Source organism: Coturnix japonica, chromosome 28 (assembly GCF_054131305.1).
Source record: "Coturnix japonica strain WE chromosome 28, WE-NBRP24, whole genome shotgun sequence".
Taxonomy (NCBI): Eukaryota; Metazoa; Chordata; class Aves; order Galliformes; family Phasianidae; genus Coturnix; species Coturnix japonica.
This window is the reverse complement of record NC_140690.1, coordinates 2,884,726-2,956,361: the sequence shown is the minus strand read 5'-3', so window position 1 is coordinate 2,956,361 and position 71,636 is coordinate 2,884,726. Positions and strand designations below refer to the sequence as shown.

Genomic DNA, 71,636 nt, shown 5'->3' with positions numbered 1-71,636 from the left:
CCCCACATGAGCTCCTGCCCTATAGATCTGATCCACTTAAGCCCCACAGCAGCTCCTGTTCAAAATCTCTCACCCACATCTGTCACATAGCAGTTCTGAACCAAATCATCTCCACAGCAGCTCCTGCCCCATAGATCTGAACCAAATCTGCCCCACAGCAGCTCCTGACCCATAGATCTGACCCACATCTGCCCCACAGCAGCTCCTGAACCATAGATCTGACACACATCAGCGCCACAGCAGCTCCTGCCCCATAGATCTGACCCACATCAGCCACACAGCAGCTCCTGCCCCATAGATCAGACCCACATCTACCCCACAGTAGCTCCTGCCCCATAGATCTGACCCACTTCAGACCCACAGCAGCTCCTGCCCCATAGATCTGACCCACATCAGCCCCACAGCAGCTCCTGCCCCATTGATCTGACTCACTTGTGCCCCACAGCAGCTCCAGTCCCATAGATCTGCCCCACAGCAGCTCCTGCCCCATAGATCTGATGCACATCAGCCCCACAGCAGCTCCTGTCCTATAGATCTGATGCACAGCCGCTCCTGCCCCATAGATCTGACCCACATCTGCCCCACAGCAGCTCCTTCCCCATAGATCTGACCCATAGCAGCCCCACATCAGCTCCTGTCCCATAGATCTGTCCCACAGCAGCTCCTGCCCCATAGATCAGATTCACATCTCCCCATAGCACCTCCTGCCCCATACATCTGACTCAAATATACCCGACAGCAGCTTCTGCCCCATAGATCTGCCCCACAGCATCTCCTGCTCCATTGATATGAGCCATATCTACCCCACAGCAATTCCTGGCCCATAGATGTGACCCTCATCAGCCTCACAGCAGCTCCTGCCCCATAGATCTGACCCACATAAGCCCCCCTGCAGCTCCTGCCCCAGAGATTTCACCCAAATCATCTCCACAGCAGATCCTGCCCCATAAATCTGACATACATGTGCCCCACAGCAGCTGCTGCTTCATAGATCTGACCCACATCTGCCCCACAGAAGCTCCTGCCCTATAGATCTGATCCACATAAGCCCCACAGCAGCTCCTGTTCAATATGTCTCACCCACATCTGCCCCATAGCAGCTCCTGCCTCATAGATCTGAGCCACATCATCCCCACAGCAGCTCCTGCCCCATAGATATGACCCACAGCAGCCCCACAGCAGCTTATGTCCCATAGATCTGACCCATATGTGCCCCACAGCAACTCCTGCCCCATAGATCTGACCCTCAGCAGCTCCTGCCCCATAGATCAGACCCACATCTGCCCCACAGCAACTCCTGCCTCATAGATCTGACCCACATGTGCCCCACAGCAGCTCCCAGAGAGTCCCAGTGTCTCTCTACGGGTCCCAATGTCTTCCTCTGGATCTCTATGGGTCCCTATGGGTCCCCGTGTCTCTCTATGTCCCCCTGTCTAGGTGGTAACTATACAGATGGTAACAAAGATGGTAACAAATGTACAGAGGTTCTAAGCGAGAGAGAAACTCACCAGTGGTGATGCCTTCGCTGAGGAAGCTGGGGCGGTCTTCACTGCAGAGCGATGTCCAAGAGATGCTGCCTCACAGAATCACAGAATTCTCAAGGTTGGAAAAGGGCTGCCAGCTTTTGTAGGACAATAGCATGGGAGACAGTTGTGAAGGCTTTGCTGAAGTCCAAGTAGAGCACATCAACAGCCTTTCTTTCCTTCATCCATCAGATGGGTCACAGGATCGTAGAAGGAGATCAGATTGGTCAAGCAGGAGCTGCCCTTCACGAACCCATGCTGGCTAGGTCTGATCTCCTGCTCATCCCACACCTGCCGCATCTGTCATCTCCCTCAAGACAATTCGTTCCATTCCCTTCCCTGGCACCGAGGTCAGGCTAACAGGCCTGGAGTTGCCCGGATCCTCCTGACAACCTTGCTTGGAAATGGGAGTCACGTTGGCAAGCCTCCAGTCTTCTGGGACCTCACCCGGTAACAGGGAGCTCGGAAAGATAATGGAAAGCGGCTCGAGTGAGGGTCAGCCCTTAAATGAGGTCTCAGAGGAGGTGGAGTCGAGCTCCAGCCCTCCCGGGAGCACAGCTCCATTACTCTCACCTGTGCTCCCGCAGCTGACCCCACACTTGCCTCAGCTGATTAATCAGAGGTTCAGGCTGTGATTACCAATCTCCCACACAGCCCCTATGGGTCCCAATGTTTCCCTATGGGTCTCTGGGTGTCCCTATAGGACTCTATGGGGTTATTATGCCTCTAAATGGGTCCCTATATGTCTCTATGTCTCTCTATGGGGTCCCTATGTGTCCCAATGTCCCCACTATGGTTTGCTATGTGCCTCTATGGGGTCTCTATGGGGTCTTTTATGGGTAACTATCGTCCCAAATGTATTCCTAAGGGTATCTATGGGTTTCAATGTGGTCCCTATGTGCCTCTATGGGGTCTCTATGGGTCTTAGCAAGGTTCCTATGTGTCTCAATGGGTCTCACTGTCCCCCACTGTAATCCATGGGGTCCCTATGTGTCCCAGTGTCCCCCTATGGGTCCCAGTGTCTCCCTATCTGTCCCTAAGTGTCCCAATGTCCCTCCTATGATTTGCTATGTGCCTCTATTGGGTCTCTATGGGGTCTCCTATGGGTATCTCTGGGCCCAAAGTCTCCCTGTGGGTATCTATGGGTTACATTAGGTCCCTATGTGCCTCTATGGTGTCTCTTATGGGTCTCAGCGGGTTCCCTATGTGTCTCTATGGGTCTCACTGTCCCCCACTGTAATCCATGGGGTCCCTATGTGTCCCATTGTCCCCCTATGGGATCCAGTGTCTCCTCATGGGTCACGGTGTGTCCCTATGTGTCCCAGTGTCCCCCCTATGGGTTGCTATGTTCCTCCATGGGGTCTCTTATGGGTCTCAGCAGGGTCCCTATGTGTCTCGATGGATCTGACTGTCCCCCACTTTAATCCATGGGGTCACTATGTTTCCCAGTGTCCCCCTATGGGTCCCATTGTCTCCCTATGTGTACCTATGTGTCCCAATGTCCCCCTATGGGTCCCAGTGTCTCCCTATGGGTCACTATGTGTCCCAATGTCCCCCCTATGGGTTGCTATGTGCTTGTATGTAGTTTCTTATGGGTATCTCTGGGCCCAAATATCTTCCTATAGCTATCTATGGGTTTCAATGTGGTCCCTATGTGCCTCTATGGGGTCTCTTATGGGTCTCAGCGGGGTTTCTATGTGTCTCTATGGGTCTGGCTGTCCCCCACTGTAATCCAAGGGGTCCCTATGTGTCCCAATGTCCCCATATGGGTCCCAGTGTCTCCCTATGGGTCACTATGTTTCCCAACGTGTCCCAATGTCCCCCCTATGGGTTGCTATGTGCCTCTATGGGGTCTCTGTGGGGTCTCTTATGGTTATCTCTGGGCCCAAATGTCTTCCTTTGGGTATCTATAAGTTTTAAAGTCGTCCTATGTGTCCCTATGTGTCTTAATGGCTCCTAATGTGTCCCTATGAGTCTATATGTGGTCTCACTGTCCCAGTGGGTCTCTATGTGTTCCTATGTGCCTATATGGAGTCTCTATCTGGTTTCTATGGGTCTTGGTGTCCCTCTATGTGTCACCTTGTGCCTCTATGGGGTCTTCATGGGTTTCTATGGGGTCTCTATGTCTCTCTATGGGTCCCTATTGGTCCCAATGGGTCCCTATGAGTCTCTATGATGTCTCCCTTTGTCCCTATATGGGTCCCAGTGTCTTTCTATGGGTCTCTATGGTACTCAGTGTGTCACTATGAGGTTTCAGTGGGTCTCTATGGAATTTCTATGGGTCCCAGTGTTCCCCTATGGGGTCTCTATTGGTCTCTATGGGGTCCATATGTCTGTCTATGGGTCTCTTTGGGTCCCAGTGTCCCCCTAAGTGTCCCAATGTCTCCCTATAGGTGTCTATGTCTAAGGGGTCTCTATGGGGTGTCTATGAGGTGCTATGCGTCTTTATGGGTCCCTATGGGTTTCTATGGGATGCTGTGGGTGTCTATGGTGCTCTATGGGGTAGTATGGGGTGCTGTGGACTGGCTATGGGGCACTGTAGGGTGCCTATGGGGCTCTATGGAGTAGTATGGGGTGTCTATGGGGCTCTATGAGGTCTGTATGGGGTTCAGTTGGGCACTGTGTGTCGATGTGGGGCACTATGGGGGTCTATGTGATGTCTGTGGGGCACTATGGGGTGGCTATTAGGTGCCTATTGGGCTCTGTGGTGTTCTGTCGGTAGCTATTGGGGTCTATGGGGTGCCTATTGAGTTCTATGGGGTTCTATGGGGCATTCTGAGGTTTCTATGGGGTGTCTATGGGGCACTATGGTGTGTCTATGGGGCTCTAAGGGGCACTATGCATGGCTATTGTGTGTCTATTGGGCAAAATGAGTTTCTATGGGTGGCTATGGGATCTCTATGGGGCACTGTAGGGTTGCCTATGGGGCTTTATGGGATGTCTATGGGGTTCTATGGGGTGTCTATGGGGCTCTATGGCGTTCTATGGGGTCTCTATGGGGCGGCTATAGGTCCTTATGTGGTGTCTATGTGGCACTATGGTGTGCTATGGGGTGCTGTGAGGCACTATGGGGTGCTATGGGGCTCTATGGAGCAGTATAGGGTGTCTGTGGGACCCTATGGGGTGCAATGGGGTGCTGTGGGGCACAAGGGTGTGTCTATGAGGCTCCTTGGGCTGCTATGGGGCACTGTGGAGTAGCTATGGGATGATTTGGGGTCTCTTTGTGCCCCTATGGGGAGCTATGGGTCACTATGTGGTGTCTATGGGGTGGCTATGGGGTGCTGTAGGGTGGCTATGCGGTGCTTTGAGGTATCCTTGGGTTCCTATGCTGCGCTTTGGGACTCTATGCGGAAGAATGGGGTCTCTATGAAGCACTATGGTGTGTCTATGGCGTGCTAGAGGGTGTCTATTGTGTGTTATGTGGTGCCTATTGGGCTCTATGGTGTTCTGTGGGTGGCTATGGGTTCTCTATGGGGATCTATGGGGTGCGTATGGAGCGCTATTGGGTCTCTATGAGGCTCTATTCGGCACTATGGGGTGTCTATTGGGATCTATGGGTTGTCTGTCGGGCTCTATGAGTTCTGCATAGGGTCTGTATGGGGTTCAGTGGGTCTCTATGGGGCTCTATGGGGTGTCTACAGGCACTATGGAGCGATATGGGGTGTCTACGTGGATCAATTGGGCTCTATGGTGTGGCTGTAGGGCCTTATGTGGTGTCTATGGGGCACTATGGGGTGCTATGGGGTACTGTGGGGAACTATGGGGTGTCTATGGGGCTCTATGGAGCAGTATGCTGTGTCTATGGGTCCCTATGGGGTGCAATGGGGTGCCGTGGGGCACAATGGAGTGTCTATGAGGCTCCATGGGCTGCTATGGGGCACTATGGAGTAGCTATGGGGTGCTATGGGGTCTCTTTGGGCCCCTATGGGTCACTATGGGGCGTCTATGGGGTATCTTTGTGTTCCTATGGGGCGCTATGGGTGACTATGGGGTCGCTATGGGTTTCTTTGAGGCGCTATGGGCCTCAATGGGGTCTCTATGGGTCTCAATTTATCCTTATGGCTCCCAATGACTGTCTATGGGTCTCTATGTGTCCCTATGGGTCCCAGTGTCTCTCTATGTGTCCCTATGGGTCCCAGTGTCTCTCTACGGGTCCCAATGTCTTCCTCTGGATCTCTATGGGTCCCTATGGGTCCCAGTGTCTCTCTATGTCCCCCTGTCTAGGTGGTAACTATACAGATGGTAACAAAGATGGTAACAAATGTACAGAGGTTCTAAGCGAGAGAGAAACTCACCAGTGGTGATGCCTTCGCTGAGGAAGCTGGGGCGGTCTTCACTGCAGAGCGATGTCCAAGAGATGCTGCCTCACAGAATCACAGAATTCTCAAGGTTGGAAAAGGGCTGCCAGCTTTTGTAGGAGAATAGCATGGGAGACAGTTGTGAAGGCTTTGCTGAAGTCCAAGTAGAGCACATCAACAGCCTTTCTTTCCTTCATCCATCAGATGGGTCACAGGATCGTAGAAGGAGATCAGATTGGTCAAGCAGGAGCTGCCCTTCACGAACCCATGCTGGCTAGGTCTGATCTCCTGCTCATCCCACACCTGCCGCATCTGTCATCTCCCTCAAGACAATTCGTTCCATTCCCTTCCCTGGCACCGAGGTCAGGCTAACAGGCCTGGAGTTGCCCGGATCCTCCTGACAACCTTGCTTGGAAATGGGAGTCACGTTGGCAAGCCTCCAGTCTTCTGGGACCTCACCCGGTAACAGGGAGCTCGGAAAGATAATGGAAAGCGGCTCGAGTGAGGGTCAGCCCTTAAATGAGGTCTCAGAGGAGGTGGAGTCGAGCTCCAGCCCTCCCGGGAGCACAGCTCCATTACTCTCACCTGTGCTCCCGCAGCTGACCCCACACTTGCCTCAGCTGATTAATCAGAGGTTCAGGATGTGATTACCAATCTCCCACACAGCCCCTATGGGTCTCTAGCTGTCCCTATAGGTCTCTATGGGGTTATTATGCCTCTAAATGGGTCCCTATGTGTCTCTATGTCTCTCTATGGGGTCCCTATGTGTCCCAATGTCCCCCTATGGATCTCTATGTATCCATATGGGTCCCAGTGACTCCCTTTGGGTCACTAATGAGTCACTATGTGTCCCAACGTCTCCCCTATGGGTTGCTATGTGCCTCTGTGGGGTCTCTTATGGGTATCTCTGGACCCAAATGTATTCCTATGGGTACCTATGGGTTTCAATGTGGTCCCTAGGTGCCTCTATGGGGTCTCTTATGGGTCTCAGCAGTGTCCCTATGTGTCTCTATGGGTCTCACTGTCCCCCACGGTAATCCATGGGGTCCCTATGTGTCCCAATGTCCCCCTATTGGTCCCAGTGTCAGCCTATGGGTCACAATGTGTCCCTATATGTCCCAGTGTCTCTCCTATGTGTTGCTAAGTGTCTCCATGGGGTCTCTTATGAGGATCTCTGGGCCAAAATATCTACCAATTTTTATCCATAGGTTACATTAGGTCCCTATGTGCCTCTATGGGGTTTCTTAAGGGTTACAGCGGAGTCCCTATGTGTCTCTATTGGTCTCACTGTCCCCCACTATGTTCCATGGGGTCCCTATGTGTCCCAATATACCCCTATGGGTCCCAGTGTCTCCCTATGGGTCACTATGTGTTCCTAAGTGCTGAATGTCCCCGCTATGTGTCCCAATGGCCCCCTTTGGGGTTTCTATGGGGACTCTTATTGGTATCTCTGGGCCCAAATGTCTTCCTATGGGTATCTATGGGTTTCAATGAGGTCCCTATGTGCCTCTATGGGGTCTCTTATGGGTATCAGTGGAGCCCCTATGTGTCTCTACGGGTCTCACTGTTCCCCACTGTAATCCATGGGGTCCCTCTGTGTCCCAATGTCCACACTATGGGTTCCTATGTACCTCTATGGGTTCTCTATGTGGTCTCTTATGGGTATCTCTGGGCTCAAATGTCTTCCTAAGGGTATCTATGGGTTTCAATGTGGTCCCTATGTGCCTCTATGGGTCTCACTGTCCCCCACCTTAATCCATGGGGTCTCTATGTGTCCCAATGTCCCCCTATGGTTACCAGTGTCTCCCTATGGGTCACTATGTGTCCCTATGTGTCCCAATATCCCCCCTATGGGTTGCTATGTGCCTCTATGGGTTCTCTATGGGGCTCTATGGGGTGCCTATGGAGCTCTATGGTGTTCTATGGAGCGTTCTGAGGTTTCTATGGGGTGTCTATGGAACGCTATGGTGTGTCTATGTGGCAAAATGTGTTTCTATGGGTGGCTATGGGAGCTCTATGGGGCACAATGGGTTGCCTATGGGGCTCTATGGGATGTCTATGGGGCTCTATGGCGCGGCTATATGTCCTTATGTGGTGTCTATGTGGCACTATGTTGTGCTATGGGGTGCTGTGAGGCACTATGGGGTGCTATGGGGCTCTATGGAGCAGTATAGGGTGTCTATGGGTCCCTATGGGGTGCAATGGGGCGCTGTGGGGCACAAGGGAGTGTCTATGAGGCTCCATGGGCTGCTATGGGGCACTGTGGAGTAGCTATGGGATGATTTGGGGTCTCTTTGTGCCCCTATGGGGCGCTATGGGTCACTATGTGGTGTCTATGGGGCTCTATGGGGTGGCTATGCGGTGCTGTAGGGTGGCTATGGGGTGCTTTGGGGTATCCTTGGGTTCCTATGGGGCGCTATGGGTGACTATGGGGTGCTATGGTTTGCTATGGGGCTCTATGCGGAAGAATGGGGTCTCTATGGGGCGCTATGAGGTCCCTATGGGGCTCTATGGGGAGTCTATGGGGTGTCTTTGGGGCTCTATGTGGTCTGCTTGGGGTCTGTATGGGGTTCAGTGGGTCTCTATGGGGCTCTATGGGGTGTCTACAGGCACTATGGGGCGATATGGGGTGTCTATGTGGTTCAATTGGGCTCTATGGTGTGGCTGTAGGGCCTTATGTGGTGTCTATGGGGTACTGTGGGCTGCTATGGGGTGCTGTGGGGAACTATGGGGTGTCTATGGGGCTCTATGGAGCAGTATGCTGTGTCTATGGGTCCCTATGGGGTGCAATGGGGTGCTGTGGGGCACAATGGAGTGTCTATGAGGCTCCATGGGCTGCTATGGGGCACTATGGAGTAGCTATGGGGTGCTATGGGGTCTCTTTGGGCCCCTATGGGTCACTATGGGGTATCTTTGTGTTCCTATGGGGCGCTATGGGTGACTATGGGGTCGCTATGGGTTTCTTTGAGGCGCTATGGGCCTCAATGGGGTCTCTATGGGTCTCAATTTATCCTTATGGCTCCCAATGACTGTCTATGGGTCTCTATGTGTCCCTATGGGTCCCAGTGTCTCTCTATGTGTCCCTATGGGTCCCAGTGTCTCTCTACGGGTCCCAATGTCTTCCTCTGGATCTCTATGGGTCCCTATGGGTCCCAGTGTCTCTCTATGTCCCCCTGTCTAGGTGGTAACTATACAGATGGTAACAAAGATGGTAACAAATGTACAGAGGTTCTAAGCGAGAGAGAAACTCACCAGTGGTGATGCCTTCGCTGAGGAAGCTGGGGCGGTCTTCACTGCAGAGCGATGTCCAAGAGATGCTGCCTCACAGAATCACAGAATTCTCAAGGTTGGAAAAGGGCTGCCAGCTTTTGTAGGAGAATAGCATGGGAGACAGTTGTGAAGGCTTTGCTGAAGTCCAAGTAGAGCACATCAACAGCCTTTCTTTCTTTCCTTCATCCATCAGATGGGTCACAGGATCGTAGAAGGAGATCAGATTGGTCAAGCAGGAGCTGCCCTTCACGAACCCATGCTGGCTAGGTCTGATCTCCTGCTCATCCCACACCTGCCGCATCTGTCATCTCCCTCAAGACAATTCGTTCCATTCCCTTCCCTGGCACCGAGGTCAGGCTAACAGGCCTGGAGTTGCCCGGATCCTCCTGACAACCTTGCTTGGAAATGGGAGTCACGTTGGCAAGCCTCCAGTCTTCTGGGACCTCACCCGGTAACAGGGAGCTCGGAAAGATAATGGAAAGCGGCTCGAGTGAGGGTCAGCCCTTAAATGAGGTCTCAGAGGAGGTGGAGTCGAGCTCCAGCCCTCCCGGGAGCACAGCTCCATTACTCTCACCTGTGCTCCCGCAGCTGACCCCACACTTGCCTCAGCTGATTAATCAGAGGTTCAGGATGTGATTACCAATCTCCCACACAGCCCCTATGGGTCCCAATGCTTCCCTATGGGTCTCTGGGTGTCCCTATAGGACTCAGTGGGGTTATCTATGCCTCCCAGTTGGTCCCTATGTGTCTCTATGTCTCTCTATGGGGTCTCAACGTGTCCCACTGCCCCCCTATGGATCTCTATGTCCCCCTATGGGTCCCAGTGTCTCCCTATTGGTCACTTTGTGTCCCTATGTGTCCCAATGTCCCCCTATGTGTCCCAGTGTCTCCCTATGGGTCACTATGTGTCTATATATGTCCCAATGTCCACCCTGTGGGTTGCTATGTCCTTCTATGTGGTCACTTATGGGTCTCAGTGGGGTCCATCCGTATGTGTCTCTATGGGTCTCACTGTCCCCCACTTTAATCCATGGGGTCCTTAAGTGTCCCAATGTCCCCCTATGGGTCCCAATATCTCCCTATGGGTCACTATGTGTCCCTATGTGTCACGAAGTCTTTCCTACGGGTTGCTATGTGCCTCTGTGGGGTTTCTATGGGGTCTCTTATTGGTATCTATGGGCCCAAATGTCTTCCTATGGGTATCTATGGGTTCCAATGTGGTCCCCATGTGTTTCTATTGGTTCTCTTTTGGGGCTCATCGTGGTCCGTATGTGTCTCCATAAGTCTCACTGTCCCCCACTCTAATCCATGCAGTCCCTATGTGTCCCAATGTCCCCCTTTGGGTCCCAGTATCTCCCTATGGGTCACTATTTTTCCCTATGTGTCCCAATGTCCCACCTATGGGTTGCTAAGTGCCTCTATGGAGTCTCTATGTGGTCTCTTATGGGTATCTCTGGGCCCAAATGTCTTCCTATGGGAATCTATGGGTTACAATGTGGTCCCTATGTGCCACTATGGGGTCTCTTATGGGTCTCAGTGGGGTCCCTATGTGTCTCTATGGGTCTCAATGTCCCTAACTGTAATCGATGTGGACCCTATGTTTCCCAGTGTCCCCTTATTATTCCCTGTGTCTCCCTGATGGGTCACTATGTGTCCTTAAGTGTCCCAATGTCCCCCCTGTGGGTTGCTATGTGCCTCTATGGGGTCTCTATTGGGTCACTTATGGGTATCTCTGGGCCCAAATTTCTTCCTATGGTTATCTATGGGTTTCAATGTGGTCCCTATGTGCCTCTATGGGGTCTCTTATGCGTCTCAGCAGGGTCCCTATGTGTCTCTATGGGTCTCACTGTCCTTCACTGTAATCCATGGGGTCCCTATGTGTCCCAATGTCCCCCAATGGGTCCCTGTGTCTCCCTATGGGTCTCTATGTGTGGAGAATGATTATGCAGAATGGCTTCATGAGAAAGGACATGAAGAGATTCCACTAGTTAAATTGTAAAAGAATGAACGTGACTGAAGACAACGACGGTCTATCCTAGGGCCGATCACGGGCTAGGCAGCTGAGAAGAAATCAGGATGTGAAAAGACAGGGTATGTAGCTAAAGACGAAATATGTATCTAGAGGCAAGGACGGCCTGAGGGAAAAGCAAGATGTGTAGCAAGGTGTAGACAGAGCTGCAAAGAAAAAGTATCCATAAGACTAACCACAAAGCTCAGATGAAGTAATGTGTAACCCACCAATCCTGAGCTTTACTTTTGCAATATGCATGAACTTATTACTGATTGTATAAATGAGATGCTGTAACACCTAATAAACGAGACTTGTTGACCATGATAGCATGAGACTTGGCTCCTGCGGTTACTTCCAACAAAGCTGTGTTACAGAAAGGCAGAATTTCTATACGTCCTTATCAAACTAGTTTTTTCTTCTTTTAGTTTGACTCCTGACTTTAACTTTGAAATCAGACAAAGACCTTACAGTAGCAGACATATCTGATGAAGAATTCACCATTTGTTTACTGTTACAGCATGAAATGATTTGTAAAATGAGTACAGAGCAGGTAAAGAACATCTACCATGTGAAATCAAGGATCATCCATTCCTGCCCTAAACACACACTTATTCACCGAAAAAATTCTCCCTCTACATATCCAAAAGCTGATTTTAACAGAAATCAGAGCATAGACAGAAACACACAATCAAAATTAAAATGTTTCTTTGTGAGTCATTATGAAGTTAATAAAACATTTAATAAACACAGTGAGTCCGAGCTTCAGAGATGCTTTGTGTTTTTATTTATTTATCTAGCCGGAAGAATGTACACACACATTTCCTTGGACTGTGGTATTGAGAGATACACTTAAAGCAATCAAGCTGAAGTATAACAGAAGTATATCTAAAGCACCTTTCTTGAAGGACGGCAGGATCACTGAGGATAAGATAATACAGAGCCATAAATGAGAAGGATCAGAAGGACCAACCAACCTGTATAGCATTTCAGAGTGTAGCTGGTTCTTAGAAGAACGAATGACTCTATGGTTCTATGATTCTGTGACTTAAGGTTGGAAAAGACCACTGAAGGTCATCTAGTTCAACCATCAACCCACTCCCAGCATGCCCACTATGTCCCTCAGAGCCACATCTACACGTTTCTTGGACGTCTGCAGGGATGGTGATTCCACCATCACCCTGGGCAAACCTTTCCAATACCTAATGACTATTTTTGAGAAGTTGTTTCTCCGAACATCCAGTAGAACCTCTCCTGGCACAACTCTAAGCCACTCCCTCTTGTCCTGTCACTAGTTACACACAAAAAGAGGTTGAACCTCACCTCACCACAACCCCCCTTCAGGAAGTTGTAGAGAGCAATGAGGTCTCCCCCCAAGCCTCCTCTTCGCCGGACTAAATACCCCCATCTTTCTCAGCTGCTCCTCACAAGACTTATGCTCCAGACCCCACATCAGCCACATTAGCATTCTATGAACATGTGCCTATGAAGGGTCTTTCTTGTAGTGAGGGGGCCCAAAAATGAACACAGTACTCAAGTCACAGCTTCACCAGTGCCAAGTACTGAGAGATTATCACCTCCCTGGTCCTGCTGGCAACACTATTTCTGATACAAGCCAGGCCTTCTAGGCTACCAGGCACACTGCTGGCTCACATTCATCTGGCTGTCAACGAACACCACCAGAATCTAGATTCTAGCCACAAGCCTGCAAAATGGAGTGGCATGATATTGTGATCAAAGTGCAGTAGCTGGCACTTGACTTTGTTGAAGCTTATACAATTGCCTTCAGCCCATTGATCCAGCCAATTCAGATCCCTCTGTAAGGCCTTCCTACTCTCAGGCAAATCAACACTTCCTTCCAGCGAGGAGTCATCTGCAAACTCACTGAGGATACACTCAATCCCCCCATCCAGATCATCAATAAAGATATTAAACAGGACCTACCCCTATACTGACGCCTGGGGAAAAAAAAAAAAAAAAAGTCAATTAATGAAGCTGGGAAACAGCACAACATTAGGCACCTCTTTGTATTCTAAGTGAGACAAGAAAGAATATTTTCCACTTTAAATTCACAGTATGTAATTAGCAACAGGATAATAGTTATCTATAAATACCTACAAAATCCTTTTACTGAAGGCTTGTTTTGTTCTGGAGACAAACCATCTGTGCATTCCACTCAGAATCTGTATTTACAAATGCTCTGACTTATGTCATTGATATCAGATCAAAAGAACCACAAGCTAAAAACTGCTAACAAAGATAACAACCAGCTTAAGTCGATCTGCATATACTAAAAGTTTAACTCTCACTGGGTTAGTAGAAAAAAACTACAGTACTGGAATGTAGAGGATTTTACAGACACTTTACACCTGTGTTTTTAACTGTGTATCTGAAGCCCAGGCTGCCCAGCAAAGCCACCAGGTGGCACGAACACATACTACCAGAGGTGCTTTCTCTCACCATCCCTCAGCAAAGGCACTGCCCCAAAACAAATTGTGCGATCAACCCACCAAATGACAGAAGCACAAAATCATTTATCTGAAATGAATCTGAAAATATCTGGCAAACCAATACCCTTCATAAAAAGAGGAAGAGATGATTAACAAAAAAAATACATTCTATTTCCTCACAATTATTGGGTTCAACTTCAGGCATCTTTTTATTCACTCAACATATCCTTTAAAAATCAGGTCACAGTAGCAGCCCCTGTTTTGTTACACAAGATGAAGAGCAGTCATGCCCTGCCCGGCATTAGAGTTCTCATCACCTGTTAACTCATCTGCGAGCTCATATGCAGCAATAATGTATAGATCAATCAGGAAATTAAAAAACAAATAAAAAACCAGCAGGATGCCATAAATGTTGCACTGATTCAGCAACAGGAGATAGTATTTACCTATTTGTGGCATTCGACTCTCTAAGACAAGATCAAACCATTTCAGAAACAATAAATGTCAAAAACCCTCTCAAATCTGTATCAAAGAGCATCAAGACCTCCAAAACATTGTACCCTAGAGCTTAAACTCTCAGGAAAGAAGATGACACATACATACAAGAAAATACTTTAAGGCTGTCAGAGAGAAGGCACCTACTACATTAAAGCATTGCAACTCGATCCTTGCAACACTGCAGTACTTGCAGTCTTTACAGTTAGCTGAATTCCATTTCTAGACCATCAGAAGAGCAGTAGAACAGGTGCCATTTGTAAACAGCGAGCTCTTCAGGAGTACAAGATGGATATTAACACTACCCAGCAAATGCATGCCTTGGGCAACAAATACATGAGCTCTACTTCACAGCGTCAATTGATGTGATATCTAAAGTATTCATAAATAATATCCACATATACTATTGGTTCCATTTAAATCTAATCAGAACTTGGTACAGTGTATATTAACAGTAATTGCAAAAACGGCTTTCAAGTTAAATTTTTCAATACATGGTCCTTCTACAAGGAATATAATGATTGCACCCAAAAAATTCAAATAGCATATCCATGCAACACTTAGATTGCTCAGAGGGATTAATAACTCTTTTGACAAATGAAATGGATGCGACAAAAGACAGAAAGTACTGATCACACAAGAACATTACGTGCGTGAAAACAGAGGACACTCGAAGTCCATGACGTGTTAAATCGCCACTAAGATCATCACGTCCATCTATCAGAGACAAACATGAACTTTTATTGAATACTACACGCCATACGTGTTTTGCATGTGTGTAATGGCCAGGGAGACCTGAGGGGGATCATGGGATCACATGGCTGAGGCCCCACTCTGGTAGGAAACACCCATGCCAAGCACATGAGATGTGGGGAAGGGAGAGGGCAGCGGCACTGGGAAAAGCCCAGAAACTTGAGCTGGGGCTGGAGCACGTGCTGCGGGTGAGGACGGCTCACTGTGATGAGCCAGCAGTGGACTGCAGCATCGCTGTGAGACGGGCAGTGATGTACCCAAGCGAAGGTCAAGCGAAGGTGACGCCCAGCAGTTTGGCCAAGCCATGGTTGGAGACATCACCAGGCAACGGATTGTGACCCCATAGGCCACGCTGGCTTTGACGCGGGCGCAGCAGCTCAGCCCAGCAGTTCGTGCCTGGCCTCCGACCGAGCGTGTGTGCAAGGACTGGAGTGTGGACAGGGCAAGCTTTGGTGCTGGAAAGTGCTCTGGGTGCTGTTAGCACAGCTCCCAGCGGCCTTCTCAGAGCCATTTGTTCTTTCCCCGAGCCTGCCGGGAGCAGGCAGACGGGACATCCCAGAGAAAAAAGCGTGTGCAGCAGCACAGGTAGGCGGCACAGAGACTGGCAGCGGGGGGGCACAACTTGAGGGACCCTTCCCAGGCCGGAGTCTGACTAATGTCTCTTGTCCTCTTCCAGCGTGTCACCTGCTGCTGCTGCTGCAGCGTTAGTGCTGGGGAGCACGTTACCATCTCCCGCTCCCACTGGCCCACCGCAACTGGTGGAAGGATGGAGGCAGAGTTTGAGACCCGCTGCCCCGTGTGCCTGGAGAACTGGGACAGCGCAGCATACGCCATGCCTTGCTGCCACCAGTTCTGCTTCCGCTGCATCCAGCGGTGGACAAGCACCAGGCCCCAGTGTCTGCTGTGCAAACGGGATGTGAAGACCATCATTCACTCCATGCAAGCGGACGACAACTACAAGGAGGTGGAGGTCAGACCAGCTGCACAGGCATCCGTTGCTACACGGAGACCCGCACTCCACCACGCAGCCCGGCCATGGCCTGCAGTGCCCACGCATCCTCTGGGCGGCCTCTCCCCTGCCACCTGGGCTTCCCTCTTCAGGGAGCAGCCGGCCCTGCTGCGGCCCCTGCGGTCCTGGCTGCGCCAGAACCTGCACCGCATCCTGGGCACCGAGGGGCCACAGGCAAATATCCTGGTTGACAGTGTCATCTGGGCCCTGCTCCTCGTAGGCTTGGCAGAGGGGATCCTGATAGAAATGCTGGATCCTGACCTGCACGGCCACACGGTGACCTTTGTGAGGCACTTCATCGCCTTTGCGGTGCGGAGGTGCAGCCGGGTGGCAGGCCGCTTCCTGGGCCTCAACATCCCCCCTGCTCCTGGGGCACAGGAGGCCACAGCAGCAGAGCCCAGAGCTGCCACACCAGAGGAGCCACCTGTCCCTGGCTCAGCACCCTCCAGCAGCCCTGCCAGCTCCAACAGGGACGAAATGCTGGGCAGGGCAACACAAGAGGTTCGTGGGCATCCCAGCCGCCCACACGGCAACCCTGCAACTGTCACCACAGAGCAGGCAGCGCCTCAGGAGGAGCCAGGAGAGCCTGTGGCAGGGCCCTCCGGCACCAGCCCACCTGAGGGGACCCGGCGAGCCCCGAAGAGGAAGGCCGGTGACTCACAGGCCTCAGCACCATCAAAGAAGAGGCCACCCCGCCGGCAGCAATAGAAGAGCCCATGGGGCAGCTGAGGAGGCTGGGGCCAGGCAGCACCTGGGACACACACTGGCCCCTACGGACCCTTGTCATCACCGTCCAATTCAACCTCAAATAGAAAACAGAAAGACTGCAAACAATAAATTAACATTGAAAAAAACTGAAAAACAAAGTGTTGGTATTGAGTGTTGGTATTGATAACAGCACAGCTGTTGACGCTTCCCCATCCTTGACGCTCTCTCCCCTTTTTCCTACTGCCGTGCAACTGCTGCCACTGTTGCATTCCAGACACGAACCCCACGGGCTTCAGAGAGGGCAATGGCAAATCTCTGCTCCTGGGGACCAACATCCACAGGCCGTGCTACAGCTGGGGTCAGCCAGCTGGAGCAGAACCACCAGTCCTGCTGGACACCAGGCTGAACCTGCAAGGAACCCACCCGGGCTGCCTTGCCGAACGCTGTCCTGGGCTGCGTGAGGCCAGGTGCCACCCGTGGGTGAAGGGCGGTTATCCCGCCCTCTGCTCAGCCCTGAGGAGGTCACAGCTGGAGCGCTGGGACCGCAGCTGGGCTACCCAGCACAGGGGATAACAACACACTTCTTCCCATTACGAGTGGACCGTTCGCTTCTACCACTCCAGATCCGCAGCCCATCCCTGTACAACCCCTCTTAAGTAGGGACCTATACACTTCCTTCTTTGCAGGCATTTGAAATGTCTCTACAGAAGACAAAACCAGACAAAAATCTTTCCGTGCCTATCCACACCACGTTCCTAAGACAACACAGCTGGTTCTTAAACACGGTAGTACGTACCCTTGGTTTACTGCACATCTGGTGAACAGAAAGTTCTCCAGCCTCACTACGGAACAAAGAACTCCACCGTCATTCCCATGCTCCCTATGAAGCATCCTGAGCTCCAACACTCACTCAGTCCCTCACTCAATCTTCCCCCTGCTAATGTTCTTCCATCTAATTCCACCTCACATCACAGCACAAGCTGTCACAGCCTGGTGTACAGTCTCATCAAAGGGAACGCTGCTTGTTTGCCATCAGAATTCATTCAAAAATGAAACAATTCAACAACCATCAACCACTACTTCTCATATTACCTACAGGCAACAATGCCTGAAGAACTGGAGTGTCAGATGGCATGCAAGACATTAGAAGTTGGCTGGTAGGAATGAAAGAATTTCATGAGAGAACGGGGCTAATGACACAAGGAGCGCCATAGACATCAAAGATAACCACTGGAAGAACCGATGGGATTAATAACTCTTTTGACAAATGAAATGGATGCGACAAAAGACAGAAATTACTAATCACAAAAGAACTTGACGTGCGTGAAAACAGAGGACCCTCAAAGTCCATGACGTGTTAAATCACCACTAAGATCATCACGTCCATCTATCAGAGACAAACATGAACTTTTACTGAATACTACACGCCATACGTGTTTTGCATGTGTGTAATGGCCAGGGAGACCTGTCAGATCTATGGGGCCGGAGCTATTGTGGGGCAGATGTGCATCAGATCTATGGGGCAGGAGATGCTGTGGGGATGATATGGGTCAGATCTATGGAGCAGGAGCAGCTGTGGAGATGATGAGGGTCAGAACTATGTGGTAGGAGATGATGTGGGACAATGTGGGTCAGATCTATGGGGCAGTTGCTGCTGTGGGGCTAATTGGGGTAAGATCTATGGGGCAGGAGCTCTTGTGGGTCAGATCTACGGAGGAGGAGCTGCTTTGGGGCTGATGTTGGTCAGATTTATGGGGCAGGAGCTGTTGTGGTGCACATGTGGGTCAGATCTATGGGGCAGGAGCTGCAGTGGGGCAGATGTAGGTCAGATCTATGGGGCAGGAGCTGCTGTGGGCCTTATTGGCGTCAGATCTATGGGGCAGAAGATGCAGTGGGGCAGATTTGCATCAGATCTATGGGGCAGGAGCTGCTGTGTGGCTGATATGGTTCATATCTATGGGCAGGAGCTGCTGTGGGGCTGATATGGGTCAGATCTACAGAGCAGGAGCAGCTTTGGTGCAGATGAGAGTCAGATCTATGGGGCAGTAGCTGCTGTGGGTCAGATCTATGGGGCAGGATCAACTGTGGAGATGATGTGGGTCAGAACTATGTGGTAGGAGATGATGTGAGACAATGTGGGTCAGATCTATGTGGCAGGAGCTGCTGTGGAGCTGATGCGGGTCCGATCTATGGGGCAGCAGCTGCTGTAGGGCTGATTGTGGTCAGATCTATTGGGCAGGAGGTGCTCTGGTGCATATGTGTGTCAGATCTGTGGGGCAGGAGCTGCTGTGGGGCACATGTGGGTCAGATATACGGGGCAGGAGTTGCTGTGGGGTAGATGTGGGTCAGATCTATGGGGCAGGTGCTGCTGTGGGGATGTTGTGGCTCAGATCTATGGGGCAGGAGCTGCTATGGGGCATATATGGGTGAGATATATGGGGCAGGAGCTGCTACGGGGATGATTGCGCTAAGATCAATAGGGCAGGAGCTGCTGTGAGGCAGATGTGGGTCAGATTTATTGGGAAGGATCTGCTGTGGGGTAGAGGTGGGTCTGATCTATTGGGCAGAAGCTGCTGTGGGGTAGAGGTGGGTCTGATCTATTGGGCAGGAGCTGCTGTGGGGCTGATGTGGGTCAGATCTACGGAGCAGGAGCTGCTCTGGGGCACATGTGGTTCAGGTCTGTGGGGCAGGTGCTGCTGTGGGGAAGATGTGGGTCAGATCTATGGGGCAGGAGCTGATGTGGGTCAGATCTGCGGGGCAGGAGCTGCTATGGGGCACATGTGTATCAGATCTATGGGGCAGGAGCTGCTGTGGGGCGGATGTAGGTCAGATCTATGGGTCAGGAACTGCTGTGGAGCTGATGTGGGTCAGATCTATGGGGCAGGAGCTGCTGTGGTGCTGCTTGGCGTCAGATCTATGGACAGGAGCTGCTTTGGTGCACATGTGGGTCAGATCTATGGGGCAGGAGCTGCTGTGTGGCTGATATGGGTCAGATCTATGTGGCACGCGCTGCTGTGGGGTAGATGTGGGTCAGATCTATGGGGCAGGAATTGCTGTGTGGATGATGTGGGTCAGATCTATGGGGCAGGAGCTGCTATGGGGCAGATGTGGGTCAGATCTATGGGGCAGGAGCTGCAGTGGGGATGATTGCGGTAAGATCTATAGGGCAGGAGCCGCTGTGAGGCAGATGTGGGTCAGATCTATTGGGAAGGATCTGCTGTGGGGTAGAGGTGGGTCACATCAATGAGGCAGGAGCTGCTGTGGGCAGATGTGGGTCTGATCTATGGGGCAGAAGCTGCTGTGGGTCAGATCTATGGGGCAGGAGTTGCTGTGGGGCACATGTGGGTCGGATCTATGGGTCAGGAGCTGCTGTGGGGTAGATGTGGGTCCGATCTATGGTACAGAAGCAGCTTTGGGGATGATGTGGCTAAGATATATGGGGCAGGAGCTGCTATGGGGCAGATGTGGGTGAGATATATGGGGCAGGATCTGATCTGGGAATGATTGCGGTAAGGTCTATAGGGCAGGAGCTGCTGTAGGGTAGAGGTGGGTCAGATCAATGGGGCAGGACCTATGTGGGGCAGAGGGGGTTCTTATCTATTGGGCAGGAGCTGCTGTGGGGAACATGTGGGTCAGGTCTATAAGGCAGGTGCTGCTGTGGGGCTAATTGGGGTAAGATCTATGGGGCAGGAGCTGATGTGGGTCAGATCTATGGGGCAGGAGCTGCTGCGGGGCTGATGTGGGTCAGATCTATGGGGTAGAAGCTGCTATGGGGCACATGTGTATCAGATCTATGGGGCAGTAGCTGTTGTGGGGCACATGTGGGTCAGATCTATGGGCCTGGAGCTGCTGTGGGGCAGATGTAGGTCAGATCAATGGGTCAGGAGCTGCTGTGGAGCTGATGTGGGTCAGATCTATGGGGCAGGATCTCCTGTGGGGCTGATTGGCATCAGATCGATGGGACAGGAGCTGCTGTGGTGCACATGTGGGTCAGATCTATGGGGCAGGAGCTGCTCTGCGGTATATGTGGGTCAGATCTATGGGGCAGGAGCGGCTGTGGGGCTGATTTGGGTCAGATCTATGGGGCAGGAGCTGCTGTGGGTCAGATCTATGGGGCAGGAGCTGCTGTGGAGATGATGTGGGTCAGAACTATGTGGTAGGAGATGATGTGGGACAATGTGGGTCAGATCTATGGGGCAGGAACTGCTGTGTGGCTGCTAAGGGTCACATCTATGGGGCAGGAGCTGCTGTGGGGCACATGTGGTTCAGATCTATGGGGCAGGAGCTGCTGTGGGGCAGATGTGGCTCAGATCTATGGGGTAGTTGCTGCTATGGGGCAGATTTGGGTCAGGTATATGGGGCAGGAGCTGCTGTGGGGCTGATTGCGGTAAGATCTATAGGGCAGGAGCTGCTGTGAGGCAGATGTGGGTCAGATCTATTGGGAAGGATCTGCTGTGGGGTAGAGGTGGGTCAGATCTATGGGGCAGGAGCTGCTGTGGAGCTGATGTGGGTCAGATCTATGGGGCAGGAGCTGCTGTGGAGCTGATGTGGGTCAGATCTATGGGGCAGGAGCTGCTGTAGGGCTGATTGGAGTCAGATCTATGGGGCAGGAGATGATGTGGGGCACATTTGTGTCAGATCTATGGGGCAGGAGTTGCTGTGGGGCACATGTGGGTCAGATCCAAGGGGGAGGCGCTGCTGTGGGGTATATGTGGGTCAGATCTATGGGGCAGGAGCTGCTGTGGGGATGATGTGGCTCAGATCTATGGGGCAGGAGCTGCTGTAGGGCTGATTGGGGTCAGATCTATGGGGCAGGAGATGATGTGGGGCACATTTGTGTCAGATCTATGGGGCAGGAGTTGATGTGGGGAACATTTGTGTCAGATCTATGGGGCAGGAGTTGCTGTGGGGCACATGTGGGTCAGATCCAAGGGGGAGGCGCTGCTGTGGGGTATATGTTGGTCAGATCTATGGGGCAGGAGCTGCTGTGGGGCAGATGTGGCTCAGATGTATGGGGTAGTTGCTGCTATGGGGCAGATTTGGGTCAGGTATATGGGGCAGGAGCTGCTGTGGGGCTGATTGCGGTAAGATCTATAGGGCAGGAGCTGCTGTGAGGCAGATGTGGGTCAGATCTATTGGGAAGGATCTGCTGTGGGGTAGAGGTGGGTCAGATCTATGGGGCAGGCGCTGCTGTGGGGCAGAAGTGGGTCAGATTTAACGTGCAGGAGCTGCTGTGGGGTAGAGGTGGGTCAGATCTATGGTGCAGGTGCTGCTATGGGGCACATGTGTGTCAGGTCAATGGGGCAGGAGCTGCTGTGGGGCACATGTGGGTCAGATCTATGGGCAGTAGCTGCTGTGGGGAAGATGTGGGTCTGATCTATGGGGCAGGAGCTGCTCTGGATCACATGTGGGTCAGATATATGGGGCAGGAGCTGCTGTGGGGATGATTTGGGTCAGATCTATGGGGCAGGAGCTGCTATGGGGCAGATGTGGGTCAGATCTATGGGGCAGGAGCTGCTGTGGGGCAGATGTGGGTCTGAACAATGGGGCAGGAGTTGCTGTGGGGCTGATGTGGGTCAGTTCTATGGGGCAGGAGCTGCTGTGTGGCTGATGAGGGTCAAATCTATGGGGCAGGAGCTGCTGTGTGGCTGATGATTTGGGTCAGATCTATGGGGCAGTAGCTGCTGTGGGGCTGATGTTGGTCAGATCTATGGGGCAGGAGCTGCTGTGGGGCAGATATGGGTCATCTTGATGGGCCAGGAGCTGCTGTCGTGCAGATGTGGGTCAGATCTATGGGGCAGTAGCTGCTGCGGGGCAGATGTGGGTCAGATCTATGGGGCTCGAGATGCTGTGGGTCAGATCTATGGGGCAGGTGATGCTGTGGGTCAGATCTATGGGGCAGGAGCTGCTGTGGGGCACATGTGGGTACGATGTATAGGGCAGGAGCTGCTGTGGGGCTGATGTGGGTCAGATCTATGGGACAGGAGCTGCTGTGGGGCTGATGTTGGTCAGATCTATGTGGCAGGAGCTGCTCTGGGGCATATGTGGGTCAGATCTATGGGGCAGGAGCTGCTGTGGGGCAGATGTGGGTCAGAACAATGGGGCAGGATCTTCTGTGGGGCAGATTTTCGTCACATCTATGTGGGAGAAGATGGTTTTGGGCTGATGGGGGTCTCATCTATGCGGCAGGAGCTGCTGTGGGGCTGATGTGGGTCGTATCTTTAGGGCAGGAGCTGCTGTGGGTCAGATCTATGGGGCAGGATATGCAGTGGGGTAGATGTGGATCAGATCTATGGGGCAGGCACTGCTGTGTGTCTGATATGGGTCAGATATATGGGGCAGGAGCTGCCATGGGGCAGATCTATTGGGCAGGAGCTGCAGTGGGTCTCATGTTGTTCAGATCTATGGGGCAGGAGCTGCAGTGGGTCTCGTGTTGTTCAGATCTATGGGGCAGGAGCTGCTGTGGGGCACATGTGGGTCAGATCTATGGGGGTTGAGCTGCTGTGGGGCTGATGTGGGTCAGATCTATAAGGCAGGAGCTGCTTTTGGAAAGATGTGGGTCTGATCTATGGGGCAGGAGTAGCTGTGGGGCAGATGAGGGTCAGAATTATGGGGAAGGAGCTGCTGTGGGGCTGATGTGGGTCGGATCTATGGGCCATGTGCTGCTATGGGGCACATATGTATCAGATCTATGGGGCAGAAGCTGTTGTGGGGCACATGTGGGTCAGATCTATGGGTCAGGAGGTGCTGTGAAGTTGATGTGGGTAAGATCTATGGAGCAGGAGCTGCTGTGGCTCAGATCTATGGGGCAAGAGATGCAGTGCGGCTCATGTGGATCTGATCTATGGGGCAGGAGCTGCTGTGTGGCTGATGTGGTTCAGGTCTATGGGGCAGGAGCTGATGTGGGCCAGATGTGGGTCTGATCTATGGGGCAGTAGCTGCTGTGGGTCAGATCTATGGGGCAGGAGCTACTGTGGATATGATGTGGGTCATAACTATGTGGTAGGAGATTATGTGAGACAATGTGGGTCAGATCTATGGGCAGGAGCTGCTGTGGGGCACATGTGAGTCAGATCTCTGGGGCAGGAGTTGCTGAGGGGAAGATGTGGGTCTGATCAATGGGGAAGGATCTGCTGTGGAGATGATGTGGGTCAGATCTATGGGGCAGGAGTTGCTGTGGTTCAAATCTATGGGGCAGGAGATGCTGTGGAGATGATGTGGGTCAGATATTTGGGGCAGGAGATGCTGTGGATCAGATCTATGGGGCAGGAGCTGCTGTGGGGCTGATGTGGGTAAGATCTATTGGGCAGGAGCTGCTGTGGGGCAGATGTGATTCAGATCTATGTGGCAGGAGCTGCTGTGGGGCTGATGTGGGTCAGATCTATGGGGCAGGAGATGCTGTGGGGCTGACGTGGGTCAGATATATGGGGCAGTAGCTGATGTGGGGCAGATGTGGGTCTGAACAATGGGGCAGGAGCTACTGTGGAGATTATGTGGGTAAGATCTATGGGGCAGATGCTGCTGTCAGGCAAATATGAGTCAGATCTATGGGACAGGAGCTACTGCGGGGCAGATCTATGGGACAGGAGCTGCTGTGTGGCTGATGTGGGTCAGATCTATGGGGCAGGTGCTGCTGTGTGTCAGATCTATGGGGAAGGAGTTGCTGTGGGACAGATCTATGGGACAGGAGAGTCTCTGGGGCTGATGTGGGTCACATCTATGGGGCAGGAGCTGCTGTGGGGTAGATGTGGGTCAGATCTATGGGGCAGGAGCCGCTTTGGGGCTTATGAGGATTAGATCATTTCGGTAGGAGCTGCTGTGGGTCAGATATATGGGGCAGGAGATGCAGTGGGGCAGTTGTGGGTCAGATCTATTGGGAAGGATCTGCTGTGGGGTAGATGTGGGTCAGATATATGGGGCAGGAGCTGCTGTGGGGCAGATGTGGGTCTGATCTATGGGGCAGGAGCTGCTGTGGGGCAGATGTGGGTCTGATCTATGGGGCAGGAGATGTTGTGGGTCAGATCTATGGGGCAGAAGCTGCTCTGGGGCTGATTTGGGTCAGTTTTTTGGGAAAGGTGCTGCTTTGGGGCTGATGAGGGTCAGATCTATGGGGCAGGTGGTGCTGTTGGTCTCATTGGTGTAAGATCTATGGGGCAGGAGCTGCTGTGGGACTGATGTGGGTCAGATCTATTTGTCAGGAGCTTCTCTGTGGCACATGTGGGTCAGATCTATGGGGAGGGAGCAGCTGTGGGACTGATGGTGTTTAGATCAATTGAGCAGGAGCTGCTGTCGGTCAGAACTATGGGGCAGGAGCTGCTGTGAGGCAGAGGTGGGTCAGATCTATGGGTCACGAGCTGCTGTGGGTCAGATCTATGGGGCAGGAGCTGCTGTGGGACACATGTGGTTCAGATTTATGGGTAGGAGCTGCTGTGGGGCTCATGTGGGTCAGATCTATGGGGCAGGAGCTGCTGTGTGGCTGATATGGTTCAGATCAATGGGGCAGGAGCTGGTGTGGGGCTGATGTGGGTCAGATCTATGGGGCAGGAGCTGGTGTGGGGCTGATTTGGGTCAGATCTATGGGGCAGGAGCTGCTGTGGGGCAGATCTATGGGACAGGCTCTGCTCTGGGGCACATCTGGGTAAGATCTATGGGGCAGCAGCTGCTGTGGGGTAGATGTGGGTCAGATCTATGGGGCAGGAGCTGCTGTGGGGCAGATGTAGGTCAGATCTATGGGGCAGGAGCTCTTGTGGGACTGATGAGGGTCAGACCTCTAAGGCTGGAGCTGATCTGGGTCAGATCTATGTGTCAGGAGCTGATGTGGGTCAGATCTATCGGGCAGAAGCTGTTGTGTTGCAGATGAGGGTCAGATCTATGGGGCAGGAGCTGCTGTGGGGCTGATGTGGGTCAGATCTGTAGGGCAGGAGCTGCTGTGGGGTAGACGTGGGTAAGATCTATGGGGCAGGAGCTGCTGTCGGGCTGATGTGGGTCAGATCTATGGGGCAGGAGCTGCTGTGGGGCAGATGTGGGTCTGATCTATGGGGCAGGAGCTGCTGTGTGTCAGATATATGGGGCAGGAGAAGCTGTGGGTCAGATCTATGGGGCAGGAGCTGCTGTGGGGCACATGTGGTTCATATCTATTGGGAAGGAGCTGCTGTGGGGCAGATGTGGGTCATATCAATGGGGTAGCTGTTGCTGTGGGTTAGATCTATGGGGCAGAAGCTCCTTTCGGGCATATGTGAGTCAGATGTATAGCAATACCTGGCCCATAGATGTGACCCTCATCAGCCTCACAGCAGCTCCTGCCCCATAGATCTGACCAACATCAGCCCCACAGCAGCTCCTGCCCCATAGATCTGAACCACATCTGACCCACAGCAGCTCCTGCCCCATAGATCTGACTCACATATGCCCGACAGCAGCTTCTGCCCCATAGATCTAACCCACAGCATCTCCTTCCCCATTGATATGACCCTCATCAGACCCACAGCTGCTCCAGCCCAATAGATATGACCCACATATACCCCTCAGCAGGTTATGCCCCATAGATCTGACCCACATGTGCCCCACAGCAACTCCTGCCCCATAGATCTGACCCACAGCAGCTCCTGCCCCATAGATCAGACCCACATCTGCCCCACAGCAACTCCTGCCCCATAGATCTGACCCACAAGAGCCCCAAAGAAGCTCCTGCCCCATAGATCTGACTCACGCCTGCCCCACAGCTGATTTGCCTCTTAGATCTGACCCACATCAGCCCCAGAGAAGCTACTGCCCCATAGATCTGAGCCCCCACAGCCTTACAGCTGATCCTGACCCAAAGATCTAACCCACAGCATCTCCTGCCCCATTGATATGACCCTCATCAGACACTCAGCATCTCCTGCCCCATATATATGACCAACATCTTCCCCATAGCAGATCCTGCCCCATAGATCTGAACCACATCATCCCCAGAGCACCTTCTGCCCAATAGATCTGACCCCAATCAGCCCTACAGCAGCTCCTGCCCCATAGATTTGAACCACATCTGCCCAACTGCAGCTCCTGCCCTATAGATCAGACCCACATCTGCTTCACAGCAGCTCCTGCCCTACAGATCTGTCCCACATGTGCCCCAGAGCAGCTCCTGTCCCATACATGAGCCCCACAGCAGCTCCTGCCCCATAGATCTGACCCACATCTGACCCAGAGCAGCTCCTGCCCCATAGATCTGAGCAACATCATCCCCACAGCAGCGTCTCCCCATTAATCTGACCCACATGTGCCCCAGAGCATCTCCTGTCCCATAGATCTGCCCCACAGCAGCTCCTGCCCCACAGATCTGATCCACATCAGCCCCACAGCAGCTCCTGCCACATAGATCTGAGCCACAGCAGCTCCCGCCCCATAGATATGAACCATATCTGCCCCACAGCAGCTCCTGCCCCATAGATCTGACCCACATGTGCCCCACAACAGCTCCTGCCCCATAGATCTGATACACATGTGCCCCACAGCAGCTCCTGCCCCGTAGATCTGACCCACAGCAGCTCCTGCCTCAATAGATCATACCCCAATTAGCCCCACAGCAGAACCTGTCCCATAGACCTGACCCACATGTGCCCCACAGCTGCTCCTGCTCCATAGATCTGACCCTCATCAGCCCCACAGCAGCTCCTGCCCAATAGATCAGTCCCACCTCTACCCCACAGCAGATCCTTCCCAATATATCTGACCCACATCTGCCTCACAGCAGCTCCTGCCCTATAGATCTTACTGCAATCAGCCCCACAGCATTTCCTGCCCCATAGATCTGACCCATATGTGCCCCACAGCAACTCTGGCCCCATAGATCTGACCCACATGTGCCGCACAGCAGCTCCTGCCCCATAGATCTGACCCTCATCAGACCCACAGTAGCTCCTTTCCATAGATCTGACCCACATCTGCCCCACATGAGCTCCTGCCCTATAGATCTGACCCACTGAAGCCCCACAGCAGCTCCTGTTCAAAATCTCTCACCCACATCTGTCACATAGCAGTTCCTGACCCATAGTTCTGAACCAAATCATCTCCACAGAAGTTCCTGCCCCATAGATCTGAACCACATCTGCCGCACAGCAGCTCCTGACCCATAGATCTGACCCACATCTGCCCCACAGCAGCTCCTGCTCCATAGATCTGACACACATATACCCCAGATCTGGTCCTGCACAATAGATCTGACCCCAATCAGCCCTACAGCAGCTCCTACCCCATATATCTTACCCACAGCAGCTCCACAGCAACTCCTGCCCCATAGATCTGATCCACATGTGCCTCACAGCAGCTCATGCCCCATAGATCTGACCCACATCTGCCCCACAGCTGCTCATGCCCCATAGATCAGACCCACATCTGCCCCACAGAAGCTCCTGCCCCATAGATCTGACTCACATGTGCACCAGAGCAGCTCCTGCCCCAAAGATCTGATCCACATGTGCCCCACTGCATCTCCTGCCCCATACATCTGACCCACAACAGATCCTGCCCCATAGATCAGACCGACATCTGCCCCACAGCAGATCCTGCCCAATTGATCTATCCCCCATCAGCCCCACAGCAGCTCCAGCACCATAGATCTGACCCACATCTGCCCCACAGCAGCTCCTGCCCCATAGATCTGACCCCCCTCAGCACCACAGCAGCTCCTGCCCCATAGATCTGATCCACATCTACCCACCTTTGAAGTACTTTGGTCCTTCTCTGCCAGTCGATCGCCGCAGCATCTGGTTGTCTCCTGCTCAACACTCTGTCCTACATCCCTCCTACACAGGCCAGAAACCAAGGCACAGAAAGTATAAGGGATCCCTAAGGGTCTGAGGCGTCTTCCCTGCTGGAACAGCAATGGAGGACACAAGACCACAAGAAGCCAGATTCAGGCAGAGAAGCTTGAGGGTGCAGCCATCTGCATTAAGGTTGCTATGGTTTGGCGTTGCAAATACTACTCTGCCTGACTGGGGCAGGGCAGGCTTACGCAAGTGTTTAAGCAGACGTCTTTCTGGTCCTGTAGGAAGCAGCAGGTCTGAATTAAAAGGAGCAATGAGGCAAGGAGTGCCCTGAGCTTGTTTCCTAAATAGAAGGCAGTGTGGGACAATTTGAGGAACAGGAATTCAGCTACTGTAATGCAGAGCACTATTTTTGTCGCCTTCCAGCAGTCACCGATTAATGGAAGATTCTTCTCCTTCCCAGACTCCACTGTTGGTAACTCACATCTACAGCCTCTCTGGGCAGCCTGTACCATTGCCTCACCACCCTCTGTCTGAAAAAGTTTCCCCCTAGTATCTAACCTAACATGTAGCCTAATTCTCCTCTCTTTATTCACAGGAGATGTCCTCTAGACCTCTAATTATCATTCTGACCTTCCTCTGGAGCTAATCCAGAAGCTCTGCACCTTTCTTGTGCTGTGGGCTCCAGATCTGGACACAGTACTGCAGATGGGGACTCATGAAGGCAGAGTGGAGGGGAGCAAGAGCCTACTTCTCCATGCTGCCACTTCTCTGTGGATACAGTTGGTCTTCCAGACTGCAAGCACACACTGCTGGTTCATGTCCATCTTTTTGTCCACCAGAACCTCCAAATCGTTCTCCACATTTCTTCCATGAGGAACAGCTCCATGATCTTCCCAGGCACAGAGGTAAGGCTCACTGGCCTGTAGTTTCCCATGTGATTTCCTTCCTGCCTTTCTAAAAACTGGGAGTGATGTTTCCCTTTTCCAGACCCCAGGGACTTCTCCTGCCTTCTTCTGACAGCCATGACTTTTCAAATACGGTGGAGAATGGCTGGGTGAGCGTATCAACCAGCTCCCTCATGACTCTGGGAAGCACGTCATCCTGCCCCATGGACTTGGACATATCCAGTCTTATGAGGAGGTCTTGGACTTGCTCGTCTCTTACAGTAGGAAGGATTTTGCTCCCCTGGTGTCCACCTAAATGTTCAGAGACATGAGTGTCATTCACTTTCTAGGCTCTTCTTGTGGCTCCTTAAAGTCCAAGAAGTCTCATTTTCAGCTCTCCTTACGCTTTTACCACACAAAGTAACCTGTTCCAGTTGCTTTCTCTTGTGGAAGGACAAAGGAGATTGACAGTGCACCATAAGTCAGAATATAAACTGCTGCTATACAGAAAATATTTCTGATTTCTTCAGTATTTGTCTGGAAGACAAAGCTCATAGAAAAATGTTCTAAAGTGTGAAGAACGAGCCCCTTTCAGGACTGAAAATGACTTCTGCTTTAGATGAATAACATGAATGTCTTACAGGAAAAAATACTAATCTGGAAAATATGAAATAGGAGTCAGAAATGTTCCTGATGAGCTGCACATGAAGAGTATGGCAGAGTTTCCTTAGGGTAACCATCTTCTTTATTACCCTACAGGAATGGGTAACAAGGGCAGGAGTATGGTTCATCATTCCCTTCTTAGTTTGATGGCAGCTCCCTCTTTGTGCTGGGAAGGTAAATAATGATGGGAGAGACCCCTGGGTTTTGGTGGGACATGAAATATCTGTGGTCACAGCAGGTATGTGTCAGCTGTCACAAGGCAGACATACACAGGTAATGCAGGGTAAATTAAACGAGAGCCTGTACAATGAATATGATTAAAAACTGTGTAATAACAGCTCAACAAGAAAACCACTTGAAAGAAAGCAGGGGATCTGGCAGTGTGAATATATGCTAATTATAGAATGGATATTTGGCTGACGTCAGTAAGAATGTGCAATGTGTAATTTTTATGTGTCAGATAAGTACAATAGGCTGTTTTCTATGTTTAAGAAACCCTGACACTTGGGTCTCCAGGCTGTCTCCCCAAGTTATTCCCTAGTGTGCTTCACAACACTAAGAATGTGGAACTGGATCATTCTCTTAGCCCTCTTGCGTTGCTAAGTGTGAGATCCTCTGTTCAGAATTGGATTAGCTATCAATGAGTGATGCACAGATGCTATGGCAGACCCACAGTCCTTCCACTTCTGCCCTCCTACTGCTGACCTGTGAGCGCAGATGTACTGTTCTATAAGATGCTTTAGAGAGCTCAGGCTTAGCCAGTTGCTGCACCCACAGAAAGGCAGAGGGAAGGGCTGAAAGTCTGTGGTGACAAAGCTGGGCTGCTGAGGGGCTGATTTTCAGTTCTGTCACAGAAATCCCAGGGCCATTTGCAGTCCTTCAGGCAACTGCCCATTTGTAATAGGCTGACAAACTTGTCTTGTGCGTCACATCTGTTCAGGCTGCAGAATTCTTGGAGCAGGGTTCATTTCCTATGGAGAAAACCTCACTCTGTTTGGGTCTCTCCCTTTCTACAAAGAAAGGAAAATGACAGCAATCAAAATGATAAACACAAACATAGGACATTGCTTAGTTAGGATGTGTTTAACAGTCAACAGCAGTGTAACACTTATTCCGCAGGCAAAGAAAATAAGAAAACGAGCCATCTGGGCTTGTCTCTTCCCAGTTTTGAATGAGGCAACAGCATTAATCTTTTATTCCCTCCATTTTGGGCCTGGTAAACTTGGAGTTCTGAGAGATGTGGTTTTTGGTGAATAGATGTGGCCTTCAGTATTCTCCTTTTACTCCAAAGTCTGAATCTCTGCATTCCCCCATATCACATTAATGCTTTCTTTCCCCCTCCCCCCTCCCAATAAATAAATAAATAAATAAAAACAAAAATTAATAATAATAAAAAAGCAAGCTCTCAGCTTATGAAGAAATAGCTGACAACAACCTTCTGGACAAAGCGTTTTTATGGAGTACAGTTCATATTTATAGGGAAAAAAGATCCAGAACTTTGTGCTCTGTAGTCTCCCAGTACCACATCCCACACATGCTAACACACCCTTAGGACAAAGATTACAACTGGAAATAATGATGTGGCAGTTATCCTCCACCCTGATAAAACTTCATCCATTGATGAAAAAGGTGTGTTCCACAACCTAGTGCCCATGCCATGTGGTTCGTATCAGTGGGAGAAAGTAAGGGGGAAAGCTAGAAGGTACTGTTCACATTAAGGAAATACAAGAGAAGATTTTTTTGTTTTCCTGCACAGAGGTTGCCTTGCTTAAGCTTTATTCTGCTATGGAGGAAATGCATACACTTTTCTTCCTCATTTTCCCTTGCTAACAGAGGGAAAAGTCTGACAAGAAGAGTTATTGTCACCTTCCTCATCCTTACTACTTGCTGACACTGGAGAAGAAAATCCTCTGGGGACTACATGGCTTTGTTTCTTGGCTGTCTACTGTGCAGTTGTCCCTTCTCTTCACTTTCTCATTTCCTTAAGGTAACATCAAGCTGATGTGTGCAGCCCACCAATAAAAGTCTGTGGAAGTAAGCCTTTCTCAGGAGGTGCTGTGCTACTGTCCTCACTCATTTGCAAAGTTCCCTCTCCATTCTTTAGCATAATCTCCAGGTGGGAATGGCAGGGGGCAGTTACAGAAGGAACTGCCAGACCCCAAAGCAGAGCTGGTGCAGGAGGGTACCACACAGCCATGACTTCAGGTTGGGAACTCAGAAGACCATCATACTTGAGCAAGGAAGAGTCCCTTTAAATAATGAGATGTGCAGAAACACCAATGAGTAGAGAAATAAAAATTCTGGCCTTTTCAGTTTATCATATTGGCTTATAAGTTGTGAGAAATCTATGCTAGTTCTTTGAGAGGGACAGATTTTGTTTCTCTACTTTTCAGCTTACATTTGCACCACTGAGTTACTGATGAAAAAGGAATGTTACCTATAACAAAGATAAGCTTTATCTACTGATTGCTTTAAATAAACCCTCATTCCTTTCAGCTTTCACAGCTTGTAGTCTGTTAATCCCGTCAATCATTGACTTTAAATGTAGGAAATATGTAGTAAATGATTCTCAGCGTGTGTCAGAGAATCCAGCCACAAGCCTAAGAACAAGTAGGGGCCCTAGCCTTAAAAGAAACTGGGGGTGGGGAGTCAAACCACATTTGGGCCACCACCACAATAAATAAAATCCAGGCAAAATATGGGTGAACCATGGGCTGACAGCTCAGCCTCAAAGGGTTAAAGTAAAGGGGTCAGCCAGGTTGGATGGCCCTGTTCTAACCTGACCTGCTGGGTAGCAGCGCTCCCATGGCAGGGGTTGGGTGGGCCCTGAGGTCCCTTCCAACCCAACTATTCTGTGGTTCTATGATCCTTGAGAGCCCCTTCCAAATCGGGATATTCCGTGATTCAATCTTGTGTGCTGAGCGCTCCCTCTGCTGGCACACACACATAGCTGGATTTTTCCCTACTCAGGCTGGGAAAAAAACGCGCCAGTGGAGCTGATGAAATGAAAGAGGTCATCGAAACAGAGCCCGTGGGGACTTGAAGGCTGAGCTTACCTTTTCTTCTTGGTACAGTTAGCGATCAGCGTCGTTCATTACCTTCAGCACCATGCAGATAGCGCCTGTATTTTACACAGGCCTTAGAGCTGGTTTTCTTTCACTTATTAACTGGAACGGCCAGTAAAAGAATCTGAAGTTTTTCTTCAGTTTCTGATAACAGGGCAACAAGTTTGTTTAGTCACTTCTTTTTTACAAAAGCTGTGACCTGAGGAACGGATTTATAAGCAGAGCATTTCTACACTCATGTAAAAATCCTGTGGAATGCAAATGTCCAGAAGAATTTTAGCACCCACTGTGGGGTTTGTCCTTCCAGTGCAGAGCAGACTGGCACATTGTTCAGCCTTGTCTGTTTAGAGCATAAAGTCCAAGAATGGCACCACATGAAAGTTTGTCATGCAAGGATCAAGTACACCTCATAGTCAGCACCATCAGCTCCCACAATATCCCACAGCACAGCACTGAGGACCTGAGTGGAAGGTGGTGGGATACCTGTCTATGTTCCCATGATGCTGCCTCTAGGACACATGCTCATCCCTGGATAAGCAGTATAGCAAAAACACAACATCAGAAAACAAAGATTCCATCTTTCTGTTTTTCCTTGTCTATTGCTACAGAATTTCTTGTTCCATTGGGCTCGAATCCATAATGGCTTATATATGGATATGACAGTCCTGTCCTCTCTCCCCTCTAAACATGTGTACAACCACACAAGCAGCCAGACACAGCCCTGACACAGTTGCCATTCACAATCACTATCCCCCAGGGCAGCACAGTAAGCTTTCATCCCACAGGATGAACTACTGCTTTAATGGAGAGGGGAAAACACAGGGGGCAGCCAGAGACAGCTTTGTTCTGCTCTGGATGCATCTCCAGCAAAATCACGTTCAGTTAGGTGGCATACATCTCACAGTAACAGAGGGCAGTTTGCTATCTGCAGAAAAGGTGAAAACCAAAAGAAGTATTATCCACAAAACATAAAGAAATACTGTTATATGTCTTCTCTTTGAGTCATTATACACAGTCATTACAGAAAAAATGTTCTCCTTGCTGGGCATTGCAGCAGGATTTAGTTACGTCTTCTCTTAGAGATCCACATCTTATTCATGCTTACACCATGTCAAGTCAAAATGAGGACGGGCATTTTGTAGATGCGTGGTATGAGAGGCCAATATTCTGTTAGTAATGCTTTCCTCCCAAGGTTTGAAGGCAGCACCTTTTCCAGCCTCATTTCAAATACTGCATCACATTTAAATCCCAGCTTTCCTAACACAGATGCAATGTTAGGAAGCCATGTGAGGAAAGACAGGGATGGCTTTAAGTCTCTAAATAAGAAGAAAGAGAATCATCATCAAGGAGGCTGACTGACTGAAAAAGAATGTGCTTTTCCAGGCCATTTCTGAAGGTACAGCTGAGGGCTAACCCATGACAGTTACTTTACTTGTTGAATAACATTTTTATGTATGTGTTTTATGTTTTGCTTTTTGTCACTTTGCCTCATGTTTAATTGCTCTGTTCCAAAGTTTTGCTGAAGGGAACTGAGGAATGATTTGAATGGCAGTAAATGTGGATATCACAGATCCAAAACATGGCCAGAACTCAACATTGTAAAAGCTGCGATTTGACCCTCGCTCAACAAATACTTTGTACATTTAAACAGGCAAAAAAAGAACCAGCTTTCAACTGAGATGAAACCACAGATCAGAGATGAACATTTCATTAAATACTGGACAAAGCAGTAGAAACTCTTGCTCTCTTCTTGTTTGCAGATCATGAGAGTTCAGAAAAGCCCATGGAATTATATCTGATTTATAATCTGATTTATAAGCAGCACTGCATTGAGACAAGATGGGGATGAAAGGACAGAGCACAGCTCTGGTGAAAAGGGCTGGGCATCACCTTGGGGTGATCATTGTGACTCCATGTTGGGAGTGGCCGAAGCCCCCATCACAAACACGTGCCATCACAATGACACCCCATCAGAACCCCCAGGGTGTTCAGAAGGATTTCACTTGCCGAGTGGCACAGCGAAAACCGCTTTGTCGCAGAAATGTCTGCAAGGACAAACTTCAATTGGACTGAGCAAAGACGCTCCCACCCTGCAAGAGGTGGTCAAGGATCGGCTCGTGATGCTGCTCACTCCCATGTCCGTCTTTAGCAATTGAAAATCTCCTGTACCTTGCTGTCTTTCAAGCGCAAGGTGATAACAACTGACTCTTCTCCTTTGCCTTTTGCAGCCTCTCGTCAACTGGAACCCAGACTTCGGAGGAGAGAGCTCTCGGCTCCTCGAGCAGTGCAGGCCGAGATCTGCCCGGAGAAGGAGAGCCGAGACGGGCCCCTGCTGCTGCTCCTGCTGCTGCTGCTGCTCCTGCTCCCGCAGGGGCTGCCTGCAGGCAGCGGGTCCGGCAGCCGGCACCCAGGCGGCTGCAGCCAGGGGACCCCGGCCTCCCAAGCGCCAAAGGAGAAACCGCAGCCGACGCCGAGCTCGAGCCTCTCACAGCCGGCCAATGCGTGCTGCAGCAGCTTGGGGAATGAACCAGCCTCTGGACCCGTCCCTGCTGCCACCAAACAGCGGCTGGAGCCCTGGAGACAGTTCTACTTCCTTGTCGTTCACCGCTTCATCTTACATGGGAGACAGCTTGCCACGCAACCCAGCACTGCAGGAACTTCCCTGGCGCCCAAGAGAGCAAGAGCAGCGTGCTCCTGAGGCCGGCCTGCTTTTCCACTCCTTATCGCTCACGGTGAACATACAGCATGAAGTCACGGTGATGCCAGAGGAGTGGGAGCCTTGGGAGGACCCGCAGCGCCCACCTTTCACCAGCTCTGTCTGGGTAGAGGAAGGCTGCTGGCTGCGCACCGATGAAGATGACAGTGATGAAGATGACGAGTGAGCGCCCTGCAGTGGGGTCATGTCGGCGCCCGCATAGTGGCCCGAGGTGGTAGTGGATAGACCGATAGTTATAAGGACAGGTTGTTTCAATAATAAATCGTTTCAGTTGTCACTTCAGTTTGGTCATTCAGTCCTTTCCTTGAGGGCGAGATCTCAGATGCGATTTTAATTTTGTCAGTGAAAACGTGCAAGGCTTTGGCTTGGTTGAACGAGGTGTACTCCCGCAGGGAACTCATCCCGATACTTCCATCACCCGCCCCTCATCCCGCCCCGCTCGGCCCTGGCTCCGCCCGGCTCCCCGGGCCGCGGCTGCGCGGAGGGCGGTGTGAGCGGGGAGCGCGTCCCGTGCCGAGCCGACAGCCGCCCAATGGCCGTGCCGCCATGCTGCCCAACACTGGGTAAGGCGACCTGGGCTTTCCTCCTTCCTTCGGCGGGGCCGCGAGCTCCGAGCCACAGGAGCTGCCGGGGCAGAGCTGGGGCCGGGGCCGGGGCCGGGGCCGGGGCCGGGGCCGGGGCCGGGGCCGGGCGGAGGGACAGACGCGTGCTCCGCAGCCCCTTGAGGGCGATGGGACGCGGGGTGGAGGCCGCGGCCGGGCACGGTGGCCCCGGAGCGGCTGGGTCGGACCCGGAGTCCCGCTCGGTGCTGTTTGCTCACGGGCCGAGCTGTGTGCACGTCCGGAGGGCAAAGTGCGGCTGTGGGTGTGCTGTGGAATCTGAATTGAGTGACTGCTGCGGCGTTATTTCTGCGCTGCTAATGAACGGGGACATACGTTGACCTTATTCGTTCCTGTGTGTTGCAAGCAGTAGTCATGAGATCCTGTACGAGTGCAGAAAGCGCCCACGGTGCAGCCTGTGGGCTGCCCTGGTTGCGGCCGTGCCTGCTGCAAAAGGAGCCCACCTGCATGATTCTAACTCCCTGAACCTGTCCAGTTAACATTTCTCTTACCCCTTAGGCTGTTCAACCATCCAGACTATTATGTATTTACTTGGATACAAAAGTATTTTGAGAGATGGTAATGAAAGCCTTGCTAATGTGAATGGTGTCAGCTGTTATCACTTTGGCCTCAAATCCTTTCATTCTATCACAGAAGTCAATCAGGTTCACCAGGCTTGATTTTACCTACTGAGATTGATGATGCATTGGAACATGCTGCCCAGGGAAGTGGTGAAGTCACCATCCCTGGTGATGTTCAGGAAGGGTTTAGATGTGGCACTGAAGGACATGGTTTAGTGGCCATAGTGGGGATGGGTTGAAGGTTGGACTATATTGTCTTTTCCAACCTTCCAAGTTCTAAGATTACCTCTCATCTATGGCTAGTTTCTCATGTCCTGGTAAACCATGTTCCTAAGCAAGGCACTACCAGTGTCTGCTCTCACTGAATCACCCATGCCACTCAGCAACGCCTTTCCCTTGTTCATGCTCTTCCTACCCACATTATAGCAGATAAACAAGTTGCCACTGGCTTCCCTTGCAAGTCTCAGCTGCAGGTGAACTTTGGTTCTCCTCACACTGTGCTGATATGCTCATGCAATATTCCCAGTTCCTTTTTATCTCACTGGTGCTTCCACTCTGTGTGACACCTTTGTACACAGGGGCTCAGTCACAAGTCGTTTGCACAGCTGTGTCAGCCTGCTGGTTGGTTGGACAGACTTGTGGGGATTTATTGGGTTAAATGCAGTTACTTGCAAACTGAGTTTTACTGTGAAAGCCTTAAGGAAAATCATGGTCATTTTTGAAAATCTGATTTTTGGCTCTTGTCTTTGGCACCCTGCATTGGGATTGTGATCCTGGACTTTGCCTTTACAGCGTGTTGAGCTACTGGTCCTCTGTGTTCAGAGGGCCAAAAGAATTAAATTACAGAGAGCTGCACTGAGTATCAAAACGTTAGAATTGGTTGGTTTTGTTGTTTTTAGAAGTCACTCCTTTTCTGCTTTTGGAGAATGCAGCAGTTCTGTTGTGGGCAGCCTTGGATTATTGTACAAAAAGTCTTCAGTGGTGGTGAAAGGCTTATATTTCCAAGAAGGTTCTGCAGGTAAGAGTTAAGAGTTTTTCATAGGATTTCTTAATACTACACCATGTTTTCTATTCCCAATAGAGATAGGAAGGCAAAATCTTTTTTTCTCTATGCTTCCACATTTGATTTGGTAGCGATAAAGCTCATTGCTGTCTTTTTAAATAGAAATTATCTTTGAGGAGTGAAGGAGGCCCCAATTGCGTCTTTGGGCTAGAACATATGTTGCTCATCTTAAACCTGTGGATTATCTTTTAAACTTCAACACTTGGAACATGGTTAAACTCCTCTTGCAGGTCCATGTTCCTTCTCTGCAACACCCCCTTCTCAGAGTATACAAAAAGGATTTACAACGTGCTTTTTTCCTTTTTTTTTTCCCTCCCCAATTCAATACTCATGTAAAAGGGTCAGTTTGTATCTGAAGGGGGTGGTAGGAGCTGGGAGAGTTTCTGTACTCTAGGAAGATGATGCTTTGACCCCAGAAAGTTGATTTTTCCGTGACTTACATCCTTCAAAAGTAAAATTCTATGTGTAGACTAAATATGTATCCTACTAAATATGGGATTTTTGTGTGCTTTTTGTAGCCTACACAATTTGTAAATATGGCATGTCCATGTGTGTCTTGGGAATGGCAGAAGAATTTAAAGGAGAAGTTGCTGTCAATGCTTTATGGCCTAAAACAGGTGATTATTTTGAATTGTTGTGTTTTCTCCTATACAGGTGGTCTTATTTAGGACTGATTCAGAACACCGAGCACTTCTGTGTATTTTTTTGTGATCAAAGATGTTGTGTGGGTATTGGCTTTCTTTCCTAGTTCTCACTGTTGCCTTCCTGTTTTCACTTAAACTTGCCTTCAGCCTGAGCACATTCTGCTTTTTCTCCTGTCTTGTCACTGCTCCTTTCAACATGACTCGAACTTTGTTTTGCACACCATCCCTGAGTAGCATTGGACATTTATGTCAATATTTAGAATCCCCAGCTAGTTAGATTGCCAGGAAATAGATGAAGCTGACAAGATATGTACCTCTGTAGATGTAAAAAAAAAAAAAGTTTTGGCTGAGTGGGAAATCAATTGCTTCTTCACACAACCATCCAACACTTCTTGCAAGTCACAGCACACTGAAGGGCCGCATAGCAGAAAAATAACTTGGTGTGCCCATCTTATACTAGCTCCAGTTTATTGTCCATGGGTCAGTGAGGACCAGGGCTGCTGTTGAAGGTTTGGTAGCTGCTGAACAAAGAGACCAGTGTCTTGAAAGCATTAGAAGCAGCAAGTGAGCTTTCAAAATTTGTATGTATCGGTGTTTCCTTGATGAAAACTGTTCATGTTCTGAAGTATAAAAGTTTGTAATGTTCAGTCTAGGAAGAAAAATGTTGTTTTGAAAGGTTTAACTGCCAAAACAAAAGTTAACTACTTTAGAGAGTGAGAGAGGTGACTTCTGTAGAATCTACATTACAATTACAAAGTTTTTAATTTAAAGAACATCATATATATGTGATCAGCTTCAATGCTGGAGATTAACACTGTGCTAGGATGGTTCTATTGGTTCATCCAGCTCCTTGAAACAAGAAAATATGCTGATAGTGAGATGTTATGAGCTCTCGATTTAACTAAAAGTGAAAGAGGTAGCCTGCCAAAAGGATGTAAGAGTGTGAATGAGTAGTAGAGGTACTGCAGGGTCAAAGTGGAAGATGCTGAATGTATGAATTAATGGAAAACCAGCAGCACTTTGTATGAAATAGATGGAAGGATGTGCAGATTGCAGGACAGTAGATGGTTTTTCATATCAGTCTTTGCCCATAGTTTTGCTATATTTAGAACAATAATAATTGGCTGTAATGTGAAAGTAGAGGAGCATAAGCCAGGAAAAGTTTGAGTTTGTGCTATTGGGTTTCTCATCTTTAACTTAGAGTCACTTTGTTATCTCACAAGTTATTGTGGGGCTAAAATTGAGATTTTCAGTATGGTAATGGCTGCAGAAAATGTTAATTGCTGATGCACATTCACTTTGAGAAAGATAGTTGTCCTGTTAGTTTTTCATGTCCTAAATAAAGCCAGAGGAAGTCTTTGTGTGGAAAGTATTGATAGAAGCATTGAATAATATGAATATTACAAGGAGTTCTTCCCTTTATTCCTCTTTTGGTTCCTTTAATACTTTTCAAGTAAGGGAATCTTTACACTTTGAGGATTGTTTGCTGGTTGACCATTCTTCGCTGGTTGATGGTATTTCACAGTTTAGTCTTCTCATGATTTACTTTCATGTGAGAGGAGAATAAAGTTTATGCATTTGCCAAAGAGATGAGTATGTGATGTCATTAGTGTTAAACTTGTAATTTCCTGTCCTCTGAATTTTCCAGCCATACATACAGCTGCTATGGATATGCTGGGAGGATCCGGAATAGAGAAGCAGTGCAGAAAAACTGACATAATTGCAGATGCTGCATATTGCATTTTAACAAAGCCGAAAACTTTCACTGGAAACTTCATTATTGATGAAGTTCTACTGAGAGAAGAAGGCGTTAAGGATTTTGATGTCTATGCAATTGCACCAGGCAAAAGAGATCTTTAAAATGAGAAGTTTGCGAAGGAAGGAAGGCCATATGGGGAATATGGATATATTCCTTTGACTCAGTCAAAAGATGCTTTGCCTCACGTTTGAGAATGTGGATTCTGGGAAAGCACATAATAGTCCACTGAGGCTCTAATAATCAATGCCTATATAAATATATATATATATATATATATATATTTTAAACCCATTAGCAAAAAGAAAATAGACCTGCACCACAAGCGCATGTATTACTATTTACCAAATAGTGAGATAGTGTTTCTTCATCTTCAGATGTTTCTGACTGAATTTGTAAGAGGCTTCTGGGTCTGATTTTAAATGTACCAGAACCTAAACATGTCACCTTGTCTTTTTTCAACCTGTAGTTCATTTACTGGTAAATTGAGGTGCTGTTGCCTTCAGAATGGATTCCTGTTTGTGCTGTTCACCCTTACTTGGGCTTACTGTTATTGTTCAACTCCCCTTTAGGTCACCCCCTGATGCCTGACTTCTTCTTGGATGCTGAAACTGACATGACAGCCACATAATCAGAAGGCCGTGGAAGGGCAACCTCTGCATGTACATGTCGATTATTTGTGATGATAATGAATTCCTCCTCTATTTCAAGTTACTTTTGGACTACATTCAAGCTATGTGGCAAAATCTCTTGTATTTGGGCTGTTTGATTTATGGAAGTGACTTTAGTGTCTGCAACTTTCACAGTTCATAATCAGCACCTTGTTTTGAACAACCTTTTTGCTTTTTACCACCAGAGTTAAGTGGTATGAAGATTATGAGTAAATATTGCTGTAAAAAAATCACAAGCAATCAGCATATTTTGCAGGAGTGTTACATCTTTCTTGCAGTGTGAGAACTTGAGAAGCTTCTATTCCTACATGAAGTTCTCACAGTCGTACATGATGTGAATGTCTACAAGATGAAATAGAGAAGTTGTTTTTTTACAAAAGCATCAGGTTCACTTTTTCAGAATAGTGATGTTTCTATTGGAGGGCAAATAGGAATACTGGATATGTTTTATAGGAGTGCCAAAACAAATATAGGAAAGAAAGAGGCTAAGTTTGAAAAGAGCCCAGTTCCCTTGAAAATACTATTTGTGAGTGCGCACTTAGACTTTTCTGCCAGGAACTGATACTGCCAACTGCCCAGATCTCCAACACAGTAGCAATTCACTGAGTAGAATAATTATTTCCTGATACACTGACCTTCTGCATGGCTTTTAGGGGCTGCTAAGCATTACATGCCTTATAAATTGCAAATGCTCTTTCTTAATGTTAAATGAGCACATTCACTGCAGTGTAGAAAGTTGCTGATTAAAGTAGTGAATTGATTCACACCTTAGAAGCTTTTGCAGAAGAACTGCTGAAAACATATATATTCTTAGAAAGATAAGTGAGATAGAGCGTTCCAGCATTTTACAGAGAATCCATCTGTTTCTTTTAGGTGCTTCACAGGCATCAGGTGGAGCCAAGCTTAATAAAGAATCAGCTTCAGCGGGGCCTGTTGCAGAAACATTCAGAGTTATTCAGGGAGAACTCAATAAAGAAATAGTGAAATCCACGCAGGGCGTCTTTCAGTTTGAATTGTCAGGTAAGACCATCACTTGTAAAATTCTCAAATGCTCACTTTTCTAGCAAGAGTCAGTCTGTATTTTCACATGTAAATACTTGTCTTTTATAACTGGTCTAGGAACAGGGACATCTTTGGGTGTGCTCTATAAGATGCTGCCTTTCAGAGCCAACTTCAGCACATGTGGGATTTACCCTGCTGCTGTTGTCACAGGGAGATGCTTTCTGCATCAGCAGCATGTGCTGCTCTTTTGGGGACTGTGGTGTGTTTTCCTGGTGTTTCATTTCTGCTGTGTCACCCCGCTGGCCGTGCTGCACAGGGTCAGCATGGTAGTTCTGTTCCAAACCCCTGCTGCCTCCAGCTCCACCAGCAGCCACTGCCTTGTCCCCTGACACTGTGGCACTGTGGGGCATCTGCTGGGGCTGACCTTGTCTGCACAGAGAGCGCGGGGCAGCTTCTGGCACAGCACCTCCAGCACGTCTAGCACGAAGATGGGAGAGAAAAGCAGGCGGGGGTAGCAAAGGGCAGGGCACATCAGTCCTTGTGGTGCTGCCACAGGTTCTCCCTGTTCCACTCAGGTGATGAAGGAGGCACTTGGTACCTTGACCTGAAAACCAGCAGTGGGAGTGCTGGGTTTGGGAAGCCTCCTGCAGCAGCTGATGTTGTGATGAGCATGTCGAGTGGCGACTTTGTGAAGATGTTCACTGGTGAGTAACAAACGGGTTTGGCAGAACTGAGGCAGCTACTGGTGGCAGGAAACATCTTGCTGATGGATGAGCTGACAGGCTCACCTCTCTTTGTGGTCTTGGAATTGGATGAGCTGTAGCTGGAAGTGCATGGCCTTTAAATTCCCTTCCAACGTAAGTCACTCTGTGAGTCCATGATTTTATAATAAAAATATCTACTGCTTTGTTCAGTAGCTATTGAACTTTTCAGAGCGTAGCTTCAGAAAGCATCCAGTCAATCTGTTGAACCTCTTTTCTGATGCTTTTACAGTAGAACTTGGTAGCAAAGTAACTACTATATGATATCGCAATCTCCAGTTCCTTTCCTTTTCCTGATGATTCTGTGTCTTCTTTTTAGGTAAACTAAAGCCAACCATGGCCTTCATGTCAGGAAAATTAAGGATTAAAGGTAACATGGCACTAGCATTGAAGCTAGAGAAGATGCTGACACAGTTTAATGCTAAACTGTGAGGGAGAAGCTGTACCAGCAGAACATCCAGCCTTTCTTTTATAATAGCAATGCTACATTTTAAAACGATAATCTACTTTTTTCTCTTTTTTTGTGTGTATAACAACTGTGGATAAAATGCTGATCTGTTAGAGAAGATCTAATTTAGTTTTATTAAGACTGAAAGGTGTTTGTGATTAAACAATTCCTTCTTGAGAATACTTCTATTATGTAACTGGTGTTTTCCTTTCTTACACTCCTTTGGAGCAATGCAACACACCTGAAGTGGGTTTTCTTTTACATATTTGCTTGCATGCGTGCATGTCCCATAAGAAGTCTGGGAGGAGCAAATATCACCTTGCAGATCTTCACACAAACACACCCCCAGCCCAGACTGCCACAAACAAGGTAATCCCTCCCACAGCACCTGCGTGCAGCACCAGAAGGTTTAAACTACAACATGTTTACAGGCACATCACCTTCCCTCTTTAGCATGGAAAGAATGGAAACTCATGAGAAAAAGCACAAATGCTCTCTAAGGGGACAAGAGCACAGATCCTCCTCCTGGTTCAAGAGCACGTGCAAAGCCAGAGGTAGCAACCTCACAGTGTTGCCAAGAGAACTGCTCAAAATGTAGGGCATTTTACTCCTAAGTATGTAGAGAATATTTCAAGACTTAGAATTTATTTTCTAACTCGTGCAATGGTCAAATAGTTTATAGTCTTCAAAGCCTGTGCTCAAACAAAATTATTTGTGCTGTAAAGGTTCCATCCCTGTTGAATTCTGGTAATAATACAGAGAATGTTGAATTCACTTATGCACTCTGCAGTCCCAGCGCCATGAAAAACATGAACGAACTTTCCTTTTGAGGTGACAGCTTGCCTGTGGCTGTGTGGTTGTTCCCACACTTGGCTACATTATGCAATACTGTATGTGTAATGCTGGTTGCAGCAGTGCAATCAGGAAGTATGCCTTAGGATTGCCAGGGCTGTTACATCTGGAAGGAGATGTAAGCAGATGTGGCTTGTTCTCATCTAGATAACATGAAGAGTATTGAGGGGATAGTGCAAGAAAAAGAATCTTTCAAAAGCAGTCAAACAAGTGCTTTGCTGCATGACCTGAAAGGGTGATGGTACCAGATTGTCTTGGTGTGAGCACATGGTAAGATTTTTGTGTTAATAACTAAAGACCGTTAGATACGCTGCTGTTCTCTGAGCTGAATAAACATCAGCTGGCGGTACCTCATGTATGAGCAGAGGATGGGTGAGAAGGTGGTGTGTTTGGAAACTGGGGGTGGCTGGGATCTAGAAGATGCAGAGTGAGCTGACAAAAGGTAAAGGTTGAAAACAAAATGGGAAAAGAGTTTTGCCAGTTCCTCAGCCGGTGACCCTCCTGAGAACTGAGAGTGGGGAAAAATTAATCAGATGAAATTCCAGCTCCCTCCCTTGAAGACTGACAACGATTTTAGAGGCACATGTTCATGTTGGACTACACCTCTTTTCCCCTATGAATAAAAAACCTTGCTGCCTCAAAAAACATGGCACCTTACCCTTCTTTGATCCAGTCTTGCTCAGATCTGGAGGAGCTGGAGAGAGCTGCAGCATAAGTATTCACATAGAAGTGCCGCTCTGCTACACAGAGGCTCGAATCCCGGGGGTTGGACTCGATGATCTCTAAGGTCCCTTCCAACCCGCACAAGACTATGATACTATGATATAGTAGTACTTTTAAGCACAACCTGTAGGTGACAGCAGGGCAGCAGCACCTCCAGTGCTGTGGGCTGCTCATGGGTGTGTTGCTCAATTCTATGCAGCTGGGAGCTGCTTGCAAAATGCTGAATGTGCTGTGACCAGCACAGTGCAGAGCTTTTACTCTATCTCACTTTCTGCCTTCCCTCGGAATAATGCACCTACTCTATCACAATTGCATTTGTGTAAAAATGAATATTTGAAACCCTGTTCTTTTGGTTACTCAGCTGATCTCCATTCCCTTGTTAGCAGTCCTGTGTTTTTTTATGGCTTGCACCATCATTAGTCATCTGCCTGTGCTATAAGATTCTCCTTTATCTCTCGTTTGCCTACGCCATATTCAAGCATTTCCAGGAAAAGCTCAGGGTATTGAAATATCCTTGAGTGGTCTAAGTATTCTTTCAGAATATAGGAGGAAGGAATGTGCTTTAAGCACCCGCATCTAAGTAGCTTCTGCTACACTCATAAATTAGATCTAATCCAACACCTGTGAATAACAGCTCCCCTCTGCTTTATAGTTTAGCTGTTCTTTTGGAAACCTTAATTGTGAGTATTGTGTGAGAAACAATTGATGCAATTACATTTGCTGGAAAGAATAACGACTGTCACTTCCTTTGGAACAAGAGGAAGTACACCATTTTGTGCTTTTTCTGTCTAATACAACAGCACATGTGAGATAAGTAGTGACTAGATCTAAGGGAAGACATGTAATATGTTCTCTCCACAAATAATTCAGCTTCAGCAGATCCACTGCAGTTACATTTTCTAAGGTACCTCAAACGAGATCAAGGCTTGGCTTTTCAAAAGATGCGTTTGCATGTGGGAGGGAACCTCTGAATGTTGTGCAATGAGCTGCAGCCTCTCTTCAGCCCCTAAATTAATGAAGATCCGTGTAAGTATGTCCAGCACACAATCAAAGTGCTGCCAAAACAGTCCCATTTAATGCAATTATCAGCTACTTTGCACTGTCCGTGCTTTCCCTTTGTTGGCACCTACAACACAATGCTGTCACAAGGGGAGCACGCAGGCACACAGCCCTTGGCAGCCCTTCTACATGATGCTGGGCAGAGGTGAAAATACAAAGAGGCTCAGTGAGGCAGGCACAGAGTGCCAGTGTCAGGTGCTCAGGTGGGGCTATGGGCATTCTGGGGACCTTCCCTGCCCAGAAAGTGTCTTTTTTGGCTCAGTGAGAGTGTTTTGAAGGCCCTCCAGGAAAGCATGATTTGGGAGTGGAAGATTGGTATGTCATGCTGGTCACACATCCATCCTAGTGCAGAACAGAGAGCATTCATTCACACTCCTACTACTGCTCCTTTAAGCTCTCCTACAGTCTGCAGTTCTGATTTACCAGCAGTCAGCAAAGAAATCATAGCTTCTTCCTACTCATTTGTCTCTAGCAGTCAAATAAAACCATTTGTGTCAAACCTTTCTCTCTGTAGCACCTGCTTTGGCCTGGAGGCGTCTCCCTCAGACTCACAGATAAGCATGCTGGCCCTGAAGGATTCCAAACCATGGCTCTCACCACAGCTCCCCTCTCCCCAAGTTGAAACATACCTTTTTACAGTTATAAACTGCATGTAAAGATCATCATACTCGAATAGAATGCACATGTTTTGACTTAGCCAAATGGAACTGTGTGGTAATAGTTACTTGCAAAGAGTTTGCTCTGCTCTCCAAGCCATTTTGAAAGCTGTGTGCCTTGAAGGCCAACTGCTCTGATTTTAATGCCTCTTTTATCCATATTTCTGTGTCTAATTCAGTCATACTGCAAAAGTAAAGGTAGTTATATGGATTTACAGCACCTTTGGGGCTCAGCAGCAGCCTGGAGACACGAAGCACATGTGCTTGGAGACTCATACTGCCCAAGTGCTCTTTTCTTCACCAAAGGTCCTCTTCCTCAGTTAGAAGGTGCCATGGTGGAGCTGCAGGATCCTTCTTCGGGGAGATTTGATCACCAGAGTGAGGAGATGATTATACAGAATTTGTCCACATGGGTGTGTGTGCATGATGACACTAAGCTGAGTGGTGCAGTTGAAGGAATGCCATTCAGAGGGACCTTGACAGGCTTGAAAGGTGGGCCTGAGTGAACCTAATGAGGTTCAACACGGCAAAGTGCAAGGTTTTGCACTTAGGTTGGAAGAACCCCAGGCACCTGTACAGGCTGGGAGGAGTGGTCCTTGAGAGCAGCTCGGCAGAGAAGGACCTGGGGGTCCTGATGGATGAGAAACTTAACATGAGCCAGCAGTGCGCTCTGGCAGCCCGGAAAGCAAATGGGATCCTGGGCTCCATCAGGAGAGGGGTGGTCAGCAGGGATAGGGAGGTGATCGTCCCTCTCTACTCTGCTCTTGTGAGGCCCCATCTGTTGTACCGTGTCCAGGTGTGGAGCCCTCAGTACAAAAAAGACATGGAGCTGTTGGAAGGGGCCCAGAGGAGGGTCACGAAGATGATCAGGGGGCTGGAGCACCTCCCCTATGAGGACAGGCTGAGGGAGTTGGGTTTGTTCAGCCTGGAGAAGAGAAGGTTGCGGGGTGACCTCATTGCAGCCTTTCAGTACCTGAAGGGAACTTACTGCCAGGAGGGGAGTAAACCCTTGGAAAGGGCTGATAATAGCAGGACTAGGGGAAACTGATTTATGTTGAAAGAGGGAAGATTTAGGTTGGATGTTAGGGGGAAAGTTGTTTACTAGGAGAGTGGTTAGGCCCTGGAACGGGCTGCCCAGGGAGGTTGTGGATGCCCCGTCCTTGGGGGTGTTCAGGGCCAGGTTGGACAGGGCCCTGGGCAACCTGATCTAGTAAAGGTGTATGTTTGGTGGCCCTGCCAGGCAGGGGGGTTTGTTCTTCATGATCCATGAGGTCCCTTCCAACCTGGGTCATTCTGTGATTCTGCGATTCTGTGATTCTGTGATCTAATCCCCATCAGCCACACAGCAGCTCCAGCCCCATAGATCTGACCCATATCAGCACCACAGCAGCTCCAGCCCCATAGATCCGACCCACATCTACCCCAGAGCAGCTCCTGTCCCACAGATCTGCCCCACAGCAGCTCCAGCCCCATAGATCTGACCCATATCAGCACCACAGCTGTTCCTGCCCCATAGATCTGACCCACATCTGACACACAGCAGCTCCTGCCAAATTGATCTGACCCACATCAGCACGACAGCAGCACCTCTCCCATAGATCTGACCAACGACTGCCCCACAGCAGCTCCTGCCCAATAGATCTGACCCTCATCAGCCACACAACAGCTCCTGCCCCATAGATCTGACCCACATCAGCCCCACAGCATCTCCTGCCCCATAGATCCGACCCACATCTGCCCCTTAGGAGCTCCAACCCCATAGATCTGACCGACAGCTGCTCCTGCCACATAGATCTGACCCACATCTGCCCCAGAACAGCTCCCGCCCCATAGATCTGACCCACATCGGACCCACAACAGCTCCTGCCCCATAGATCAGACCCACATCTACCCCACAGCAGCTCCTGCCCCATATATCTTACCAACATCAGCGCCATAGCATCTCCTGACCCATAGATCTGACACACATCACCCCCACAGCAGCTCCTGCCCCATAGATCTAGCCCCCATCAGACCCACAGCAGCTCCAGTCCCATAGATCTGACCCACATCTACCCCACAGCAGCTCCTGCCCCATAGATCTCAACCACATGAGCCACACAGCAGCTCCTGTCCCACAGATCTGACCCACATAGGCCCCACAGCAGCTCCTGTCCCACAGATCTGACCAACATCAGCTCCACAGCAGCTCCTTCCCTATAGATCTGACCCACATAAACCCACAGCAGCACCTGTTCCGTAGATCTGACACACATCATCCCCACAACTGCTCCTGCCCCAAAGATCTGATATACATGTGCCCCACAGGAGCTCCTGCCCCATAGATCTGACCCACATCTGCACTACAGCAGCTCCTGCCCCATAGATCTCACTCACATGTGCCCCAGAGCAGATACTGCCCGATAGATCTGACCCACAACTACCCCACAGCAGCTCCTGCCCCATAGTTCTGACCCACATCTGCACTACAGCAGCTCCTGCCCCATACATCTGACTCACATATGCCCCACAGCTACTCCTGCCCCATAGATCTGACCAACATCTACCCCACAGCAGCTCCTGCCCCATAGATCTCACTCACATGTGCCCCAGAGCAGATCCTGCCCCATAGATCTGACCCACAACTACCCCACAGCAGCTCCTGCCCCATAGATCTGACCCAAATCAGCCCCACACCAGCTCCTGCCCCATAGATCTGACCCACATCAGCCCCGCAGCAGCTCCTGCCCCATTGATCTCACCCACACCAGCCCCACAGCAGCTCCTGCCCCATAGATATGACCCACACCTGCCCCACAGCAGCTCCTTCCCTATAGATCTGACCCACATAAGCACCACAGCAGCACCTGTTCCGTAGATCTGACCCACCTCAGCCCCTGCCTCATAGATCTGACCCACATGTGCCCCTTAGCAGCTCCTGCCCCATAGATCTGACCCACAGCAGCTCCTAACTCATAGATCTGACCCACATATGACCCACAGCAGATCCTGCCCCATAGATCTGATTCACAGCAGCTCCTGCCCCATAGATCTGACCAACATCAGCTCCACAGCAGCACCTACCCCATAGATTTGACCCACATCTGCCCCACAGCAGCTCCTGCCACATAGATCTACCGACATGTGCCCCACAACAGCTCCTGCCCCAAAGATCTGATACCCATGTGCCCCACAACAGCTCCTGCCCAATAGATCTGACCCACATCTGCCCCACAGCAGCTCCTATCTCATAGATCTTAACCACATCAGCACCACAGCAGCTCCTGCCCCATAGATCTGACCCTCATCAGACCCACAGTAGCTCCTTTCCATAGATCTGACCCACATCTGCCCCACATGAGCTCCTGCCCTATAGATCTGATCCACTTAAGCCCCACAGCAGCTCCTGTTCAAAATCTCTCACCCACATCTGTCACATAGCAGTTCTGAACCAAATCATCTCCACAGCAGCTCCTGCCCCATAGATCTGAACCAAATCTGCCCCACAGCAGCTCCTGACCCATAGATCTGACCCACATCTGCCCCACAGCAGCTCCTGAACCATAGATCTGACACACATCAGCGCCACAGCAGCTCCTGCCCCATAGATCTGACCCACATCAGCCACACAGCAGCTCCTGCCCCATAGATCAGACCCACATCTACCCCACAGTAGCTCCTGCCCCATAGATCTGACCCACTTCAGACCCACAGCAGCTCCTGCCCCATAGATCTGACCCACATCAGCCCCACAGCAGCTCCTGCCCCATTGATCTGACTCACTTGTGCCCCACAGCAGCTCCAGTCCCATAGATCTGCCCCACAGCAGCTCCTGCCCCATAGATCTGATGCACATCAGCCCCACAGCAGCTCCTGTCCTATAGATCTGACGCACAGCCGCTCCTGCCCCATAGATCTGACCCACATCTGCCCCACAGCAGCTCCTTCCCCATAGATCTGACCCATAGCAGCCCCACATCAGCTCCTGTCCCATAGATCTGTCCCACAGCAGCTCCTGCCCCATAGATCAGATTCACATCTCCCCATAGCACCTCCTGCCCCATACATCTGACTCAAATATACCCGACAGCAGCTTCTGCCCCATAGATCTGCCCCACAGCATCTCCTGCTCCATTGATATGAGCCATATCTACCCCACAGCAATTCCTGGCCCATAGATGTGACCCTCATCAGCCTCACAGCAGCTCCTGCCCCATAGATCTGACCCACATAAGCCCCCCTGCAGCTCCTGCCCCAGAGATCTCACCCAAATCATCTCCACAGCAGATCCTGCCCCATAAATCTGACATACATGTGCCCCACAGCAGCTGCTGCTTCATAGATCTGACCCACATCTGCCCCACAGAAGCTCCTGCCCTATAGATCTGATCCACATAAGCCCCACAGCAGCTCCTGTTCAATATGTGTCACCCACATCTGCCCCATAGCAGCTCCTGCCTCATAGATCTGAGCCACATCATCCCCACAGCAGCTCCAGCCCCATAGATATGACCCACAGCAGCCCCACAGCAGCTTATGTCCCATAGATCTGACCCATATGTGCCCCACAGCAACTCCTGCCTCATAGATCTGACCCACATGTGCCCCACAGCAGCTCCTGCCTTATAGATCTGACCCACATGTGCCCCACAGCAGCTCCTGCCCCTTAGATCTGACCCACAGCAGCTCTTGCCTCATAGATCTGACCCTCATCATCCCCACAACAGCTCCTGCCCCATAGATCTGACCCACATCTGCCCCACAGCAGCTCCTGCCTCATAGATCTGACCTACACACTACATCCGGATCTCACTACAGCCTCCCTTCAGGAAGTTAGAGAGAGCAATGAGGTCTCCCCTGAGCCTCCTCTTCTCCAGGCTGAACAATCCCAGCTCCCTCAGCCTCAACTCATACGGCCTGTGCTCCAGACCCCTCACCAGCTTTGTTGCCCTCCTCTGAACGCGTTCCGGGGCCTCCATGTCTTCCTTGCACTGAGGGGCCCAAAACTGAACACAGCACTCGAGCTGCGGCCTCATCAGTGCTGAGAACAGGGGGACAATCACCTCTCTGCTCCTGCTGGCAACACTGTTTCTGATGCAGGCCAGGATGCCCTTGGCCTTCTTAATATACAGCAAAGGAATCTCCTGAAAAGGAAACCAGAATATCTGGCAACATGAAACAAAGTTCTGATTCATAAAAGACTGGCAGCAAGGCCTGAATCTCTTGTGTAATCTGCTCTTGATTTATCCCATTAGCACTAGGTGGAATGCAGAAGCTTCCTGAGACGTGATAATCAAAACCTAGTCCAATGCCTTTAAAAAAGCCTTTAAGAGATTACTCCTCCTTGGCTGTTTAAAATAAACTTAGGTAATACAAAATGTTGGAAAATTTTTGGACAGCTCCCCAGGGCCGGGCTTTGGAAGGCCGTATTGACGAGAGTCAATCAAGCTCCGGCTGCAGGCGTATATGTGTGTGCCAGTTCTTCAACACAGTAGAAATCACAACTTGCTGCGTGATCAAAATTCTGCATGTGCTACTCCTGAACCCCAATTACTTCCAACGGTGTTAAATTACCCCTTGATCTCAAAGCTGAACAAAACAACAAAATGCCACACCAATACTGAATACATAAAAACAAACAACTCCTTGGGCCTCAAGGGGAGGATGATGCACAGGCCACGGCTGCCAGCGTGCAGCTGGGCTTCCCAGGGCAAACAGCAGCACACGGTGCATCAGAAGCTGAAAGAACCCTCAGGGAAGAGAGGCCAACTCAACGGGCTGAGCACGGGACACCCTTCTTCCTGCCGGGCTGCTTCCCCTCCTCTGGTTTCTTTCTGTCAGTCCTCAGAGAGCAAGGAGATGCTCACAGCCTGTCACCAGCACTTACGGGTTGGCTGAAAGGCCACAGGTTGGGAAGACCAACAAGGAAACGGGGGAAAACCTGCACCATGTCAAGGGAGAGACGTGAAGCCGACCGCTTCATCGCCCTGTGATTGCCAGCCCGAGCGAGGGACGTTCTGACCAGCTACTGAAAGAGGCAGCACCAGGTTTAGAAAGTTCGCTTCAATTTTATTGCGTACAAGATTTGGCTTGTATTTATTACCCCGCCCACACCCCAAAATGAAGCCCCAGTGCCCAGGATTGCCGCTTAGCAATCAGTCACTCAGCCTCCAGTCAGACCCAAGGAGAAGCCAAACCCCAGGGCTACGTCACCTCCTCCCTCTCCAGTCCCAGCCAGCCCTATTTCAACCTAACCCTACACTAGGCCTGGACCTCAAGAGACACACCCTGAAGGAACGCAGCGTCTCCAGCTCTTGCCATACACCAAGTCCTGCACAGGTGAAGCCCTCTTTGCTTCTAACGCAGCACAAGTCCTTCCTGTCCAGTTCACTTCCATCATCTCCACCGTCCATGACAGGGAAAGCACGGCTGTGCCGGTAAACTGGACTGTTCAGTCAGCAGCTTTTGGTGCCACCTCCGAGGAAGCGCTGCAGGTGGTTCTGCTGTCCTTTGTAGCTTCTTGCTCAGGCCATCATCGTTGCTTTCTGCTTTCCTTCTCGGCTTTCTTCCTCAGCTGAGCAGCGCTTGCCTTGCCTCAGCTTTCTTCACTCTCTCCCAAGTCTCAGTCCCCAAACTCTCCAAGTCCTACAAGAATCAATTCGGAAACGCTCAGGGAACCTTCTCAGCTAACAACTGGTTGGCGGCTCGCTTTGGGAGCTCAAGTCACCCTGCTGGGCACGTTGGGCTGCCAGAACTGGGAACCGCCTTCCTGACAGTCGGGCACACAAGAAACTCCACCCCTGTCTCGTTCCCCAAATCCCACACAAACCAGAGCCTAAAGCCCTTTCCTGCAAGGCGGTCCCTGCACGGGCGGGAGGACCCTGTGCCTGGCAGCTCATAGGGAGCAGCAGTAGCCACAGGATAAGACTGAGCTGGCACCTCCAGGCTGCTGGCAACAGTTACAGATGGTTCCCTCCCACCCAGTTGCCCGTGCCTTTCTCCTATCCCATGAGAGCACCACTTACTGCCTTTGGGAACTTGGAAACTGGCAGCATGATGGCCAGCACAGAGAAGCTGCAAAACGGCTCCGTAGAAGAGTCTGTGGCGCAGCATGTTCTTCATTAGCATGGGCTCAGGGATCTCAGGTGGCCAGAAATGCAGTTCAGCAGCCATAGCACAGACAGCCTGCTGCTCTACTGCTCTCACGGAGGCTGCCTGCTGTGAGGGGGGAAAAAGAGGCATCTTTTTGTGTGCCCCCGTGGCGCAGGTGGTAGGAATGCTGCATTGCAACACCGGGGCCCGGGTGTTCGAATCCCCCTGTGGTGCAAGTGGTAGAAGTGCCACCCTGTAGCACAGAGGCTGGAATCCCGGGGGTTCGACTCGATGATCTCTAAGGTCCCTTCCAACCCGCACGAGACTATTACTATTACTATTATTACTCTCAGGCACTGTGATGGAGTTACTTCCTGCTAGAAACATTTCCAGGCTGACTTAGAGAAGTGCTCTGAAGCTTGGTCACCTTGGGCTACCGACCCAAGAACAAAGAGGGACAACAAACTTGCATTTCAATTGCCCTTTAGCGCCTGCCTCGGAGAAGAGCCCTCAGCCTTCAGTATTGCTGCACTTACAGGTGAGGGGAAGAGAAGCAAGAGGATGGGTGGGTGTCAAAGAAGGGAAAATTTACCAGGCAAGAATAAACCTATCCCTGAGCTCCATCACACACATGTGAATACTGCCTTACTAATATGAACAATAACATCATTCACACAGCTAAATTTACTCAAATTCACGTACCTGGTTGTGGACATGTTCGAGGCCTCGCTGCTGCTGTGCTGTTCAACGCCGGCCACAGCAATAAAGCGTGCAGAAAGCCCATCTGTTGCAGACAGAGGAGTGAGCCGTGCTTAACCAACACTGCTTCAGCGCACGCTTACAGTAAGGCACACCTACCTTGCGCTGGCCATGCAGGAAGCTCGTGACGCAGCTCCAGACGGCTCTCCTGAGGCCCAGCTTCATTTCACGGCCTCTCACGCTCTGCTGCTGGACATTCTGCAACGGAAAAGCCACCGGATGCAAATCCCATCCCTCGCAGATGGCATCAGACCTCTGCTCTCATGGCAGTCGCACTCACGGCTCCGGGGGAGAAAGCAGACGTGTGCTTACCGAGCGAGCGCTGTTTGCTGCCAGCTGCTGGTAGGAACCCACGCCTAACCCTACAGTACCAACAGTAACCTATGCCTAACTCTACTATGGGAACAACAATCTACTCCTAACACTAAAGAATGAAGAGGAACAAACTCCTAACAGGAAAACACCAACTACTAACACTAAACCTACTCCTAACCTACTCCTAACACTAAAAAATGAACAATAAGCAATGCCTAACTCAAAAACACAAACAATAACCTATGCCTAACTCAAAAACACTAACAACAACCTACACCTAACTCTAAAACTAAACTAAACCCAAAAACCAACTATAGAAACAGGGACTGGAACAAACAGGGTAAAGATGGGACTGGGGGCCCACAGAATGTGGCTGCAGAATAGGCCCAAAGGAGGAACAGATGTTACAAAAATGCCACCCAGCTAATGCAGGGGGCGGGGGCCGTGCAGCGGGTAAGGAGCTCAGCGCCTGGACCAGCCACGGTGGAGCTGTGACCATGCCAGCGCGGGGCCTGGCACGGTGGTGTGGTGCCAGGCCAGCTATGCCGCGGGCAGATCCACCTCCATGGGCTCCTCTGCAGGTGGATCCACCTCCATGGGCTCCTCTGCAGGTGGATCCACCTCCATTCGCTCATCTGGAGGTGGATCCACCTCCATAGGCTCCACATGGGTGGTGGTCACGGGGCTGGTCCAGGCATGATGGAATATGGCTCTCTTACCCATCCTCTGCCTGGTGGTCATGGCGGGCCCCCTCCTCCTTCTCACTCCTAGGGCCCCCAGCTCCATCCTCCTGCCTGAAACAGGGAAAACTTCTACCCTAGCCCTCTTAGCTGCCGACATGGCTGCTAACTGCCACAGCTGTCAGAGGCGAGTGCGTTGCGCGCGGCAGCAGTGACCAAGGTGACGTGGAAAGGGTTCTAAAATGGCGGCCGCACTGCTGGCACTGGTGTTCCACATAGGATGAGGAGGGGGCTGGTAATAGCAGGACAAGGGGAAACTGATTTAAGTTGAAAGAGGGAAGATTTAGGTTGGATGTTAGGGGGAAAGTTGTTTACTAGGAGAGTGGTTAGGCCCTGGAACGGGCTGCCCAGGGAGGTTGTGGATGCCCCGTCCTTGGGGGTGTTCAGGGCCAGGTTGGACAGGGCCCTGGGCAACCTGATCTAGTAAAGGTGTATGTTTGGTGGCCCTGCCAGGCAGGGGGGTTTGTTCTTCATGATCCATGAGGTCCCTTCCAACCTGGGTCATTCTGTGACTCTGTGATACTGGTGTGTGGCTGTTTGTCCCAGCGCGCTGACCTTTTGTCTTCAGGTTCACCAACAAGACTGTAACTTATTTATGGAGGAGGCAAGTGATGGGTGCTACCGTGTGACAATCAACATCACTTTGTGGACATTTGAAAGCACCTTCCTCCAGAGCTGTTCACCTCCAGAAGAGCTCCAGCTTTCCCGGGAGCACAGCTCCATTACTCTCACCTGTGCTCCCGCAGCTGACCCCACACTTGCCTCAGCTGATTAATCAGAGGTTCAGGCTGTGATTACCAATCTCCCATACAGCCCCTATGGGTCCCAGTGTTTCCCTATGGGTCTCTAGCTGTCCCTATAGGTCTCTATGGGGTTACTATGCCTCTAAATGGGTCCCTATGTGTCTCTGTGTCTCTCTATGGGGTCCCTATGTGTCCCAATGTCCCCCTATGGATCTCTATGTATCCATATGGGTCCCAGTGACTCCCTTTGGGTCACTAATGAGTCACTATGTGTCCCAACGTCTCCCCTATGGGTTGCTATGTGCCTCTGTGGGGTCTCTTATGGGTATCTCTGGACCCAAATGTATTCCTATGGGTACCTATGGGTTTCAATGTGGTCCCTAGGTGCCTCTATGGGGTCTTTCATGGGTCTCAGCGGGGTCCCTATGTGTCACTATGGGTCTCACTGTCCCCCACTGTAATCCATGGGATCCCTATGTGTCCCAATGTCCCCCTATGGGTCACTATGTGTCCCTATGTGTCCCAATATCCCCCCTATGGGTAACTATGTGCCTCTATGGGGTCTCTTATTTGTATCTATGGGCTTAAATGTCCTCCTATGGGTATCTATGGGTTTCAGTGTGGTCCCTATGTGCCTCTATGGGGTCTCTTATGGGTCTCAGCAGAGTCTCTATGTGTCTCTACGGGTATCACTGTCCCCCACTGTAATCCATGGTGTCCCTATGTGTCCCAATGTCACCCTATGGGTCCCAGTGTCTCCCTATGGGTCACTATGTGTCCCAGTGTCCCCCCTATGGGTTGCTATGTGCCTCTATGGGGTGCCTATGGAGCTCTATGGGGTTCTATGGAGCGTTCTGAGGTTTCTATGGGGTGTCTATGGAACGCTATGGTGTGTCTATGTGGCAAAATGAGTTTCTATGGGTGGCTATGGGAGCTCTATGGGGCACAATGGGTTGCCTACGGGGCTCTATGGGATGTCTATGGGGCTCTATGGCGCGGCTATATGTCCTTATGTGGTGTCTATGTGGCACTATGTTGTGCTATGGGGTGCTGTGAGGCACTATGGGGTGCTATGGGGCTCTATGGAGCAGTATAGGGTGTCTATGGGTCCCTATGGGGTGCAATGGGGCGCTGTGGGGCACAAGGGAGTGTCTATGAGGCTCCAAGGGCTGCTATGGGGCACTGTGGAGTAGCTATGGGATGATTTGGGGTCTCTTTGTGCCCCTATGGGGCGCTATGGGTCACTATGTGGTGTCTATGGGGCGGCTATGCAGTGCTGTAGGGTGGCTATGGGGTGCTTTGGGGTATCCTTGGGTTCCTATGGGGCGCTATGGGTGACTATGGGGTGCTATGGTTTGCTATGGGGCACTATGCGGAAGAATGGGGTCCCTATGGGGCTCTATGGGGAGTCGATGGGGTGTCTTTGGGGATCTATGGGTTGTCTGTGGGGCTCTATGGGGTCTGCATGGGGTCTGTATGGGGTTCAGTGGGTCTCTATGGGGCTCTATGGGGTGTCTACAGGCACTATGGGGCGATATGGGGTGTCTATGTGGTTCAATTGGGCTCTATGGTGTGGCTGTAGGGCCTTATGTGGTGTCTATGGGGCACTGTGGGCTGCTATGGGGTACTGTGGGGAACTATGGGGTGTCTATGGGGCTCTATGGAGCAGTATGCTGTGTCTATGGGTCCCTATGGGGTGCAATGGGGTGCTGTGGGGCACAATGTAGTGTCTATGAGGCTCCATGGGCTGCTATGGGGCACTATGGAGTAGCTGTGGGGTGCTATGGGGTCTCTTTGGGCCCCTATGGGTCACTATGGGGCGTCTATGGGGCTCTATGGGGTATCTTTGTGTTCCTATGGGGTGCTATGGGTGACTATGGGGTCGCTATGGGTTTCTTTGAGGCACTATGGGTCTCAATGGGGTCTCTATGGGTCTCAATTTATCCTTATGGCTCCCAATGACTGTCTATGGGTCTCTATGTGTCCCTATGGGTCCCAGTGTCTCTCTATGTGTCCCTATGGGTCCCAGTGTCTCTCTACGGGTCCCAATGTCTTCCTCTGGATCTCTATGGGTCCCTATGGGTCCCAGTGTCTCTCTATGTCCCCCTGTCTAGGTGGTAACTATACAGATGGTAACAAAGATGGTAACAAATGTACAGAGGTTCTAAGCGAGAGAGAAACTCACCAGTGGTGATGCCTTCGCTGAGGAAGCTGGGGCGGTCTTCACTGCAGAGCGATGTCCAAGAGATGCTGCCTCACAGAATCACAGAATTCTCAAGGTTGGAAAAGGGCTGCCAGCTTTTGTAGGAGAATAGCATGGGAGACAGTTGTGAAGGCTTTGCTGAAGTCCAAGTAGAGCACATCAACAGCCTTTCTTTCTTTCCTTCATCCATCAGATGGGTCACAGGATCGTAGAAGGAGATCAGATTGGTCAAGCAGGAGCTGCCCTTCACGAACCCATGCTGGCTAGGTCTGATCTCCTGCTCATCCCACACCTGCCGCATCTGTCATCTCCCTCAAGACAATTCGTTCCATTCCCTTCCCTGGCACCGAGGTCAGGCTAACAGGCCTGGAGTTGCCCGGATCCTCCTGACAACCTTGCTTGGAAATGGGAGTCACGTTGGCAAGCCTCCAGTCTCCTGGGACCTCACCCGGTAACAGGGAGCTCGGAAAGATAATGGAAAGCGGCTCGAGTGAGGGTCAGCCCTTAAATGAGGTCTCAGAGGAGGTGGAGTCGAGCTCCAGCCCTCCTGGGAGCACAGCTCCATTACTCTCACCTGTGCTCCCGCAGCTGACCCCACACTTGCCTCAGCTGATTAATCAGAGGTTCAGGCTGTGATTACCAATCTCCCACACAGCCCCTATGGGTCCCAATGTTTCCCTATGGGTCTCTGGGTGTCCCTATAGGACTCTATGGGGTTATTATGCCTCTAAATGGGTCCCTATATGTCTCTATGTCTCTCTATGGGGTCCCTATGTGTCCCAATGTCCCCACTATGGTTTGCTATGTGCCTCTATGGGGTCTCTATGGGGTCTTTTATGGGTAACTATCGTCCCAAATGTATTCCTAAGGGTATCTATGGGTTTCAATGTGGTCCCTATGTGCCTCTCTGGGGTCTCTATGGGTCTTAGCAAGGTTCCTATGTGTCTCAATGGGTCTCACTGTCCCCCACTGTAATCCATGGGGTCCCTATGTGTCCCAGTGTCCCCCTATGGGTCCCAGTGTCTCCCTATCTGTCCCTAAGCGTCCCAATGTCCCTCCTATGATTTGTTATGTGCCTCTATTGGGTCTCTATGGGGTCTCCTATGGGTATCTCTGGGCCCAAATGTCTTCCTATGGGTATCTATGGGTTTCAGTGTGGTCCCTATGTGCCTCTATGAGGTCTCTTATGGGTCTCAACGAAGTCCCTATGTGTCTCTATGGGTCTCACTGTTCCCCACTGTAATCCATGGGGTCCCTATGTGTCCCAATATCCCCATATGGGTCCCAGTGTATCCCTATGGGTCACTATGCGTCCCTATGTGTCCCAATGTCTCCCCTATGGGTTGCTATGTGCCTCAATGGGCTCTCTTATGGATAGCTCTGGGCCCAAAGTCTCCCTGTGGGTATCTATGGGTTACATTAGGTCCCTATGTGCCTCTATGGTGTCTCTTATGGGTCTCAGCGGGTTCCCTATGTGTCTCTATGGGTCTCACTGTCCCCCACTGTAATCCATGGGGTCCCTATGTGTCCCATTGTCCCCCTATGGGATCCAGTGTCTCCTCATGGGTCACGGTGTGTCCCTATGTGTCCCAATATCCCCCCTATGGGTTGCTATGTTCCTCTATGGGGTCTCTTATGGGTCTCAGCAGGGTCCCTATGTGTCTCGATGGATCTGACTGTCCCCCACTTTAATCCATGGGGTCACTATGTTTCCCAGTGTCCCCCTATGGGTCCCAGTGTCTCCCTATGTGTACCTATGTGTCCCAATGTCCCCCTATGGGTCCCAGTGTCTCCCTATGGGTCACTATGTGTCCCAATGTCCCCCCTATGGGTTGCTATGTGCTTGTATGTGGTTTCTTATGGGTATCTCTGGGCCCAAATATCTTCCTATAGCTATCTATGGGTTTCAATGTGGTCCCTATGTGCCTCTATGGGGTCTCTTATGGGTCTCAGCGGGGTTTCTATGTGTCTCTATGGGTCTGGCTGTCCCCCACTGTAATCCAAGGGGTCCCTATGTGTCCCAATGTCCCCATATGGGTCCCAGTGTCTCCCTATGGGTCACTATGTTTCCCAACGTGTCCCAATGTCCCCCCTATGGGTTGCTATGTGCCTCTATGGGGTCTCTGTGGGGTCTCTTATGGTTATCTCTGGGCCCAAATGTCTTCCTTTGGGTATCTATAAGTTTTAAAGTCGTCCTATGTGTCCCTATGTGTCTTAATGGCTCCTAATGTGTCCCTATGAGTCTATATGTGGTCTCACTGTCCCAGTGGGTCTCTATGTGTTCCTATGTGTCTATATGGAGTCTCTATCTGGTTTCTATGGGTCTTGGTGTCCCTCTATGTGTCACCTTGTGCCTCTATGGGGTCTTCATGGGTTTCTATGGGGTCTCTATGTCTCTCTATGGGTCCCTATTGGTCCCAATGGGTCCCTATGAGTCTCTATGATGTCTCCCTTTGTCCCCATATGGGTCCCAGTGTCTTTCTATGGGTCTCTATGGTACTCGGTGTGTCACTATGAGGTTTCAGTGGGTCTCTATGGAATTTCTATGGGTCCCAGTGTTCCCCTATGGGGTCTCTATTGGTCTCTATGGGGTCCATATGTCTGTCTATGGGTCTCTTTGGGTCCCAGTGTCCCCCTAAGTGTCCCAATGTCTCCCTATAGGTGTCTATGTCTAAGGGGTCTCTATGGGGTGTCTATGAGGTGCTATGCGTCTTTATGGGTCCCTATGGGTTTCTATGGGATGCTGTGGGTGTCTATGGTGCTCTATGGGGTAGTATGGGGTGCTGTGGACTGGCTATGGGGCACTGTAGGGTGCCTATGGGGCTCTATGGAGTAGTATGGGGTGTCTATGGGGCTCTATGAGGTCTGTATGGGGTTCAGTTGGGCACTGTGTGTCGATGTGGGGCACTATGGGGGTCTATGTGATGTCTGTGGGGCACTATGGGGTGGCTATTAGGTGCCTATTGGGCTCTGTGGTGTTCTGTCGGTAGCTATTGGGGTCTATGGGGTGCCTATTGAGTTCTATGGGGTTCTATGGGGCATTCTGAGGTTTCTATGGGGTGTCTATGGGGCACTATGGTGTGTCTATGGGGCTCTAAGGGGCACTATGCATGGCTATTGTGTGTCTATTGGGCAAAATGAGTTTCTATGGGTGGCTATGGGATCTCTATGGGGCACTGTAGGGTTGCCTATGGGGCTTTATGGGATGTCTATGGGGTTCTATGGGGTGTCTATGGGGCTCTATGGCGTTCTATGGGGTCTCTATGGGGCGGCTATAGGTCCTTATGTGGTGTCTATGTGGCACTATGGTGTGCTATGGGGTGCTGTGAGGCACTATGGGGTGCTATGGGGCTCTATGGAGCAGTATAGGGTGTCTGTGGGACCCTATGGGGTGCAATGGGGTGCTGTGGGGCACAAGGGTGTGTCTATGAGGCTCCTTGGGCTGCTATGGGGCACTGTGGAGTAGCTATGGGATGATTTGGGGTCTCTTTGTGCCCCTATGGGGAGCTATGGGTCACTATGTGGTGTCTATGGGGCTCTATGGGGTGGCTATGGGGTGCTGTAGGGTGGCTATGCGGTGCTTTGAGGTATCCTTGGGTTCCTATGCTGCGCTTTGGGACTCTATGCGGAAGAATGGGGTCTCTATGAAGCACTATGGTGTGTCTATGGCGTGCTAGAGGGTGTCTATTGTGTGTTATGTGGTGCCTATTGGGCTCTATGGTGTTCTGTGGGTGGCTATGGGTTCTCTATGGGGATCTATGGGGTGCGTATGGAGCGCTATTGGGTCTCTATGAGGCTCTATTCGGCACTATGGGGTGTCTATTGGGATCTATGGGTTGTCTGTCGGGCTCTATGAGTTCTGCATAGGGTCTGTATGGGGTTCAGTGGGTCTCTATGGGGCTCTATGGGGTGTCTACAGGCACTATGGAGCGATATGGGGTGTCTACATGGATCAATTGGGCTCTATGGTGTGGCTGTAGGGCCTTATGTGGTGTCTATGGGGCACTATGGGGTGCTATGGGGTACTGTGGGGAACTATGGGGTGTCTATGGGGCTCTATGGAGCAGTATGCTGTGTCTATGGGTCCCTATGGGGTGCAATGGGGTGCCGTGGGGCACAATGGAGTGTCTATGAGGCTCCATGGGCTGCTATGGGGCACTATGGAGTAGCTATGGGGTGCTATGGGGTCTCTTTGGGCCCCTATGGGTCACTATGGGGCGTCTATGGGGTATCTTTGTGTTCCTATGGGGCGCTATGGGTGACTATGGGGTCGCTATGGGTTTCTTTGAGGCGCTATGGGCCTCAATGGGGTCTCTATGGGTCTCAATTTATCCTTATGGCTCCCAATGACTGTCTATTGGTCTCTATGTGTCCCTATGGGTCCCAGTGTCTCTCTACGGGTCCCAATGTCTTCCTCTGGATCTCTATGGGTCCCTATGGGTCCCAGTGTCTCTCTATGTCCCCCTGTCTAGGTGGTAACTATACAGATGGTAACAAAGATGGTAACAAATGTACAGAGGTTCTAAGCGAGAGAGAAACTCACCAGTGGTGATGCCTTCGCTGAGGAAGCTGGGGCGGTCTTCACTGCAGAGCGATGTCCAAGAGATGCTGCCTCACAGAATCACAGAATTCTCAAGGTTGGAAAAGGGCTGCCAGCTTTTGTAGGAGAATAGCATGGGAGACAGTTGTGAAGGCTTTGCTGAAGTCCAAGTAGAGCACATCAACAGCCTTTCTTTCCTTCATCCATCAGATGGGTCACAGGATCGTAGAAGGAGATCAGATTGGTCAAGCAGGAGCTGCCCTTCACGAACCCATGCTGGCTAGGTCTGATCTCCTGCTCATCCCACACCTGCCGCATCTGTCATCTCCCTCAAGACAATTCGTTCCATTCCCTTCCCTGGCACCGAGGTCAGGCTAACAGGCCTGGAGTTGCCCGGATCCTCCTGACAACCTTGCTTGGAAATGGGAGTCACGTTGGCAAGCCTCCAGTCTTCTGGGACCTCACCCGGTAACAGGGAGCTCGGAAAGATAATGGAAAGCGGCTCGAGTGAGGGTCAGCCCTTAAATGAGGTCTCAGAGGAGGTGGAGTCGAGCTCCAGCCCTCCCGGGAGCACAGCTCCATTACTCTCACCTGTGCTCCCGCAGCTGACCCCACACTTGCCTCAGCTGATTAATCAGAGGTTCAGGCTGTGATTACCAATCTCCCACACAGCCCCTATGGGTCCCAATGTTTCCCTATGGGTCTCTGGGTGTCCCTATAGGACTCTATGGGGTTATTATGCCTCTAAATGGGTCCCTATATGTCTCTATGTCTCTCTATGGGGTCCCTATGTGTCCCAATGTCCCCAATATGGTTTGCTATGTGCCTCTATGGGGTCTCTATGGGGTCTTTTATGGGTAACTATCGTCCCAAATGTATTCCTAAGGGTATCTATGGGTTTCAATGTGGTCCCTATGTGCCTCTATGGGGTCTCTATGGGTCTTAGCATGGTTCCTATGTGTCTCAATGGGTCTCACTGTCCCCCACTGTAATCCATGGGGTCCCTATGTGTCCCAGTGTCCCCCTATGGGTCCCAGTGTCTCCCTATCTGTCCCTAAGTGTCCCAATGTCCCTCCTATGATTTGCTATGTGCCTCTATTGGGTCTCTATGGGGTCTCCTATGGGTATCTCTGGGCCCAAATGTCTTCCTATGGGTATCTATGGGTTTCAGTGTGGTCCCTATGTGCCTCTATGAGGTCTCCTATGGGTCTCAACGAAGTCCCTATGTGTCTCTATGGGTCTCACTGTTCCCCACTGTAATCCATGGGGTCCCTATGTGTCCCAATATCCCCATATGGGTCCCAGTGTATCCCTATGGGTCACTATGCGTCCCTATGTGTCCCAATGTCTCCCCTATGGGTTGCTATGTGCCTCAATGGGCTCTCTTATGGATAGCTCTGGGCCCAAAGTCTCCCTCTGGGTATCTATGTGTTACATTAGGTCCCTATGTGCCTCTATGGTGTCTCTTATGGGTCTCAGCGGGTTCCCTATGTGTCTCTATGGGTCTCACTGTCCCCCACTGTAATCCATGGGGTCCCTATGTGTCCCATTGTCCCCCTATGGGATCCAGTGTCTCCTCATGGGTCACGGTGTGTCCCTATGTGTCCCAATGTCCCCCCTATGGGTTGCTATGTTCCTCTATGGGGTCTCTTATGGGTCTCAGCAGGGTCCCTATGTGTCTCGATGGATCTGACTGTCCCCCACTTTAATCCATGGGGTCACTATGTTTCCCAGTGTCCCCCTATGGGTCCCAGTGTCTCCCTATGTGTACCTATGTGTCCCAATGTCCCCCTATGGGTCCCAGTGTCTCCCTATGGGTCACTATGTGTCCCAATGTCCCCCTATGGGTTGCTATGTGCTTGTATGTGGTTTCTTATGGGTATCTCTGGGCCCAAATATCTTCCTATAGCTATCTATGGGTTTCAATGTGGTCCCTATGTGCCTCTATGGGGTCTCTTATGGGTCTCAGCGGGGTTTCTATGTGTCTCTATGGGTCTGGCTGTCCCCCACTGTAATCCAAGGGGTCCCTATGTGTCCCAATGTCCCCATATGGGTCCCAGTGTCTCCCTATGGGTCACTATGTTTCCCAACGTGTCCCAATGTCCCCCCTATGGGTTGCTATGTGCCTCTATGGGGTCTCTGTGGGGTCTCTTATGGTTATCTCTGGGCCCAAATGTCTTCCTTTGGGTATCTATAAGTTTTAAAGTCGTCCTATGTGTCCCTATGTGTCTTAATGGCTCCTAATGTGTCCCTATGAGTCTATATGTGGTCTCACTGTCCCAGTGGGTCTCTATGTGTTCCTATGTGTCTATATGGAGTCTCTATCTGGTTTCTATGGGTCTTGGTGTCCCTCTATGTGTCACCTTGTGCCTCTATGGGGTCTTCATGGGTTTCTATGGGGTCTCTATGTCTCTCTATGGGTCCCTATTGGTCCCAATGGGTCCCTATGAGTCTCTATGATGTCTCCCTTTGTCCCCATATGGGTCCCAGTGTCTTTCTATGGGTCTCTATGGTACTCGGTGTGTCACTATGAGGTTTCAGTGGGTCTCTATGGAATTTCTATGGGTCCCAGTGTTCCCCTATGGGGTCTCTATTGGTCTCTATGGGGTCCATATGTCTGTCTATGGGTCTCTTTGGGTCCCAGTGTCCCCCTAAGTGTCCCAATGTCTCCCTATAGGTGTCTATGTCTAAGGGGTCTCTATGGGGTGTCTATGAGGTGCTATGCGTCTTTATGGGTCCCTATGGGTTTCTATGGGATGCTGTGGGTGTCTATGGTGCTCTATGGGGTAGTATGGGGTGCTGTGGACTGGCTATGGGGCACTGTAGGGTGCCTATGGGGCTCTATGGAGTAGTATGGGGTGTCTATGGGGCTCTATGAGGTCTGTATGGGGTTCAGTTGGGCACTGTGTGTCGATGTGGGGCACTATGGGGGTCTATGTGATGTCTGTGGGGCACTATGGGGTGGCTATTAGGTGCCTATTGGGCTCTGTGGTGTTCTGTCGGTAGCTATTGGGGTCTATGGGGTGCCTATTGAGTTCTATGGGGTTCTATGGGGCATTCTGAGGTTTCTATGGGGTGTCTATGGGGCACTATGGTGTGTCTATGGGGCTCTAAGGGGCACTATGCATGGCTATTGTGTGTCTATTGGGCAAAATGAGTTTCTATGGGTGGCTATGGGATCTCTATGGGGCACTGTAGGGTTGCCTATGGGGCTTTATGGGATGTCTATGGGGTTCTATGGGGTGTCTATGGGGCTCTATGGCGTTCTATGGGGTCTCTATGGGGCGGCTATAGGTCCTTATGTGGTGTCTATGTGGCACTATGGTGTGCTATGGGGTGCTGTGAGGCACTATGGGGTGCTATGGGGCTCTATGGAGCAGTATAGGGTGTCTGTGGGACCCTATGGGGTGCAATGGGGTGCTGTGGGGCACAAGGGTGTGTCTATGAGGCTCCTTGGGCTGCTATGGGGCACTGTGGAGTAGCTATGGGATGATTTGGGGTCTCTTTGTGCCCCTATGGGGAGCTATGGGTCACTATGTGGTGTCTATGGGGCTCTATGGGGTGGCTATGGGGTGCTGTAGGGTGGCTATGCGGTGCTTTGAGGTATCCTTGGGTTCCTATGCTGCGCTTTGGGACTCTATGCGGAAGAATGGGGTCTCTATGAAGCACTATGGTGTGTCTATGGCGTGCTAGAGGGTGTCTATTGTGTGTTATGTGGTGCCTATTGGGCTCTATGGTGTTCTGTGGGTGGCTATGGGTTCTCTATGGGGATCTATGGGGTGCGTATGGAGCGCTATTGGGTCTCTATGAGGCTCTATTCGGCACTATGGGGTGTCTATTGGGATCTATGGGTTGTCTGTCGGGCTCTATGAGTTCTGCATAGGGTCTGTATGGGGTTCAGTGGGTCTCTATGGGGCTCTATGGGGTGTCTACAGGCACTATGGAGCGATATGGGGTGTCTACGTGGATCAATTGGGCTCTATGGTGTGGCTGTAGGGCCTTATGTGGTGTCTATGGGGCACTATGGGGTGCTATGGGGTACTGTGGGGAACTATGGGGTGTCTATGGGGCTCTATGGAGCAGTATGCTGTGTCTATGGGTCCCTATGGGGTGCAATGGGGTGCCGTGGGGCACAATGGAGTGTCTATGAGGCTCCATGGGCTGCTATGGGGCACTATGGAGTAGCTATGGGGTGCTATGGGGTCTCTTTGGGCCCCTATGGGTCACTATGGGGCGTCTATGGGGTATCTTTGTGTTCCTATGGGGCGCTATGGGTGACTATGGGGTCGCTATGGGTTTCTTTGAGGCGCTATGGGCCTCAATGGGGTCTCTATGGGTCTCAATTTATCCTTATGGCTCCCAATGACTGTCTATGGGTCTCTATTTTTCCCTATGGGTCCCAGTGTCTCTCTACGGGTCCCAATGTCTTCCTCTGGATCTCTATGGGTCCCTATGGGTCCCAGTGTCTCTCTATGTCCCCCTGTCTAGGTGGTAACTATACAGATGGTAACAAAGATGGTAACAAATGTACAGAGGTTCTAAGCGAGAGAGAAACTCACCAGTGGTGATGCCTTCGCTGAGGAAGCTGGGGCGGTCTTCACTGCAGAGCGATGTCCAAGAGATGCTGCCTCACAGAATCACAGAATTCTCAAGGTTGGAAAAGGGCTGCCAGCTTTTGTAGGAGAATAGCATGGGAGACAGTTGTGAAGGCTTTGCTGAAGTCCAAGTAGAGCACATCAACAGCCTTTCTTTCTTTCCTTCATCCATCAGATGGGTCACAGGATCGTAGAAGGAGATCAGATTGGTCAAGCAGGAGCTGCCCTTCACGAACCCATGCTGGCTAGGTCTGATCTCCTGCTCATCCCACACCTGCCGCATCTGTCATCTCCCTCAAGACAATTCGTTCCATTCCCTTCCCTGGCACCGAGGTCAGGCTAACAGGCCTGGAGTTGCCCGGATCCTCCTGACAACCTTGCTTGGAAATGGGAGTCACGTTGGCAAGCCTCCAGTCTTCTGGGACCTCACCCGGTAACAGGGAGCTCGGAAAGATAATGGAAAGCGGCTCGAGTGAGGGTCAGCCCTTAAATGAGGTCTCAGAGGAGGTGGAGTCGAGCTCCAGCCCTCCCGGGAGCACAGCTCCATTACTCTCACCTGTGCTCCCGCAGCTGACCCCACACTTGCCTCAGCTGATTAATCAGAGGTTCAGGATGTGATTACCAATCTCCCACACAGCCCCTATGGGTCTCTAGCTGTCCCTATAGGTCTCTATGGGGTTATTATGCCTCTAAATGGGTCCCTATGTGTCTCTATGTCTCTCTATGGGGTCCCTATGTGTCCCAATGTCCCCCTATGGATCTCTATGTATCCATATGGGTCCCAGTGACTCCCTTTGGGTCACTAATGAGTCACTATGTGTCCCAACGTCTCCCCTATGGGTTGCTATGTGCCTCTGTGGGGTCTCTTATGGGTATCTCTGGACCCAAATGTATTCCTATGGGTACCTATGGGTTTCAATGTGGTCCCTAGGTGCCTCTATGGGGTCTCTTATGGGTCTCAGCAGTGTCCCTATGTGTCTCTATGGGTCTCACTGTCCCCCACTGTAATCCATGGGATCCCTATGTGTCCCAATGTCCCCCCTATGGGTTGCTATGTGCCACTATGGGGTCTCTATGGGGTCTCATGGATATCTCTGGGCCCAAATGTCTTCCTATGGGTATCTATGGGTTTCAATGCAGTCCCTATGTGCCTCTATGGGGTCTCTTATGGGTCTCAGCGAGGTCCCTATGTGTCTCTATGGGTCTCACTGTCCCCCACGGTAATCCATGGGGTCCCTATGTGTCCCAATGTCCCCCTATTGGTCCCAGTGTCAGCCTATGGGTCACAATGTGTCCCTATATGTCCCAGTGTCTCTCCTATGTGTTGCTAAGTGTCTCCATGGGGTCTCTTATGAGGATCTCTGGGCCAAAATATCTACCAATTTTTATCCATAGGTTACATTAGGTCCCTATGTGCCTCTATGGGGTTTCTTAAGGGTTACAGCGGAGTCCCTATGTGTCTCTATGGGTCTCACTGTCCCCCACTATGTTCCATGGGGTCCCTATGTGTCCCAATATACCCCTATGGGTCCCAGTGTCTCCCTATGGGTCACTATGTGTTCCTAAGTGCCGAATGTCCCCGCTATGTGTCCCAATGGCCCCCTTTGGGGTTTCTATGGGGACTCTTATTGGTATCTCTGGGCCCAAATGTCTTCCTATGGGTATCTATGGGTTTCAATGAGGTCCCTATGTGCCTCTATGGGGTCTCTTATGGGTATCAGTGGAGCCCCTATGTGTCTCTACGGGTCTCACTGTTCCCCACTGTAATCCATGGGGTCCCTCTGTGTCCCAATGTCCACACTATGGGTTCCTATGTACCTCTATGGGTTCTCTATGTGGTCTCTTATGGGTATCTCTGGGCTCAAATGTCTTCCTAAGGGTATCTATGGGTTTCAATGTGGTCCCTATGTGCCTCTATGGGTCTCACTGTCCCCCACCTTAATCCATGGGGTCTCTATGTGTCCCAATGTCCCCCTATGGTTACCAGTGTCTCCCTATGGGTCACTATGTGTCCCTATGTGTCCCAATATCCCCCCTATGGGTTGCTATGTGCCTCTATGGGTTCTCTATGGGGCTCTATGGGGTGCCTATGGAGCTCTATGGTGTTCTATGGAGCGTTCTGAGGTTTCTATGGGGTGTCTATGGAACGCTATGGTGTGTCTATGTGGCAAAATGTGTTTCTATGGGTGGCTATGGGAGCTCTATGGGGCACAATGGGTTGCCTACGGGGCTCTATGGGATGTCTATGGGGCTCTATGGCGCGGCTATATGTCCTTATGTGGTGTCTATGTGGCACTATGTTGTGCTATGGGGTGCTGTGAGGCACTATGGGGTGCTATGGGGCTCTATGGAGCAGTATAGGGTGTCTATGGGTCCCTATGGGGTGCAATGGGGCGCTGTGGGGCACAAGGGAGTGTCTATGAGGCTCCATGGGCTGCTATGGGGTACTGTGGAGTAGCTATGGGATGATTTGGGGTCTCTTTGTGCCCCTATGGGGCGCTATGGGTCACTATGTGGTGTCTATGGGGCTCTATGGGGTGGCTATGCAGTGCTGTAGGGTGGCTATGGGGTGCTTTGGGGTATCCTTGGGTTCCTATGGGGCGCTATGGGTGACTATGGGGTGCTATGGTTTGCTATGGGGCTCTATGCGGAAGAATGGGGTCTCTATGGGGCGCTATGAGGTCCCTATGGGGCTCTATGGGGAGTCTATGGGGTGTCTTTGGGGCTCTATGTGGTCTGCTTGGGGTCTGTATGGGGTTCAGTGGGTCTCTATGGGGCTCTATGGGGTGTCTACAGGCACTATGGGGCGATATGGGGTGTCTATGTGGTTCAATTGGGCTCTATGGTGTGGCTGTAGGGCCTTATGTGGTGTCTATGGGGTACTGTGGGCTGCTATGGGGTGCTGTGGGGAACTATGGGGTGTCTATGGGGCTCTATGGAGCAGTATGCTGTGTCTATGGGTCCCTATGGGGTGCAATGGGGTGCTGTGGGGCACAATGGAGTGTCTATGAGGCTCCATGGGCTGCTATGGGGCACTATGGAGTAGCTATGGGGTGCTATGGGGTCTCTTTGGGCCCCTATGGGTCACTATGGGGTGTCTATGGGGCATCTTTGTGTTCCTATGGGGCGCTATGGGTGACTATGGGGTCGCTATGGGTTTCTTTGAGGCACTATGGGTCTCAATGGGGTCTCTACGTGTCTCAATTTATCCTTTTGCTCCCAATGACTGTCTATTGGTCTCTATGTGTCCCTATGGGTCCCAGTCTCTCTCTATGTGTCCCTATGGGTCCCAGTGTCTCTCTATGGGTCCCAATGTCTTCCTCTGGATCTCTATGGGTCCCTATGGGTCCCAGTGTCTCTCTATGTCCCCCTGTCTAGGTGGTAACTATACAGATGGTAACAAAGATGGTAACGAATGTACAGAGGTTCTAAGCGAGAGAGAAACTCACCAGTGGTGATGCCTTCGCTGAGGAAGCTGGGGCGGTCTTCACTGCAGAGCGATGTCCAAGAGATGCTGCCTCACAGAATCACAGAATTCTCAAGGTTGGAAAAGGGCTGCCAGCTTTTGTAGGAGAATAGCATGGGAGACAGTTGTGAAGGCTTTGCTGAAGTCCAAGTAGAGCACATCAACAGCCTTTCTTTCTTTCCTTCATCCATCAGATGGGTCACAGGATCGTAGAAGGAGATCAGATTGGTCAAGCAGGAGCTGCCCTTCACGAACCCATGCTGGCTAGGTCTGATCTCCTGCTCATCCCACACCTGCCGCATCTGTCATCTCCCTCAAGACAATTCGTTCCATTCCCTTCCCTAGCACCGAGGTCAGGCTAACAGGCCTGGAGTTGCCCGGATCCTCCTGACAACCTTGCTTGGAAACGGGAGTCACGTTGGCAAGCCTCCAGTCTTCTGGGACCTCACCCGGTAACAGGGAGCTCGGAAAGATAATGGAAAGCGGCTCGAGTGAGGGTCAGCCCTTAAATGAGGTCTCAGAGGAGGTGGAGTCGAGCTCCAGCCCTCCCGGGAGCACAGCTCCATTACTCTCACCTGTGCTCCCGCAGCTGACCCCACACTTGCCTCAGCTGATTAATCAGAGGTTCAGGCTGTGATTACCAATCTCCCACACAGCCCCTATGGGTCCCAATGTTTCCCTATGGGTCTCTGGGTGTCCCTATAGGACTCTATGGGGTTATTATGCCTCTAAATGCGTCCCTATATGTCTCTATGTCTCTCTATGGGGTCCCTATGTGTCCCAATGTCCCCACTATG

General features: G+C 50.6%; 1 protein-coding gene and 1 long non-coding RNA gene across 2 annotated transcripts; both read left to right on the top strand.

Annotated features, from left to right (window-relative positions):
• Positions 1–31,468: 31,468 nt before the first annotated feature.
• LOC146756053 (uncharacterized) lies at positions 31,469–40,482 on the top strand. The gene is made up of 6 exons (XM_085524781.1): positions 31,469–31,493; positions 35,105–35,201; positions 35,248–35,378; positions 35,985–36,155; positions 38,354–38,452; positions 40,128–40,482. The coding sequence occupies exons 1-6, from the start codon at positions 31,469–31,471 to the stop codon at positions 40,337–40,339; spliced, it is 735 nt and encodes a 244-aa protein (XP_085380907.1). The 3' UTR covers positions 40,340–40,482.
• Positions 40,483–41,029: 547 nt separating this feature from the next.
• On the top strand, positions 41,030–43,299 carry LOC146756052 (uncharacterized). Its single transcript, XR_014937677.1, has 2 exons — positions 41,030–41,926; positions 42,484–43,299. It is a non-coding gene; the product is annotated as an uncharacterized LOC146756052 (long non-coding RNA).
• Positions 43,300–71,636: the final 28,337 nt, after the last annotated feature.

What these genes read in the sequence shown, in the direction of transcription:
- LOC146756053 (XM_085524781.1), top strand. Translation starts at nt 31,469, where the DNA reads ATGTGGTTCGTATCAGTGGGAGAAA. An exon ending in GAGAAGGAGAGCCGAGACGG is followed by an intron (nt 35,202 to 35,247) that starts GCCCCTGCTGCT and finishes CTGCTCCCGCAG; the next exon opens with GGGCTGCCTGCAGGCAGCGG. An exon ending in TGCTTTATGGCCTAAAACAG is followed by an intron (nt 38,453 to 40,127) that starts GTGATTATTTTG and finishes TGAATTTTCCAG; the next exon opens with CCATACATACAGCTGCTATG.